Raw genomic sequence first — 72,089 nt, forward strand, 5'->3', positions numbered from 1 at the left:
AAATGGTTGAATGTTTTGGAGGAAAGAATGGTTCTAAAAATGTATAATGAATAAAAATAACTTTAAAAAAACTATAATTGCAAGGAAAATGCAAAACTTTCAAAATTTAGATTTTATATAAATATACGAAAACATATTAAATATACGAGTTGCTTTGCAAGTGATTGAGTGACTTTAAGACTGAATAATTATTAACATGATTTTTTTATATTTGATTTTGATTGATATAGTGATTTTAAGACTGAATAATTAATAATGATCACATAATCTTGATTTATTACATAATCTTGCAAAATACTCTTGATCTCTTATTGATGAAAAGTTGAAAATTTTCCATTTTTTTTAAAAATTTTTGTTATATATCTTGTAAATCCTTTAGAATACTCATGCAAACTCACCATGACAAATAGTGAATAAAAATATAAAGTATTAAAATAATTTTAGTTCAATATAATAACATGCATAGAGCATTTCTTTACTGACATAAAGTTTGATTAATTGACACCTTAATTTTTTGGGTTTTTACAACTTAAAAAATTCCTTTATGAAATTATTTAAAGCAGTATTTACATTTAATTACAGTGAATCCCAAAGAAATTTTTTTGATATTAGAACCCTAATCTTTACAAAATACAATGGGGGACCAAGGATCGTAAAAATATTGGAACTTTGAGATTTTAATTAATAAACTTTTGTTTACTTATAATTAAAAATGTCTTTGCACTAAAAATTTGCCCGCAAATGTGATTTAAATCAATGAAAGGTTTTTCAGAAATATACAATGCCAGTAAAAAAAATCTCGATTAAGTCAATAGAACAAGAAGTGTTAATATTTATGAAGAAAATTTTATGACTTACTTTTAAATCGGGCATTTACATTTTGTCTTTTACAGTGTAGAATAACCTTTGACTAACAGTCTGAAGGAGAATTTTTTTTAAATATTTATCATTTTTTAAGTTTTTCTACTTTAAACGAACTACGTTGATGGCAATTTAGAAGAATACTTCTTGTAAGAAACTCATCACGAGATATTAATACACATATTAAAAAAAAAAATGTCGGAGTGTAAAAGAGGTCGGCATAAAAGAAGCACCGTTTTTGAAATTGTTCCATCAGAGGAATAATTGACCACTTAAAAGTTCTTGAGTTGGGAGAATCCTAAAAGATTTTCTTTAATTAAATCAGAAAAAAAAATTATAAAGAAGAGCAAGTTTTCAAATGTTCTTGTGAATATTTTTTTTCTTAAATAAGAAGGCAAATAGAATAAAGAAGTTGTCGGTGTTTTCTTTATATTACTATGTTTTCATTCCAATTAAATAAATTTATTTTTTGAATTAGAAGTTAGAATGTTAAATGTTCTTTTTTTATAGAAAAGTTCGAAATGAAGTAATTTGCAGTTACAATGTAATTATTAAAAATGTGGAAAGCATGGATAATATGTATAATTTATTAATTTATTGGTCCAATGATTTGTTACTTCATTTAATAATGGGTGCTTCGTCCACCTCTTCAAGCCCAAAGAATTTAAGTTCTTTTTAAATTTTTTTGAGAAGGATTTTGGTTTCTGAGTTTAAATTGAATTCTTTCGTAATTTATAGAGCTATCTGAATTATTTCGCAATTTATATTTATTAGTCAAGCGTCTGGTTTTTGGTCACTTCAATTTTCCACTTCAATTTTCTGTCATCACATTTTGTAATTTTCTTATGTCTTTGTCCGTTTGCTTCTGAAGTCGCTACCTTCAGTTAAATAGGCTTCATATATCCTTATCACGTTGCTACTCGATATTTTAAGTTGTTTCAACTAGTTAGATAACACCATTTTGTCACATAAACATTCTTTTCCCTTACTTAAACTCACTAAATATGTTTCGTAAAAAAATTATGAAACAATAAACCAGTTTTGCAAAATTCAAACAATTTTGACTTAGAATCTTTTATTTTGATATTGGCTTTCTGAAAGATATTAGTGAATGTTTACTCTAATTGGATACTTGAAAGTGACGTCATCATGACATTCGTTTATGCTGGAGCCTTTGACTTAGTATAGGAGCCTTAGTTCATGCCACGACTCTGAACCCAATCAATTTACGGAAAAAAATAAGAAAAAGTGATAGTCTTTTACCACCATGTTTTGTACAATGCACAAAATAAAACGGAACTCTTGAATAACTTTTGATTTAATGCTCAGAATTTCACGAGCTGGCGCAATCTTAACTGTTCAAGGGTAGATCTGCAAATATTCAAATAAGTATGAAAAGTGCAGACGATAACTTAAATTAGGAAATGGGACAAAAAAAATTTTCTATGAAGAAAATTTTTTTTTCTTTGGTGTTCCAGATTTCCTTCCGTCAAAGCATGGTACTAATGGCAATTTGGAAAACAATAATTTGGACCCAATAGCTAAATCAAGTGAGCTGTTCGAATTTTGTGCAAATTAATGATAATTTTGCTTTTCTCATATTTTGGTTCTATCTATAGAACTATTTAAGACAAGCATTTTTTGTTGATTTTAGAGAACCATTCTATCAAATTTGCTCAAATTTTAAGTTTTATTACTTTAAATGATATAAAAAATACAACTTCGGCTACCTTACAGTCTAAACATTTTTGGACCATTAAATCATAATAAATTATCTAGAATTATTGTTGAGTAACTGAGTCTCAAAATTTCACGTAATTTTAATTCACTTCCAGAAATATGGTTAAATATGTATAAAGTAAATTTAACATTACGGGTACCAAAATTTTTGATTGCACTTTTTAGATTTAAGTGTTGGGTCCTTATTTTTTATATTTTGGAACTGCACGAATATTTTAACGAGTCGGATATTCAAATCTTTCAAAAAAATATGTACATCCATTATGAGAGAAAGTTTTTGTAGCAGATTTTGAATCATAAATTAACGTCTGTGTTATAGTTTAAGTTAGAAAGCCGTTATTGTACACATTACAAAATTAATCAGCAGTGCGGAATAAATAGTATTTTCACAATTTACCTAGGTTATGTGCACTGTATCTAAATACGTATGGTTGAAGTTTAAACATTTGTTTCTAATTTGTTTCTAATTAATTTGTTGATTGTTATATTCCATTGACTTAATTCTTCAGTTAATGAAAAAATTACATTTCCTTAGTTGTAATGATACTTTGTCTGTTTCATTTTTTGTATTGTAGATTTTAAAGTAAATACTATCAAATAATATGTAGATTGTTTGATTGTAGTAACTTTATTTTTTAGATAGCAAAAAATAAGTAAAAATATTTGATTGTACTTGGTAAGTAATCGTTGATTCTTTGTATTGTTTTTAAAATGATTGATTCCATCAATTAATGTGCTGATTATCTGATTGTAATAACTTCATTCTGTGGCGTAACTGCCCCTAAGATTATTAAATACAGATTAACTAGTAAATAAAACATGTTAACTTTATTTTATCTAGATGTACCTTTTGATAGATGAAGGTTGAAGTAGTCGATAATTATATCCCTTTTTAAGTGACTTACGTAAGTGATATGAACTCAGCAACATCAATAAATGGTCCATATTGAACAGTGGATTAGATCACAAAATAGTGCTCAAGAAGTTATTACGATTCTCCAGGACAACAAATAAATAAAAAAATTAATAAATAACAAGCGAAAAATAAATACATAAATTAATAAATAAATAGACAGCATTAAACTATAAGCGGTATTCGTTCAACAAACTCTATAACAGGTAAAAAACCTTTTAGGATTTCTATCTGTAACTACCACTAAGATAATTAAATACCGATACTCTAGTATATAACGCATGTTAACTCGATATAACACATGTTAACTGACCCCAGTCATGAACCAACAATAGAACATGTACTCGTTATTTTATACCGATCAACTTTTAGCCTTACATTTTGAAATTTTATCTACTTGTGATTTTAGACTTCATCGACTTCTATTCAAACTTTTACTTACAGACATTTGCACTTAGGACTTTTAGCTCTCATTAATTTTAGTTTTAAGATTTTATTTTCATCTCTTGTTTACTTATTATTATAATCATTTAATTCTCTACATTTACAACGGTGCTTTTAGCTTTCATTGCTTTTAAAACAAGTTTTTAATTGTCAAAATTTTTAGTTAATTCACTTTTAACTGATCATCAGCATTGTCATTTGGCAAAATTTTATTGTATTTTTAATTTTTAGCTTAATTTTTAATGTAATAATTTAACTTTTTATCTCGGTATACTCTCCTGGGGTGGGTCGGAGTTCTATCTATCCCTTTAATTCTTTAGATAGCATAAACTAGAGAAGCTTATCGTTATTTGTTATAAAGGTATGCAGAAATAGTGCTGTATTACCAGTAAAGATCTTACTTCCACTTTTACGAGTGCGTAATTTATAATGTACAGATAACTAGGTAGTTAGAAAATTACCATGGCAACTTGAGAAATGATACAATTTCTTTTGGCACTTTCACGGATCCCTCTGGCAAATCTGCATATTAGATAATCTGCAAAATAACTGATTTCTATACTTTTGCTGCTACAATTATACCCGATATATTGAATCGAAAATCCTTCAAGAAATGTATATCTCCTATAAGAAAGTAAGTTTTTGTGTCAGAATTTGTAAAATAAATTAACGCCAGCAAAAATTAGTTAGTACATGTAAGGTTTTCTTTTTTATTTAATTTTTGTTGGCTCCAGCAGAAAATAAATTTCCATAAACCGTAAAAATCATTAATAAAAACCCTATCTTTCCTATTTAAATAATTGAAGTAGGATATAATCAAGAAAAAGGAGTCTATAGCCCGAAAGAAAAACGTAAGACATTTTCAACTTTATTTTGAAAAACCATTTTATTAAAGAAAAATGAAAGCAATATTTGAAAACAAAAAAAAATAAAGATAAATTATTTTTTTAACACAATTAATCACAATTGAATTATGTATAGTCCAAATTTAAGTTCATTGGTATATAAAGAGTTCACAACTCTAAAACAAATTACAATAGAAATTCATAACTGACATAAAAATTGCAATAAAAATTCATAATTGACATAAAAATTGAAATGAAAATTCATAATTTACATAAAAGTAGTAATGGAAATTCATGATTGACATAAAAAATGAAATGGAATTTCATAATTGAAATAAAAATTGTAATAAAAATTCATAATTCTAAGAAAAAATGCAATGAAAATTCCTGAATTAATATAAATGTTTCATTCATAACTACATAAATTAACTCTTGGTTTATAAAATTATCAGACCAAATATGTTATGTATACAATGCATATAATAGGCTATACTATAAATAACTTCGTGTAATTTCTTGAACTCACTTGGAGGATAGATATTTAAATTTTACGCCACATCGAAATTTATAACATAATTATAAAATATCAAAATTGAAAAGTTATAAAATATTAAAATTGAAAAGAAATTGGGCTTCATATTCAATACAATTTGTTCGTGGCTATTTAATTAAATTCAGAGCAAGTATGTTTCGTTAAGACTCGTTTTCCTAAAATTTTGAAAAATTAAATTATTTTAACTTAATTTACATGTTGCTTTCAGTTTTGAAGTTATGTATGATTAAGTATGTATGCATTGTTCACTACAAAAATATATTAAAAATGTTAATTAGTTTAATATATATTTATTTTAAATAGTTAAACAAAAAAACTGAACTATTTGAACAGGTAATTTAAAGCATAGACTATGAAGAAACAATAAGTAAAACGTTTGGACTGCTAGACTGGACAGGCTGGACTCAGCAATATTTGTTCGCCAAATGGGAGAGATACTTTGAACGTATTAATTCTTAATTGATAAGATTTTCGTAAAAAAAAAAGTACAAAGTGAAAAAAACTAAATAAGTTGGGATTTTTTGAGACTCAGAAAGTTATTTTCCCCCATTAAATTATGTCGAATTTTAGCATTTTTTAAAAATGATCTAATGATTTAATAATTATCATTATCATTGTATAATAATGCTATTGAGGATAAGAATTTTTTATTGCGCATTATGTTATTGAGAAAATAGTCTTGAGCCCAAGAAAGTATTTTTAATCATGTATTAACAATATTTAAGCTATAATTGTTACTTGTTTCACGCATGCATTGATACTTAATATCTTGTCATAAAAGATTTTTCATTAAAAGTTCTTTAGTTGCTACTGCATGTAGGCTATCACAAAATTAAAAAAAAAATTAAATTTATCATATATGGCAAAGTTGCAACATACTTTGAAGGAGTAAGCATTTAATGAAAATATCATCAGGTATATGTTCTCCAAGTCTAGTAAACTTATTTGACAAAATTTAAAACGACATTTACCCCAGACTAGTGTATCTATTTTGATAACACTCCGTATTTTGTTTTTATTTTTAAGCTCAGAAATGGAGTAGTAAATTTGGACTTTGCTGATTTCGAGATCTGTTAAATACGATGATCTCTGGGTTTTAAAGCATTACAAAAGCCTTCAACAAAGTATATTTAATAAGAAAGAAAAAAAGAATGATGTTCATAGTACAGTGCGATAGATGAAACTGAATGCAATCTATCCATTTACATTACTGCTCAGAGCGCCACCTGTTGGATTTTAGAAGAGCGCCATCTGTTGGATTCATTAGGAGTGAGAAATCTTATTACCAAGATCAAAGGAAAGACTGTCTTAACAGTTTGATTCCTCATTTTATGAATTTTTTCGTACAGCAATAAAACTTAAGAAATAATATAATCATGTGACATGAAAAGTCCCACTTTTATTCGATATCAATAAATAAATGGTCTCTCTCTTTTTTTATAAATAAAATAACTATCAATATGAACAAAACATCGGGGCCATGATTTGAAAAAAAATTCTAATGCTATATTTACTCATTTTGATATGACGTAATTCGTGTATGGTTTCAACAATTTTATTTTTTTCATGATTAAGCCATTTATCACGACAAATTTATAATTAATGACAAAACCCATGGTACGAAAAACTTTTACAACCCAAATAATAAAAATACTGTATTTTGCATGTAGTTTCAGTGAAACCCTCTGTGTGGTTATGGCAATGCACGTTCACGATTAGTTCATTTATCAAGACTAATTCACTATTGATAATAAAACGCTTCAAAGAACTCTGTCAACCCAAATAGAAAAATTTTGTAATTCGTGTCTGTTGCAGCACATCACTCTACTAGAAGTAACAACTCATCTTCACGATTAGTCAATTTATTACGACTCATTCACAAATGATAAAAATGACTTCAAAAAAGCGCGATTAACGCAAATAAAAAAAATTGTAATTCGTGTATATTCAAGCACATTACTCTACGAGAAGTAATGAAGCACCCTCAAGATTAATCCATTTATTACGATTAATTATCAAATGATAACAAACCGCTTCTAAGAACGCAGCCAACCTAAATGGAGAAATGCCTTAATTCACGTATGGTTTCAGTTACGTAGTTGTAATACGTCATAAGCCTTACAACAATTTCACAAATGACAAACCTATACTTTAGAAAACAACATGGGGCATACAGTTCTATATTATTTTTTTTAACAAACCTATACAATCCTCAGCTGATGAAAAACATACGCAATTTCTATAAAATTTCGAGATCTGTTTATTGTGGTGATATTTGTATGATAGTATTTGCATTGATCTTAATCGTGTGACGGAATGATCAAAAGCACCTCATTGAAAGTTTTATGTTTTATTGGAAAACATACATGCATATAAACATAAAAAGAAGCAATAAACTTTTCAAATTATTTTAATTTATTAAAAGTGACTTGGAATTTCTGTGTTATGTTTCAGAAAGTTTTTCGACGCTATTTTATTTTAGCACCTGGTTTTGTACGATTTGTACATTTTCAACAGGGAGTATTTAATGGCTTAGTAGAGTTTTCTAAAAACATTACCAGATAAACTAATTTAAGATAAATTGGCAATATTTTTGCATTTTCTCCACATTATTGTTTAATTTCGAACGAGAATTAATTTCTTTACAAGAAATTATTTTTTAGAAGTGTTTTATTTTTTAAAAAAAATTAAAAGCTGTTTGTACAAACTTTCTTGCAGACCTTTTATCATACGTAGTTTATTTTTAATATATTTATTTAAAAATGATGTGTTTTCTGAAATTTTCAGGATGTAAATGGATATTTTATTACTTAAAAAATCAGAGTTTTATACTGATAATCGAAGATAATAAAACTGTATTATTGGTGGAACTCAGACTTAAAAATACCTGATAAAAGTAAGAAATAAAAAAAACAATAAATAAAATTAATTCATTTCAAATGGTGTGGTAGTAAAATCCTCAGCAAATAGTGTTGCATTAGTAGTAAAACCTTTTCAAACCTTATGCTGGTACTAATCTTATTCTAGAAATTATAATTTTCAACATTTGTCTTTTTGTTAAAAAAATTCAACTAAATAAAAAGAAATATCATTTAAAGCTTTTAAAATATTACTTTATACACCTAATTTCTACGAAGAAATTATTGCTAGATCATTATCATCATCGTTTTTATATTCCAAGTTTAAAAAAGTTTCTAAGACTAAAAATAACTATTTTTTACCTACAAACTCTTCATTTATGCATCTATTATTTATTTTGCATACTTTGAACTAGTAAAATGCACAGGAAATCGATTTGTAAAAGCATATAATATATTATCTCTATGTCTGACAAATTCCCAAAAGAGCCTTCCTCTGAAGCGTTTTCAATAACCATACATATAGGAACGGTATTTTGATATGAATTTAATAACTTATCCTGGTTAATATTATCCAATCCATCCAAAATTTTAAATTTTTGTAGGTATTAAAGAACACAATTTTGACCCTCTAACTCCTGTCGATTCATTTGAGTAAAGTATTTTTCAATGAAATCTCAAAATCACTTTTCAACAAAGTTGGAAATTTTTTATATTATTTTAGAATAATGATGTTATTGTTTGTTGTTCCTACATGTAGAGTTATTACGTATATATATAATCACTCATTACAGAGAACGTCAGCATGCGCCAGGTAGGCAGATTTAGAAACAAATTTGAGCCACGTTGAAATTAATTTGGCTCCATGGGGATCATGGCTTATTTTTCGTCATGGGTTATGGGTTATGCTTTCATGACTTAAAGGGTTATGGTGTTACAAATTTGGCAAAATCCTTAAACCAATGTTTAATATCTATAGCCAAACTCCCACTTTTATATTTTGTTTCCGTAAAAATTGAAGGTAATACGTAATATGTAATACATAATATGTAATACATAATATGTAATACATAATATGTAATACATAATATGTAATACATAATATGTAATGCATAATATGTAATACATAATATGTAATACATAATATGCAGGGCATAATATGTAGGGCATAATATGTAGGACATAATATGTAGGGCATAATATGTAGGACATAATATGTAGGGCATAATATGTAGGGCATAATATGTAGGGCATAATATGTAGGGCATAATATGTAGGACATAATATGTAGGACATAATATGTAGGACATAATATGTAGGACATAATATGTAGGACATAATATGTAGGACATAATTTGCAATACAGAATATGTAGGACATAATTTGCAATACAGAATATGTAGGACATAATTTGCAATACAGAATATGTAGGACATAATTTGCAATACAGAATATGTAAAACATAATATGTAATACATAATATGTAATATATACAACTCGCTTTCTGTTTGGATAATACTCTAAGCGTTTCGGATTCTATTGAATTCTTCAACTACTGCTCAAACTAGGAAAACTGGGGTATGCTGGCGTTTCTTGGCTTAGGTACGATACAAGAAGCTTTGGTGTACAGTACTCACTGTGTATATTATTGCTATATTAGTAATATTTCTATAGTATAGTATCATTTCGTGTATATTATTGCTATAGTATGTCATTGTCTCTTTCCAATATAAATCTACAAAGTGTAAAGCATGGTTATACTTTCTCAAAACAATTTTTTTTGTACAATTTGAGTCATCTTATCATCATCATACTCTCGGCTTCTATGACAAATGATTATAAATAGAAGTAATAAATTAAAAATCTCACTAATTATAAATATCTACAAGCAAAGCACTTCATAAAATTTTCAAAATATCACTTCTTTCTTTCATGCATTGTCTACATCAACAACCTATTTAACTTCGATTTGCATTGATAAATTGAAAAAAAACTAAGAGCAAGAGCATTTTGAATATACATATGTACAGGTCCACTCTACTGTACTTCCTTATATACAATATTTACTTCTGTTATTTACATGAATTGTTTTTTGACAATATCGATGAAGAAACCTTTCCAAAAGCATGGATTCACAAATGATTGTTAAAAAGAAATATAATTATTATAAAAGTATTTTTTATTTGAGTCAAATTATATGAAAAAAATTGTCTGCTAGCTATTTTCATTACAAACATAATTCTTTTGATATATACAAATATATTTTTGATATCTTCTTACTTGTTTTAAAAATCTTTCTTTCTTTGCAATAAATAGAGGAAATAATGTAAAATGTAATGTAGATATTTTCTACCTAATTGTCTATCTATGCTATGACTACCGACAAACAAAGAATAAAAAAATATACTAATAAGCAATATATTATTACATAATCCCTTTCAAATTGAATAAAACTAAATCTAAATCCATACAAGTGGATTCATTAAATATTTCAGAATTGACCTCCGTATTACTTTTTGCTCTTTAAAAGTCAGTCTTCGTTACAGGCAAAAATACGAAAGGCAATGGATTCGTTGTCTCTAATTCAGTCCCTGACTAAGTGATTGCGAAACTGTACATATTTAAGGTATCGTTATATTTTGTCACTGCAGTTTTGCATTGCATACAGAATTACAGGCGCAATAAAAAGTAAGATTGAATGCCAACTTAGTTGAAAACGGGACAATTGAGAAATTATTTAACGTTTAGAAGACAGGAAAGTTGTGAAATTAGTCTACTTTTGGTAGATGGGATAATTGATAAATTAGCTAACCATTAAGAGATGGGATAATTGAAAAAATTAAGTTAAGCTTTAGAAGACGATATGGTTAAAAAATTAGACCTCTAGGAGACTGGATAATTGAGAAAATAAATCTTTAGGAGACGGGATAATTGAAAAAAATAAACCTTTAGGAGACGGGATAATTGAGAAAATAAGCCTTTAGGAGACGGGATAATTGAGAAAATAAGCCTTTAGGAGACGGGATAATTGAGAAAATAAGCGTTTAGGAGACATAATGATTGAGAAAATAAACCTTTAGAGGACAGGGTAATTTAGAAAATAAACCATTAGGAGACGGGATAATTGAGAAAAATAAATCTTTAGGAAACGAGATAATGGTGGAGAAAATAAACCTTTAGGAGATGGGATATTTGAGGAATTTAATCTTTAGGAGATGAGATAATGAAATATAGATTAACATTTAGGAAATAAGAGCGTTTCAAAATTAGTGGCGCATATGCATAATATGCATTTAGTGGACGAGATAGTTAATATTTTTATCATTGGCGTCATATATTTACTTTTATATAAATAAGTGAATTAATGGTTGCTCAATCACGGATTTCTTTTGAAAAAAAAAAGAAGTTATTTTTTTTAAAATAGAAGGAAAAAGGGTAGCATTATAGTTTTATTCTTAGAATTCAACTAAAAATTAACATGCCAGTCCATACTTTATTTTTTTAAATAACTGTACATATAAGCTTTGATTGTTTTCCATTCGTTAACTTCGTTGTTAAATATTTAACTTCAGTTTATCGATTCAGTTATTTTTGGATTAAGTTTATTTACAATCCACATTATTTCAAATTAATTCCGCGTTTATTCAATACTTTTTCATTGGAAAGCGGGTAAGGTTAGTGCAAGAATATAATTTTATGGATTTTGTATACATTATCCTTCTACGAAAAGTGATTTTATCTATGTTACAAATAATTATACCTTCCGACTCCCAAAAGATTAAAATGTAAAAATAATGTGTTTTTACTATTTTTAGGCAGTTATTTGCTAAATTTAAGAGAAATGTTATTTTATCACTAGGGAATAGACATTTGTTATAAGGAGAAGCATACACTGTTAGTTCAACCAAATATGTTTATGTCAAAGCTTCTTAACACTTGTTGTTATATTCTAAAATATTACTTTGAATAACTTACGGTTTTACCAATTATCACCTAACGCTTGGATGTATTTTTCTCTTTGTATGCAACTTATTTACAAGGGAAAGAAATAACGCAGCAAAGTACGAAAAACTTTAAGGCACATCTCTAAAAAAGCCGCATCAGTGGAATGAATGACTTTTGGGAGGTATAAATGCATAAGCTAATGCACATTATGTAACTTGCAAAGAGATTTGGCGACGCATTAAACAACTGAGAGACTCATAATTTAAAAAATAATTAAAATACCGTTAAGTAAAAGAAAACAACAAAACATTGCTGATGAAAGTAAACAAGTCAGCTCATTTTTTTTTCAAAATGAAATGGATAGTTCGTAATTTTTGACACTATACTTGTTTCAGTGTTCACGCTGTAAAATGTGTTAATGCGATATTTCTAGAAAATCACATTAGAAAATTATGTCTATGATAAAATATCTATTAAAAACAGCTTTTATGAAATAGAATTCCATAAGACTCACTAAATAAAACCTGACGGAATAACTGTGTTACTTCGTTGTGTCATAGATTTCTATATAAACAGTTCTATCAACATCTATGGTTGCTAGAAATATGATTGATATCTATTATTATTATTATTATTGCTAGTGAATCTGTTTTGAAGTGTGTTGAACTATAATGGTGATCAAATTTGCTGCACTTTTTGAAAAATCTACCAAGTTCAATCATGTTGTCGTAACTGACGCGGTTCGATTTGTCCACTTATTGCAGCAAATTTGCCCCGTATTATGGTCCAACATCGAACCAATTTTTCTGAGAGAGGGCTTTTGAAAACAGAAGCATCTAAGTCCCGATTTCCATCAGTTGTTCGGAGACATGCGGACACATGAGGGGGCTCTCTTCCCCTTCTTTGAAGCAGGAAGATTCGTGATGCTTGTTGAGGTAAGACTTCAGAGCGAACGTTTTGTTGCAACGAGCGCACGAGTAGTGTTTGAAAGCAGAGTGGGTTTGCATGTGCGCCCGCAGATTCGATCGATCCGCAAAAGCTTTACCACAGTGGACGCAACCAAAGGGCTTCTCGCCCGTGTGTGACCTCATGTGGCCCTGTAACAGCCACGGCCTCGAGAAAGCCTTGCCACACACCGCACACTTGTGACTCAGGTTGTGTGTGAGGAGGTGCATGGCCAGCGCTGGCATGCTGACGTACACTTTCCCGCACGTTTCACATTTCTTGGCTTGTTGCGAATCCGGACTTCTGTGAGTTTGTTTGTGTCTGGATAGGTTGGAAGAGGTGGCGTAGTGTTTACCACATTCCCCGCAGGTGTAACGCGACGGCCTGTCTGTTTCAGACGATGAAAGGTTTTTGTTGAGATGGTTAGTCTTTCTTCTTCTGGATCTGCCGTCTGTTATGAAGAAAGTTTCGTAGCTGTAACCGACGGTGAGTGTGGGTGGCGGTGACGGCGAAACATTGGGGCTGTACACAAAATGGGGGGAGGTAACGGTATCGTCACTGCTTATGTCACTAGCTCCTGCATCGCTTAAGCTTCCTGATGGACTCGGACCAGATCGCTCCAAGGAAATAATGTGGTGTTTCTCTGAGCTGTTGACCTCATCTTCATCGACTTCCTCCTCCGCCATTTTGTACACATCACAGTCCCTGGATAAATCGTATGCATATTCTGAAAAAACAATTATCATTTATTTTACTACTATATATATATATATATATATATATATATATATATATATATATATATATATATATATATATATATATATATATATATATATATATATATATATATATATATATATATATATATATATATATATATATATATATATATATATATAATATTAATTAGTAACGCAATCGTTCAACTTGTATCATAATTTCTGAGTTTCAAAATTTTAAAAAATCCGCATGTTAAAAAGCCGTATGTTATATCTTACAATCAAAATTATTTCTACTATTGATATATAAAATAACTAGGAAGCTTGGCCCCTACTCGCTGGGCCTCGCCAACCCCCGGAACTGCTTTCGCAGTTCATTTCGGATTGCTTCGCAATCCAATGCTCGCTCATTGGATACGTTCTTAACGTCTAGCTCTTGTATACTTTTTTGAATACTGAAGTTCCGAAAACTTTTCACTGTAGAAAATTCTAAACCAGTACATTACAATATTAATTTGAAATTGCAATTGTTGATTTGGGCATTTGGCGATACAACACTTATAAAATTGAAGGATTTGTTACGTCAAGCGCTCAGGTATCATAATTTTGATCTAGTTGCGCTTCTATGTCATTTTGATTTATGTTGCTAAGTTAACTTTCAAAAAATTCTATGGTTGGCAACAGCATTTTTATTTTTTAAGTTGTTTATTTTTATTTCTTTTAGAATTCGTTCCTTTTTTAGCGAAATGTTTTTTAACCTAACAGAATTTTTTGCCGACTTTTTTCTCTATAAATGAAGAAAATAAAATAAATATTTAAGTGTTGTGAAAAGAATCTTATTTAGTTGTACAAAGTACTTCAGAAAAGAGCTTTCGACAAAATACTAAAATAGAGATCTACTACTCACTTCTGCCTAGCTTAATAGTATGAGATTGCCGCAGCTGAATTAATGCTCACTCTGGTTATTGTTTCCGTTTTTAAAAGCGCTATATGTTGAGCCTTGTTTGGCATGTGACATTTTTAGCAGCAATCATTGGTCAATTTTCTAACGTTGCCATTCGGGGAGTTGTAATGAGGCTTTTTTCTGGTGCCGTGTAAGAGAAATATATATATAGATAAAGAAAAAATAATTAAAGAAATATTTTTGAAGGACATTACTTTTAGATAAAGAAGTTTTATAGTTGTTTACAATTGTTTGTTTTCGATTCACTAAAAAAGTTATTGAGGTGTGGCGAAATGTATGAAAAGTAAATTAAGATCATGGGGTTCAATCCTTCGACATCTTTCCTGACCAAACTAGTCATGATATTTTCCAGATTGCGACTATCCCTTTTATTTTAGGTTATAGGAATACAAATCCATAAAAAAATATGTTTATTCAGAGAAAGTTCGTTTTTACGTCTGATTTTGTAACTTAAAATATTTTCTCCATTTATTAATCAGCATATTTGAGAACATTTTTTTTCCCAGAACGCAGTACCTTAGTACCTTTTATATATAAAAAATTTCAAATATTTTTAATAATTTGATTGCTTTTTATTAATCTTAAATAGCTTATTTTGATGTAGAAATTACCTTAAGTTATTTATTTCTCTATATATTTTGAGAAAAAAAAAACAATTTCCAATTCATAACTTCTGTATTACTCGTAGAGTTTGCTTAGCATAATAAATTACTTATTTGTAAAATTACATTTCTTAAACAATAAAAAAAATCCATTATAATCTTGGATCAGAAATCCGAATTCGATTAAAAAAAGACATGTTTATTAAGAATAAGTATACTTTTTTTCTCTGATTTCGTAACTTAATATCTTTTGCACTAATTAATTAGCATAAAGGTGAGTTCCACGTATAATTAACATTGAATCCTAATACGTGATAATCTGATCATTAGATCAAAAATTATTCAGTGTGTTCTGTTTTTAATACTTAAATACCAACATACTCAAGATTGCTTCTTGGTTTTTAAATGAAAATTAACTATTTCAAATCATTAGAAAAACAAGTTTTCAGTTTGGTCTCCAGGGATGTTAAGTTTCTCCCACAGTTGAAAAAATCCATGAAAAAAACCCACATCGAAAGAAATATATTTTTGATATCCCAGTGAAAGAAACTCTTTTTCAAAAAGAAATATCAAATATTAAAACAATATTTTAAACATTTTATAATTGCAATCTAGTTTAAATAATATAAATTTCAAGGCTATTTAGTTTTTCATTTTTAAATAAAGTACAATTGCAACGAAAAGAAAATGTAACTAATTTCTTTTAAAATAAAAATAATTGTACTATTTTTCTTTACATTTTACATAATAAAGTACACTTAAAGTTAGTTTTTAGTTATGTAACGAAAAGTAAAAATATAATAATCAAATTTTTTTAATGCTTCTAAATTAACAAATCACATGCTCAACATATACACTAATAGAAATCACACAATTATAAATAGCATCATAATATTTAGAATCAAATACAAAAACTTAATATAAAATCCATGCATCATATTTAGATTTATGTAAAGCTGTATTATATAAACTTAGAGGAAAAAAATCCCGGAAGAAATAGATTTCTTTCGGACAATATGCCAATCCTGATTTATAGCAATACATAAATGCTATTTAAGTTTTGACAGTCTTTGTCGTTACAATTTTATCCTAAAACTGACACATGTCAAAAAGTTACCGATTTTGAATGTAGTAAGTGAAAAAAATTCTTCAAAAGTTCACTAGGAATAAAGATTAAATGAATGAAGATATCAATGATGAATCATAAAGAAGCCAGAAAAAAATAATAAATAAAAAACAAATTTTACTATTTCTAATATTTATTCTACGTAATATTTATTCTTTCTATCACTATGTGATTGAAATACGCTATCGAAGATACAAACTTTATTAATGAAAACCATTTTTATAGATTAAAACTTGCTCTATCACGGAAAGAGCAGTTTTACAAAATCTTACGATACATAAAAATTTAATGATGGTGTTGCAGTTTTCCATTGTTGTTTGTGCTTTTTATTTGCCCAAAAATCGCGTGGTAGGATCCAGTTTTTCCTCATTCATTTCCATATTGTTATGGTTGTCATCAGCATAAAAGTCAAATGTATTGTTTTTCAATAAATAGTTTTGTATCCCTGATTTAAAGTTGTTCTCCCGTACCGCTATTACGCTTTTAATTCAAAAGTTTAAAACTAAGAGAATTGTTTTTTTTTTATCATTGTTATAATGTAATTCTGCGCAACATTTTAAGATGAAGTTATTTAGAAAGGTGGTCTAATCTTATTAACCATTTTACAATTATTACTTTTGTGCAAATAATATTAATACTCTGCTGTTATAAATTAATATACAGTTAAAGAGATCCAAAGTTTAATATACAGTGAAAGATATCTGTTAAATGATTTAGAACTTAACGATCAGCTTCATGCCCAATGAGATGCAAACAAAAATAGGATTAATATATCCGCTCGTTTGTGTTAGCGGAAACATTAAATTGTGGTTGTAAACTCATCAAAAACAATATAACATTGTTCAAATAAATATTGTCTGAACAATATAACATAAATAAATATAAAACAAAAAAATGTTAAATAATATAGCATTTATATATTTCAGCAATATAAATGTAATATTGTTATAACATTTATATTATGTTATAACCATATAAGCGATTATTAAAAAATGATTTCTTAGAAAAATTACTTCTGTTCACCAATAAATTAAAATATTTATAATAATGGATAATAATCATTGGACGTGAGAAGTAAAAGCGCAATCGTATGCAAACACAATTCCTTTTAGATGTTAAGTAAATAATTTTAACATTAGTAGAAAAATTGTTTTCTGCCAAGAAACTATAATAATAGCGAATCAATCATCGGGATTGGGGAGCGGTAGCGAACGGGGGGTTTAGCAACCTAGCATTCAAATAAATTAGAAGCAGACGAAATTACTAGAAAAGATTAAATACCCTTACAGTTCTCTAAATTCATTGTTTAAGTGTCGACGCAAAGCGTGCTAGAAACGAAGACGCAGGCTAACGTAAGTTATAGAAAATTGAAGAAATATCATATTTCACCGTTAGTGGTAATGTTAAACATAAGTACACCCTTGTGCAAATTAATTGAAACATACTTTTTTTTTCGTGTTTTTTAAAGATGTTTTGGGGTTGTTTCGGTTACAATGGGGTTGGACCTTTGCAGCCTATTGACGGTATGATGCGTTCTGAGCAGTACAATTACTATTCTGGGTAAAAAAGTTGTTCCAGAGTTGAAGAAACGATACCCTGATGGAACAGGGATTTTTCAACAGGATTTAGCTCCTTGCCATACGTCCAAAATTGTAAAGAAATTCGTGTCTGAGAATCAAATTGATACATTGGAATGGCCAGGGAACTCTCCGGATATCAACCCAATTGAGAATCTCTGGGCCATATGCAAGAATCGCCTATTAAATATGGACTGTACAACTATGGAGAAGCTAATCACGGCGTTAATTCATGTGTGGTACAAGGACACAAATATTACGAATGACTGAAAAATTAGTGGAATCCATGCCGAATCGTGTCCAAATGTTAATAAAGTGTCGTGGAGATCATATTATGTACTAAAAATTTTTGAGTTTGTATAAATTTAAATAAAATAGCATTTTCTCTTAGGTTTCTGAATTTATTGAGTTTGTTTCAATTAATTTGCACAAGAGTGTAGGCTTTTTCTTATTTATCCAAACGGCACTTTAATTTCAAAGCTTTTAAACTTATTAAATACTAATACTGAAAAATAATACTGTCGGTTAAAAATAATGCTGGCTTAATCCTAGTATTTGTTGCGTATTACGGCTTATTTGGAGTTTGGAAGGTCGATAAAGTTTGCAATCTGTAGTTGTAGATTTGCAGAGATTCTATGGTTTATTGGTTTTTTAACCAGTTTGCATTTTAGAATTTGTGGTGTGGTAATAATTAATTGTTCACATCGTTTTTGATCACGAATTTTTAATTCTCAAACTATATATTAATATCCTTTAAATGAAAATGTTATAAACTTTATTAAAATCAGTACTTATTCTTATCTCTTGATATCAATAAGTACTCGGCAAAGTCGTTTGACCGGGACAGCCTGGTTGCCAAGACGCTGAACTCACCTTCGTGAGAACGGTAGTTCGAATCCATCTGATCGAATACTCCCCTTGTGGAGACTATTGCACGTTAAATCTGCCGGGTCATAAAGTCCTCCATTTTCCAATTTCAAATCAATACCTCGAGGATACTGAATTGGAGATTGATCGTTCAGGTCAAAATTACGATCAGCGGATCAATGAATGGATAAATGAATGGGTTTGCCCCATAAACGGGTGTGACGTAAAGATGTTGCAGAAATTAAATTCTTGGCTATAGATGGCGCCACTGAAAAACAAGAACAATCACACCCATTGCTTTAATAGCCTATGTCAACAACAACAGCAAAGTCCTCGACTAAATTCTGATTTGCACAGGTCACCGGCTAACGATAATACGCATAGGTGCATCGAATATGAAGTTATCCTGAATATTCCACATTGCGACAATTGGGCACTCAAGAAGACCTCCCAAACGCACACACGTGACCTATGAAGTTAGCTCAAACTAATATTTATTAGCAAACTGTCGTTTTACAGTTCAGCTAAGTTTCTATTCATAAGTTAGAATGTTAATTAAATACGGAGTCGTATCGCACGTGGAATTAGTTGAAATGCAATTCTTTCTCGTCTGTGTCTTTTACTTAACTTAACTTAAATTTTTTATTTGTTTATGTATTTTATCGTAGCCGTGATATGTTTTTGCTTTGTGTACCTGGCAACTTCGAAGCATAATTAGTTTATGTTCCAAATGGCTTTGTGTCTGTCTTTGTGTTAAGTCACTGTGTAATTATATATAGTGAAAGAATTGAAATCTTTGAGAGAGAATCTTTGTGAAGGGATTTCGAATATCTCACTTAAGAGAATTGATACTTGTCGGGACCGTCTTACTCTAAATAGAATGAAAATAACAGTTGTTAACGTAAACGAATGAGGCGTTTCAACAGCCAATCGGAATTGAGATATCCACACTACGTCAATTGCAGGTATCCCATTATTGAATGCTATATCATTGTGAATGTTGCCGAATTTTATTTGGGAAACAAAAATATGGAGACCAATGTATAAGTTATATAATTGATAAAATATCGCAATATACTTTTTAACAATGCCTCGCGATATTAAAATTTTGGAACCAATTAGTAATGGGTGTTAATGATGTGGGTGACAGCTCTATAAAGCAGTCGCTAACGTATGGTAATTATAACCGATAACTAGAAACCGAGAGGTTGGTTACCAACAGATGATAGATTCTCCAAACGTACATAAATGACATGGAGAGCATATGTTACTGTGAATGACCAAATTTGATGGTTGTCGACTTCCACCTGTGAATGTTGACAATCACATAGTCGCTTTGCTAAATGTTCTAAATGTATACTAGGTCTAGTTAAGTGCCACTGCCCGGTATACATTTGTCCGGTATGCCCTACATCAATGTTTTTTTAAGCTCAAGTGCCAAAGCACAGTATGCATTTAACCAGTACTCCGAACACTGATGTTTCTCCTTATCTATTTTCAGCAGATATTAGAATATCGAATAAATATCATAATATCAACGAATAAATTAATATCAAATCGGATGTAACACATATTTCGGACATTCACCTGTGAAAGACGACATTCTCTTCATTTAGGTCATTCACTGTAACACATGCATAAGACTTAGATCCCTGAAGTCTCTACTCCTTTATCTCAATAACAAGATAAGAAAATTTTTTTTAAAGCAAAAATCTTCCGCTTAGATTGAAAAATGTTAAATAAAACTAGTTGTCAAGCTTAAGTCCATTTTAATCACCAATTAAGCTTGTCAACTAAATATAAAGGCTGATTTTAACTTTTTAACGTAAATACTCGATTACTTGGTAATGCTCTCTTTTAGTTTTTGAACAATGGCTGTAAGTTTTTTTAAAGCTTATTGTTTACTTTAAAAATGCATTATGTTTGCTGTCTTAGATCTGCGTATATATTGTTTTAAATTAATTAAATTTATAACAGGAAAAGTTAGTTTTGTTTTGGTGAAAAAACCCTTACAAATAAAATTCATTGGTTTGCATCATTTATAATAACAAATAAGTGCTCACTGTGATTTTGACAAAGGTGCTAATTTTATTTATCACCATTGAGATAATTAACGTTAGTATACGTTGTACTGTTTAATTAGCAAACTTACCACGATACCATACGAACATATAAGAGACAAAAATTAAATCCACTCTCACTTGATCAATAAAAGTTTATTATTCTGACATATTATTTCAATTTTTGACTGCACGATTACTTGAAATTATACTTATTTAAAAAGGAGGACCAACTGGTCTCGGGAGATGGCTAATTAATTAGTATTTTTATTTTGATTTTTTCTATATATTTTAATTCTTTATTTTTTTCTGTACAGTATTAAAAAGACCAGGAAATATTTACACCAAATTGAATTACCATAAAAAATGTACTTTATCTATATTTTACTTTCTTTAATTGGTTAAAATTTTCATTGTTTTTAATTGTGCTGGTATTTTGTTCTATTCGCATATTTTTGTTTACAATTATACATTTTTGATTACTTTCACAGCATTTTTTTCGTATTCATAACTTTTATTTATATATATAAAACTTTTTTTTTTCGATTTATGCTATTTTTGCTTATATTTACAACACTTTTTGTTTGCGCTCACAAACACTTTTTAATGACATTTGTGCATTTTTGAAGCACTAACACGTTAAGGAGTGAATCAATTTTAATGCAAAGGAAGGAGTCGAAATCAAAACCTTATATTTATTATAAAATTTCATTACCCGTCCACAAAATAACGATGAAAGACTATTCAGATGATTTTATTCAACAGAAGAATGTAAAATTTGATTTAAAAAAATTAAGATAATTACATTTAATGTCATGTTCTAATAAATTTCTACTTTGGAAAAACCAGTTTAAGTAATAAAAAAATTTATTTAGAATTTTTTTAAAATTACATTTCGCTTTTTCGGAAATATAAATATATGCAAAAATTATTTTATTTAAATATTATTGGCAGATATCATATTTTTAACTTTGAGGACACTTTTAACAAAAGTAATTGTTTAAAATTTAAATGTAAATTAAAAGTTTACTTTTTTTAATCAATTTTGTATGATAAATCATTTTACAACTTTTCTTGCAAATTGACTTTTTGAAAGGCATTTAGATTAAGTTTCGCATAACCTGCTTTTCATTGGTCAGCTGCTGGGCAAGTGGCTCTTCACTAGTAAAAAAACTTTTTCAGCCCAAATTTAGATATTAAAATAGAAGAGAATAACCAAATATGTATGTTATGTACGTTAAATATAGATCACATCATCTGTTATATTTTCTAATTGAAATTAAGCAGTTTTATTGAAAAAAAGAAAAAAAAATTTGATATACAAGATTTAGGGGAAAAGATCCCATAGATGTGTATTATCACTATACTTTTAACCAATGTTTTTACCTTTTGCCAAATATGAAGATATAGTTATACACAAATTGGTATTCACAGAAGAGTACATAAATGAGGACGAAACGACAACGTATCAAAATGTAAGGAATTCCTATTGAAGAAGGCGTGATTAAAAACATCAAAACTAGTTTGAGTACCTGATAAAATTTGCAGATGTTTCGAATAATCGTATTTCACTTTCTTTTCCTCTGTTCATCAAACTGGTCTTTTTTTTTTTTAAATTTTTCTTTCTGTGCTAATAAATTGTGTGGGGTTGATAACGTTTTTTTTTTCTTGCTTAAGTGTTAATTTACATTGCTCAATGTTTATAACGTATTGCTCAATGGTTATAATGTTTTAAAAAGTCTCTAAATATGCAAAATCGAAGACGAAGTCTTTAAATATGTTCCTGCTTATTCCTGCTATATCCTGCTTATTCCTGCTAACTTCCTGCAGATATTCATAAGAAGGAGGCGATTTAGAGTTTTACTTATAAACAGAAACATAATCAGCACAAATTCAATTGTTTAGAGAAAAAGTTAGTCAGATTGTGCCAAGTGGTATTAATAATCAGAATCAAAATAGGAGATGCATCGTGTTCCTCCTGGCATATACGCATTTTTCCTTTGGCGTAAATGTATTGCAGTTCAAATGTTTATTTTTTCAGATAAATACATAAGTTCTGTGTTAAACTTAATTTTCTTATATATTTTTGATCCTTTTAAATGGTATAAAGTAGTCAGTGTTTGAAAAAATTGTTTTGCTGCCTTTGAAATATTTCTTGGCATTAAAACTTGAAGCAGCAGTGCACGTTTTACGACACTAAGTAAAGAAACAACAATAATTTATGCTCCCCTCTTACCAGTATTCAGAATGTATGTTTAAATAAAAAAAATTACATGAAACAGTAAATAATTTACATTATGGTCAAATTAACACTACAAGTCAATAAAATTGCTTTATTTAAATTAAATAGAGAAATAAAACTTAATATGCGTAAAATGAAGAAATAAAGCTTAATAATAATAAATTGTTGGTAACAGAGAGGAACAAAGGTAGAGAAGACTATTAGTAGAGCTTTTTAATGTTCTTGCATTGCGTATGACTGAATTTTAGTCATACAAATATTCACCCCTACCTCTATTTCTTTTAATAACGTGAATATGTAAAGAATTACTAAATTAAAAGACAATAAATAAAGTTATCTTTAACGTCATAACATATAGAGGAGTAACGTAGGGAAAACAATTGCAGGTCAATTTACTTGGACGTATTCAATTAAAAAAAAAAAGAAATGCTTATAAAAAAACGGAAATATATAACTTAATCTTATCGTAAAAACGTCAAATGAACAATATAACAGTAAATTTAAAGCAATTATGTTAGCAACGGAAGAAATATATGTGAAATACAATTACGTTATCATCATTACATTACATAATATGTGAAATATCATTACATCATTAAAGATTTATTTTCTTAGAATAGTATAAATATAATAATAATTTTTAAAATGGCTTTCCTATCTAAAATAAGACCCTCCAGGGAGCCATTGGATCTCATTTTGGCAACTTGACAGATATAATTAAATACAATAATTATGCTCACTGATTGGGAAAAATTCTCCGGACAAATTCTCCGGACCGGATTTTTACTCAAATTTCTTTTTAAAACTGTATATTAGATAATCTGCGCCGTATATTAAATATAACACAATTTTTACAACTATAAAAATTATTTTCAATTAATAGTTGGTTTAATGAATTAAATAAGGGTATAAGATGTCTAGGACATTGCTATACGGCTGTATCTGACGCATAAAAATGTTTCACGAAGACATTATTTTTTAAATACTAATTTCTACGTTTACTGAAAACATAAAGTGCATAAATTCGAATACTTAAAAATGTCATTTTCAATTTTTTTCAAAAATTCATTAGAAACTAGTCATTAGATATCAAAAATTTTGAATTCAAATCTTTTCCTGAATGATAATTAGCACTTACTAGATTTAGGTCATTTTTTGAAAATGACCTTAATACTAAGTGCTAATAATCATCCAGGAAAATTTTTGAATGTTTGCGAAATAAAAATAATTTCTGATTCCAATCGTTAATTCAGTTGTTATTAACTGACAACTCTTATCAGAAAGCTTAAATGTTAATAGCTGTGCCATACGTCAGACATATACAGGTTTGAGATAATACTTTCTTATCTATTCAGTATTGTTTTTTATTTGTCTCGTTTATATGTCTAATCTTAATCTCATAATAGGTAATACTTATTTCCTAAATAATGCTCAGTACAACTATGTATATACGGAACAGAGATGGTTTTCTTAGGCTGAACTCTGAATTGAAAGATATATACATAGCTGCTACTCGAAAGTCGTTAAAATGGACATTACCTAGCTCAGTGGTCGGTAAAGTGCGGCTCCGGAGCCGCATGTGGCTCTTTGGCTCCTAAAGTGCGGCTCTGGCACAAATATCCACGGAAAGCGCAATAATATTTCCATTAAAAAAACCTTAGTAAGAAAATAATTACATCTTATTTTGATAAATTAAAATTCTTCTATAAATCGAGAACATATATAATTTTTGTTTAAGTTAAAAGATAGATAGGTAATTAGAATTTTATATTGTTGTAAAAATACGTAACGAACATCGAGTTTAATTTTATTAATTTTCGTAAACGTAAACGCAAACCATGTACAAGCTACCGGCTTAAATTGTTCGTATGTTTTCGGCGTACTCCGGTGTGATACAAAGGTACCACAAGCATGCGCGCATACTTTTTCTAAAGTAGTGGGGGTACAAATTGGCTTAAAATTAAAAACAACATACAAACCTGACTTACTCAAACTTTCCAAGGAGATGCAAGCACATTGTTCGCATTAATAAATATTTATTAAGTATGAAATTTAGTTTTATTTAGTGTACTACTTATTTAATGTAATAAAAGTTTACTAAACAAGCAGATTTGGCTCCTAACTTTTTTAAAAATTGTTGTAATGTTCATATTTGACTCTTTGGCTAATACGTTTGCCGACCGCTGACCTAGCTAATGATCAGATTATATAGGATAATTTATCAGAAATATCTTTTGATCTAATAATCAGGTTTTCACGTACAAGGACCCTACACTCCCTGGCTAAATTATTAGATTCTATGTAAAATCTTAATTATCAGGTGATGCTGATCAATGATCTGCTGAAACCGGTTTGCACTTGTTTACGTTCGTGTATGAATGGGTTAACATTGCAATACCATAAGTATAAAATAATTACAAATAGGAAATATATTAAAAATCTCCTGAATGTTTTTTTTCAATATAAAAGTATTGCACATAAACTCGTGAAAAAAATGCGATTATGAAAAAACTACATCTCATAATTGGGACTAATTATTATAATATACGAATATAATACCTGATGAAATAAATATTCTCTACTTACATAATATATCGTCTAATGCAGAGGTCGCCAAAGTGGTCTATATAGACCCCCAAGGGTCTATTTAACAAAAGCAGGGGTCGATCTGAGACAGGGGGGCGATCCGAATCGGAAGTGTCAATTGTGGGTCGAAAAAAGAAACAGTTCTCAATACGCAAATCACACATACCTAATTAAGTATGTAAAATTTGTGAATTTTTTTTATAATTGACTCAATATCAGTTTCTTTATAAAACATAAATTAATAAACGTATATTTATTGGGGTGAAACAAGTATGTACGTACCACCGCGCAGTGGCACGAACTCAGCGCAGTTTATAAGTCATATGCCTATATGCGCTTGTCCAAATGTCACGTGTGACGAGCATTGACGTTACAAATGCAAATATCATACGCAGTTTCAACTATCTTTGCAAACTGTGTTGAATATTTGCAGTGTCATTATTAAAACTTTTATAGTTTGGGATAATTAGTTATTGTTTTCGATAAAACCATTCGTTTGGTTTAGATATCAATTTTAATTATCAATGCACAAAAAAGAAGGTAAGCATTAATGATATGGATTAGTACAGCCCGCGGCAAAACTATAGCACACTTTGTATTTTTTTACGAAAATTACAAAATTGACCAATTTTGACGAAAATTAAAATTGACCAATTTTGAACCCAATATAGCGAACCTTGCAAAAAAACACCAGGTCTACCCATCTTATTGATCAAGAAGCAGTAAATCTTTAGTTACTTTGCTTATTATATCTACTTATGCATAATTACTTATTATTTAATAATAAGGTATTTTAAATTTCAATATTAATATATTTTTCATAAAACTATTGTTGCACAATGTACTATTACTTTAATAAATGTTTAAAATCATAAAATAAATGTACAAACATAGTATCTAATAGTTTTATTTTAATTAACAGAAAATTACTTTTGCGGGGGTCGATGGAGATTTCGAAAAATTATATAGGGGTCGATAATCAAAAAAGTTTGGCGACCCCTGGTCTAACGTATCCAATCGTCGAATATATATTGTCTCATTTAACCCATTTGATACAAGAACGTAAACAAGTGCAAACCTCTCGCGTAAAAGCAATAAAGCTGTATAGTATAGTCTGATAATTAAGATTTTGCATAGAATATTATAGTACGTCTAATCATTTGGCGAGGGATTGTGTATGTAATATATGCTATAAATGTAATTTAACAGAGAATAATTAAGTCGAAGCTTAAAAACATTGAGGGTTGCTTGAAATGAATAAAAAAAAAGTTAGCATGTTCTAATGCTGCCAAATGATGATTCGTTATGTCTCCGCAGTTCGAATCGGCCATTAATTGTGAATTTTAAATAGAAATACTAGCCAGAATTGTAATGCTTGAAATATAACGGGGAAATGATCGTTAGAGGAACTCGATTAAATACGTTACAAAAGGAAATGGGGATGGTTAGGTCTTTTTCAAATTGAATGAAGAGGCATGTTAAGAATAGAAATATTTGAGGTGAAAGTGTATTGAATGAATAAATATATATCTATATTATTTCAATAATAGTTGAAAAGTTTTTGGATTGTAAGGTATAAAATTTTTTACGTCATTTAAAAAAAAACATTAGAATGTAATTTTGGAAGCCAAAATACTAAATGTGAGCGAAATCAGTCTAATAATTAATGCGAAGTCGAATTTTAAAGGAGTTGCATATGTAAAATTCGATATTTCAGGAACTATTCGACTGAATTTTTTTTGCAAATTGTATATAAATTTTTTTTTTGTTTTCCTCAAATTTGAAATTTTTTGTTTGCCTTATTCTATTAACTAATTTGATGATTGTTTGATTGTATTTAATTACGTAATTATTTATATATTTAAGAAAATAAATGGCATTAGGTTAATTTTCTTTATTGTAATAACATTTTAAACCGTTTCAGTTTTTGTATTATAGCTTTTAAAGTGTATCTACTACTACTGTAGTGCATCTACTACTGCAAAAATGCAATTCCAATTCAGTAGTATATAAGACATGTTACCTCGATTCTATGTTGGGGTACCTTTACATAGACGAAGGTTGACATTGTCTATAGCTACCATCCCCACATGGGTGACCTTCGCACGTGATGTGAACATGCCTACCTTGACAGAAACTCCCACTTCGATATGAGCACGCCTGTCTTAATAGTAGCGCCCACTTTGATCTGAACACGCCTACTTCGATGGATGGTCTACATTGAACAGTTGTGACTGCGACATTATCTACCTCCTCGCGCTGTTGCTACTCAGTCTCGATCACACACAACGTACAATGTATAGAATCTACTGCTAATGGCAACACAGGAGCGACCACGACTGTGAACTTAATACAGCTCTCCCGATCATCTCTCAAAAGTACGGTGATCTTAATACAGCTCTCCTGGCTTCTCACAAAACAGCGATGAATCAACTAGTGGTATCCCGTTCATCGAATTCTTTCACAGATGAAATTCTGGTGTTGGAGTATACTGTGTATCTACCACTACAGAAATACAATTCCAATTCACAAGCATATAAGACATGTTCACTCGGATTCTATGTTGGCATACTTTCTCATAGATGAAGGTTGACATGATCGATAACAACTTTTCCCACAATTCTATTAACTAATTATTTGATTGTAGCAACTTTATTTTTCAAAAAGCGAGTTATGTTCATTTATAATAACGTTAATCGTAATAATAATGCTAATTTAATCCTACAGCTGTTATTCCACCAAAGATCTTATTTTCATTTGAACGAGTGCCCAGTAGGTAATGTGCAAATCTAGGTAATGCACAGATTGCCTACGTAATTTGTGAAACGAAATAATGTTTCGGCAAGTGAATGGATCACCCTAGCTTAATATGTTTATTAGTCAGATATTCTATAGAATAACTGATTTTGGGTTAACAAATATGATTGTTAACCCAATTTACGTAATTATTTACTTACGTATTAGTTATTTGTACGTAAATATTATTTAAGTAATTATTTATTTATTGAAAAAAATAAATGATATAATAGCATTTCAAACCATTTTAGTTTCTGTATTATAGTTTTTAAAGTAATCGATTGATTAATTGTATCAACTAATTATTTGATTGTAGCAACTTCATTTTTCAGACAGCGAGAAATAATAATGTTAATTTAATCGTTATAATAATGCTTATCGTAATAATAATAATGTTGATTTAATCATTATGATAATTTTAATCGTAATAATAATGCTAATTTAATCATAATAATTTTAATCGTAATAGTAATGCTAATTTGAGCATTACGATAATTTTAATCGTGATAATGTTAATTTAATCGTACAGCTGTTATTCCAGCAAAGGTTTTATTTTCCTTTTAACGAGTGAATAGTGGGTAATGTGCAGATTGCCTACGTAATTTGCGAAATGAAACAATGTTTCGGCACTTGAATGGATCACTCTAGCTTAATATGTTTATTAGCCAGATATTCTATAGAATAAACTGATTTTGGGGTAACAAATATGCTATTATCTTTGCACTGGATTCCAGGATGCTTAGTGCACGTTGCGCATACAATTGAATTTATACTTGTTGATGCTTTGACTGTTGCCTCCGAATCAATAATCGTTAAGATGTTGAAGATTGACATGATTTCAATACATTCCCTTTGGGCGTAATATTTCACATAAAATTGTGAATTATAAGGTGAATGGCGGGAAATTCATTTCTAGGATTTTTAAAAAAAATTACCATGAAGCGTAAAAATGCTTATACTTATTTATTATAATCTTTAAGACAGGATATCGCATTTTTTCGTCCCTTTGTAATTTTTGTTTTTAAAGAAAAATGAAACTCGAAATGTTTTAAGCACTTACAGACCCTGACCATATTATTAGTTATACTGATATATTATTACCATATTGTTAGTTATATTGAAATATTATGACCATATTATGTAGTTATTAAAAAACTAAAGTGCGTTTAATAATTTGGTCTAATTATTACAATATACTAATATAGTGCATGATATAATAAATATTCTATATTTATATAATATGTCGTCTGATTTTTCCTATCGTCAAATTTATATTATATATCGTCTAATCTAGCCAATTGATACACTCACGTAAACAAGTTCAAACCGGTTTCAGTCGCATAAAGGCAATGAAGATGTATTCACCTGATAATTAAGATTTTACATAGAATCTTATAGTGCGTCGAATAATTTGGCAAGTGACTGTATTTATTCCCAACAACGACTGGCTTATTTTACAGAAAAATAAACACCATATATATATATTGCAAAAAAATAAAGATATATAGTTTTTGCGGAACTGATATTATTTAAGACATTTATAAATTATACATATTGTGTGTTATAATATTGAGTCAGTAAAGAATGCAAATTTTAACCATGCGAAGATGAGCTAAAAAAGTTCTATTTAAATACATAGAGACGGATTTGATTCAATCAGATCGAAAGAAGATAAAATTATGAAAGGATTTATCATGGAAAAATTTATAGAAAATAATTTAATGCATTTTTGAGGGCACAACAAAAGCTACAAATTGTTTTTCTATTCATATTGGTCCCACTGTAAAATGTCTCTAAACATGAAAGCTTATTTTTGCAACACAGTAATCCATTGTTGCCAGTGAATTTTTATTGGCTGGAAAAATCGCATGGTAGGAACAAGTTTTCTCACATTAATTTTCATATTTTTTTTGGTTGTCTCTCTCTCATCAGCATAATTAAATCTTAAATTATATTATTTTCCAACAACGTATTTTTGTATCTTTTACTTAAAGTACCTGTAATATTTGTCTTATTCTACTCTGCTATTATTGTTTTCGATTTTGATCGCTTTCTAAAATAAGATTTTGTAACTAAAAAGATGTTTTAAAATCTTATAATATGATATAACCTTTTTATGCTACATTTTAAGTTAAACTGCTTTAAATCTGTGTCTAAACTTATTAACCGTTTTACAACTATTATTTTTTGGTGAGAATTATATTCATATAATATTATAAATCACAGTTAAATGGATTCGTTAAATTATTAAGAACTTTACATTAGTATTTAATTGTATTTAGTATTCCATTACTGTTGTGAACGCATCAAATTTGTTATAACAATATAAATTTAATTTTGAATGTTAGGTTAAGGAATTACTAATAAGCAAAATTATTCACAAATAGATCTTAATCGAATCATGAAGGAAATGTTTGGACGTGGGATTAATAGCGTAAGCAGAATTTAACCCGTTTAAGTTCATATAATTTAAATGAATAATTAATTACACCTTTTATACATAGATTTTAAGTGAGCTGTTTTTTTTCTTACAATTATTGTGATTGGTGAGCGACAGCGAATAAGGGGCTGAGCCGCCTAGTTACTAAGAAAAGTGCTATGTTATATTTATGTATTTATATAGAGTAGGTTTTAAATTGTTCTTGTATCTGCCAATCCTGCTGATCAATCGCATAAACGGATCCAGGTTTGAAAATTAATAAATAAAAACAGTTTCAGAAAACATCGTATTTTTCTAAATTAGTTCGTATTTCAGTTACCAAGTTGGTTTGTTTTGGAAATATTTTAATTTGTTAGTTTCTGATTAATCATGCATTCAATAATATAAGTTATAAAAACGATATTAACGATGCAGTATTTTTTTTTCATATTTGAATTTTAAAAGTACCACTTCTTTAAAATAGTTTTATTTTTTTAAAAAGTGTATTTTTTTTTTTAATATTCTACACTCTAAATTTGCTACCACTGTACCATATAGGTAGTTTGCAGACTACCATGGCACTTTAAAGTGAAACAATTTTTTGGCACTTCAAAGGATCACGCTAGTTTACCTGCAGATTAGCTAGATTATCTGATAATTTAGCGGTAATCTATCTATTATTATTTTCCTGCAACTTTGAATTTGGGCATGAAATAATATACTGGATGAAATCGAACTTACCATTTCTGTATGTGACCGTGAAGAAAGGGGGTGCGGGGGATCCCCTTGAGGACTCCCTGTGGGGCCACCTGTTACCATGGTCAGCAGGATATTTAGCTTTCTTCACCAGAAATGATCTTGGCATGATGGTTGTCCCGTCGGAACAAACCGCTGCATTTCCCGAAGAAGAAGAGAAAAATCCCGTTTCACCACTGTTTTCCGGATAGAAAAGTCCGGGGACGGAACTCCAGGATGTTCTGGTGCAGTTATGATAGAAGAGTGCCACTGTGTGTGTCTACAAGGGGCTGTTCGGTGGCGCCCTCTCCTCAAAAGAGTGAAGGGGGCATCTCCTGCCTCTCAAATGAATGAACCTCCCTTTAAATAACTTATTTATGGACATATAAAACATAAATAGATTAGATCAATTACAGTCACGGCCCATATTATTAGACGCGCAATAAGATTTTATGTAAAATCTTAATTATCACGTGATACTCTATACAGCTGTGTTGTTTTTATGCGACTGAAACCGGTTTGCACTTGTTTACGTTCGTGTATTAATTGGTTAACAATGTAATGCAATACGTTAAAAATAAATACAAACAGGAACTATATCAGTATATAAATTAAAAGTACATAAGAATGTAAGTATCTTAATTATAAGATTATAGATTAGTTTATAAATGCAAGACATATATAGAAAGCATACACTTTACTATCACTTTAACTATAGAAATAAAATTTTACGCCAAATGCGTGAAAGTAGGCAGGTATGCAATATATTCCAATCTTGAATATTCACCAATATATTATCAATAAAAAATAGGTACAAATATTACCAATACCTATTCAATTCTACGAATGCATTGGTACCTTGAATATCTACCAATATATTGAAATAACACCAATAGAGTAACAATAAATGAATAGGTACCAATATTGGTAGCATAATTTATTATGGTTCAGGTTAGAACCAATATTTCGGTGAGCGGCAGATAAGTTGTACATTTCAATTATGAAAAACATACGCTTTCGAGATTCAGACGATTGAAATATTTAACTTATGTTGCGGTTCTTTGTTATTAATGATAAAAAAAAGTACTCGAAAGAACTTCTTTGATGAAAAGCATCTCATAAATGATAAATTTTATTTCACTATTAGTAAAAATGTAATGCTAAGCTTTATGAATCAAATGTCATATTTCTTACAAATTATGCTAAAATTATCTAAAATCCAAAAAAAAAAAATTATGGAATTTAACCTAACTTTAACAACGAAGTGTTCTATGAAATTGTAACAGGAGAATATATATAAAAATATTAATATTCAGACTCCAAGAAGTTGGAGAGCATCCAAGAAGATGAAAGATGGCGTTAAATTTATTTTCCCTTTTGGAACCTGAAATTAATATAATGAGTTAAGTCTCGCAATATTTATTTTTTATATTAAATATACTATTTGATAAACGCAATAAATGAATAAAAAAATTTAAAATTTAATGATATAGAATCCTACTATCACTATAATTTCAATTTTCCAAATCTAAGCATTTAAATTATAATCTAAACACTACTAAGCGTGCGTTGAATATATTTAGAAATGAAAGTTCACTTGATATCAAAAAAATATTATTATTCTTTTCTTTTAAAATTAAGTATATGTTTTTGAATAGCGTTTTAGGGATGAATGCACTAATTCATTGAGGAACTAAAATAGTCTTGCTAACTTTAACTTAAATTGAGTGTAACTTTAATGTAAAAAACGTTTCAGGTGTTAAAAATAATGTATTTTTACATTTTTTCAATCAACTATCGAAATAATTGAAGTATTCACACACTAGCTTATTCCTCTATCCTATAATATTTTAATTTTCCTCTATTTAGGAAAATGCAATAGCGTGATTTGTACTTTTTTATGAAATGAGCATGATTTACTTTTGTGACTGACTATACTCTTGAAGTATTTATTTTTAATGTAGAAAAAAAATATTGCAACCAGAAATATTTTCCTTAGATAGATTTTTTGCTTTTTGTCTGTTTGTATGTATTGCTGCTTTAGCTTATCATAATAAAATATTTAAATTAACCAGCTTATCATAACAAAATATTCTAAATTAACCAGCTTATCGCAATAAAATATTTTAAATTAACCAGCTTATCATAACAAAATATTTTAAATTAACCAGCTTATCGTAACAAAATATTTATTTTAACCAGCTTATCGTAATAAAATATTTAAGTTAATTAGCTTATCGTAATAAAATATTTAAATTAACCAGTTTATCGTAATAAAATATTAAATTAGATAACCAGGAATTAATTACTGGAGCCCCTGAATGAGAGGAGCCTTAGGAATAACGAATAAAAAATAATTAAGTAATACAGAACGAGCAATAAACAATTTTTTATTAGAGCTATAAGCTACCATACACCACTGATGTTATCTTCAAAAAACTGAATCGTTTATAGTTTACTTAAAAACAAAGAATTCCTCTAATCCGCTGAGAAAATTCCATTTCGTAAATTTTTCCGAATTTAAAAATCGTGTTCACATTTCTTTAAAAAGAGGGTATAATGTCAAAAAACTGGGGTTTGAAGCAAGAAAGGGAGATATCTGTAAAAAGAAATCTCCGGACAACATAGGTATGAAAGGCGTCACGTGATGTAAGTGGCCACTTGTCAACATCCATTAAGTCCACACTTGTTTCCCACGAGATGTGGGAGGGTCAGAGTGTGTTGGTCATAGTTGACTAATGAGCTGTCTGGGAATATTTTGAGGGTGTCAAATGTGTAAGCACATGCTTTGTTCAAAAGAAATGTTCTTTAGTTCTATTCATTTTTTACTTTATAGAGGTAAAGTTCGTTTCTACTGAAATTAAAAAAAATGTATTTAATACTTGATCATTTATAAAATATTGCTATTTATAATTTCCTTAAATGCTTTTTTTTAAAAAGCAATTCAGATAAAAGTAATTTAAGATTGCAAGTATTTGGGTCAAATGAAAATTCAATAGTTATTTTTTTTAAATGTTTAGGGCAATTTTATTTTTTTAAAAACGAATCCAAGATACACCAATCTTTAAAAAAATACTTATTTTATGACACCATCACAACAAGCAAATTCGTAACAGAAAAATTTGCCCTTATTAATTAAGTAAAGAGAACAGTAATCATAAAGATCATTTTTGACTCATAATAATTGTGTAAATGTTTTGGCGATAACGTGTGTTGATCAAGTAATACGTGTTTCCACTTGCATAGTTTGAATCCCAAATGAAATAAACGCTTTTTAGAAATTATTTTTCGTTTTTTAAAATCATATTGACTTAGTAAGAAAAGGTTATTTATATTAACCGTTTGAGTGCTGCGAAGCTGTATCGCGCTTCGCTTGTTATGTGCCAAAAATGCGGATAGCGCTTCTCTTGTTTTGTACCGAAATTGCGGAAACGCTGCTGTTGGTTAGTATAATTTTCGTAATTAACGTAACAATTATAGTTAATAAACATAATAATTAGTGTTAATTATAACCATTTCTATTGTTCTCCAAAAAAAAATTACTACGCATTTCATTCCTCTCTATTAGCATATATATAAGAAAACTCTTCAGCACTCAAACGGTTAAGGTGAGATAACATTTAAAAAATCAGCACTTTTTTTTAATAAACATGTCGATTTTGTTGCAAAAATATCTAATAAACAACGCGTGATGAAAGTGTCCCTAAAAGGGCTTTTTCCCGTTTTCCTGCATAAAGCCGCTTCAGGCGGAGAAACAGTTGTACAGATACAGGAAGGAAAATGTGAGTCAACCTAAAGGGTGTTGCAGTCATTCATTTTTTTTGTTTTTTTTTGGTGCTCACGCTCATCTGATGGGGTTATGTTCGTGATGTGAGAAATCATGGAAAGCATACTGCTCAAGCATTGCTTTCTTCAAACAAAACAATAGAAGCGATGAGCAGTTCTGGTTAACAAACAATAATCAGCATGAAATAAAATTTAGTTAATCTAAAACAAATAGGCTGTTGAAATTCATTGAATTGAAGTTTTTAAGGTTTTAATTAACAGGAGGTTTTAATTTAAAACAAATTTTTTTTTTATCGATTCTTTACTTACAAAATTGTGTTATGGAAATATATCGCCCTTCTCAGTGGCGCATCCGTATTCTTTGAACAAAATTTTCAATGACCATTGTCCACGAATATGGATAAATTTCGTTGATACGATTCTCAATATCTTCTTGAGATTCAGCGTCCAATATATAGGAGAACATTGGAATTGAAAATTCGGTACAACTAACCTTTTATGGCGTAATATTTAGTTTTATATATTGTTATATAAAACTAATTATAACATTTTTTGAGTGAGGTGGATTTTGTTTAAGGATCAAAATATGAAGAAATACGCCATAAAAACATGTAAAAAAATTTTAAAAACTAAAATTAATAATTTTTATGTAATACCAAAAAAAGTAAAAAAATGTTGAATTGAGTTTTTTTTTAATAAAATGTATGTCATAGTGTTTACTTTCTTCTAAGTAAACATCTCCTTTTCTGTCCCTGTTTAAAGCTGGTATTTCAAAAGGTTCAAGTGTAAGTGCTTATGGGTCTGTTGGGGATTAAGCACTTTAGACTTTTTTAATAAATGAAGAAAATGTCTAATGATCATAATCATAAACGGCTTTCGCGCTTTAACTGAAACAAAAGCATACTTTTTTTTCACAAAATTTGGAAAGGTTTCTCCATTAATTAATTTTTTAATAATGAACTGAATGAAACTGAAGAAATACGCCATAAAAATATGCAAAAAATGTAAAAAACTAAAATTATTAATTTTTCTGTAATAGTTAAAAAGAAGTAAAAAAAAAAGTTTATTTTTAAAATATATGTGTATATATATCTCATAGTGTACTTTTTTCTGAGTAAACATCTTGAACAGCTCTCGTTTTAATTGAGATAAAAGCATGCTTTTTTTTTACAAAATTCAGAAAAGGTTTAAAAACACCATTAATTAATTTTCAAACATTTCTTACACCATTATAACTTTATTTAATTTTTTGTTTTCTGGATCCCTTAATTTTTTTTATCGTACAGATTTGTATATATGCCCGTATAGGGTCAAAATATCCCTTTTACAGTCAAAGTCAACAGGAGAAGTTAATGGTAGGGGCGGAATGTCCATTCTTCAGGATTTGTCAGAATCTCCATATACACATATCTCACTTCTAAAAAAAAAACAGTTTCCGCTAGAACATTTCTGAAATCCGGATTTTTACGACTTTACGCTAAAGGAATGATATCTCTCCCCTTCTGCACTTGGGAGACGCATTAAAGTGCCCGTTTCACTTAAAAGTAAGCTTCAAATAAAGTCTCATTGCGCTGAGAAAGATCAGCGATATTCAATGGGGGCTCCTTAAAAAAGTACTGCCTGTTATTCCAGTTAGAAAATACAGTTAGATGGAGAATCGTACTTGAATTTTCAATTTTAAAACCATCTTAAATAATTTTTTTAAAAATAACAGTTGCTGACAATGCTATTTAATTAAGGTAATATTAGATTCTTTTTCTGATTTTTTTTATTCATTATTTGTCTAGGCAATGAAAAATTCACTTGGAAAAACAGGCGGGAGGTTTTATTTTTTGTAAATTTGTTTTTTGGGTTGTTGAACACGAAATTTCATTTTGTAATAATTTTTTATAAGTAATCATTTTGTAATAATTTTTTCCCTCTTGTAATAATTTTTTATAAGTAATCAATTTGTAATAATTTTTTCCCTCTTGTAATAATTTTTCAAGTAATAATTTTCTTACGTAATCACTTTTACGTGATCATTATTTACGCAATTATTTTTAAGTAATCATTTTTACGGTCAAAAATTTTGCCCCCAGGAAATATGTTTCTTTCTAAGAAAAAGCTGGAAAAATCCATTTCTTTGCATGCTTATTATTTTTTGGATCAGTATTAAATTTTTTTTAATAGTATACTCGTAAACTAGAAAAAGCTTTGGACAAATTCTTTGCCTACAATCCCTCCGTAAGGAAATAAATTTAAAAAAAATTATGAGTATGGCAATAATTATTTGTTGCATTGGAAATCTCTCTTCTCTCTCTCTCTCTCTCTCGCACTATTTCAATGGAGAAAAATAGAAACGAAAAATTAATAGAGGTTTGATATATTAAATTCTCTTGTGAGATTTAGCAATTTATTAAAAAAATATTTCCACCCCCCAGAGAGGAGCACTTCTCCACTCCCTGAAGCATCATAATGTTTCCCAAAACTTCACCAGAATCATAATTTTTAGTGGGAGGTTAAGGTGAAACCATTTTTTAGAGGTTGAGAAATTACTCAATAGGTTTAGCCCAAATTATTAGACGCACTGTAAGATTCGATGTAAAATCTTGATTATCAAGTGATACTAGACAGCTCTATTATTTTCACACTACTGAAACCGGTTTGAACTTGTTTACGTTCGTGTATCAATGGGTTAACATTGTAATGCAATACGATAAAAATAAATACAAATAGGAAGTATATAAAAAATCTGAAGAAAAACCATTTACATGTAAGTTTAAATATTTAAGTATTGCCTATAAACTCGTGCGAATCATGCCATTATTAAAACACTACAGTGCTTTTAATAATTTCATCTAATTATTATAATATACTAATATGGTGTAATAAATATTCTATATATACATATATAATATATCGTCTAATTTATGATATATCGCCTAATTCAACAATTGAACGTAAACAAGGGCGAACAGTCACGAAAAAACAAAGCTGTATAGTATCACCTGATATTTAAGATTTTACATGGTATCTTATAGTGCTTCTAGTAATTTAGCCAGAGACTGTAGGTCACATGTGTGGGTATACATGGTCTTCTTCTTAAAGTGCAAGTGCCGAATTGAAATTTATTTTAAATTATTTTACGAAACAATAAGTGTATTTATATCAAGCTGGGTAAAAACACAATACAATGGCATAATTAAATCTTTTTTTTTGTTCTTTTCTGGAAAGTTCATCTTGTTGGTTAGTACTTGAAACCTAAATCCATTTACTGAAACCCTCGGAAAGTCTCCAACTCAATTGTAATCGAAGGAAGGAAAGAGAGAAAATGTTGCGTAATAAGGAATCTGCGGCTCGGGGGCCTCAAATATCCCACACCTCTCGGCAATTACTTGTGTCGTCGCACACATTAAGTAAGCTGCCTGCCGTTTGTTCTTTTGAAAAGGGGGGCAATCAACCTATTCTTCTATGATTCTCCAGAGAAGAGATTCGGAAATTGAAACGCTTCCTTTTTAACAAGATGGCCGATTTATGCGGGGAGATTGAAAACCATTAACGTAAATGGACATCTATTCAGTGTCTCTCCCATACAGTGATTAGTTTTAAAAGTCCACCTTTTGTTTAAAGGCAACCACCGTTTCCATCAAGTGTTGGCGATTCATCGCCTCTTTCTTACTCTCCTATACTTACAAATTCGAATTTCGCGATACGCAAATCATCGAAATTATTCGAAACAAACTATTCAGTTCATTGGCGTTATAAAAGTGTTGACTGAAAAGTATATACAGTCCCCGGGCATATTTTATGATACACCTGATAATTATAATTATCAGATGATACTATACAGCTGTATTGTTTTTACGCAGGTTTGCACTTGTTTACGCTCTTGTATCATTTGGTCAACATTGTAATGCAATACGATAAAAATTAATACAAATAGGAAGTATATAAAAAATCTCCTGAATGAAAACATGTATGTTTAAATATAAAAGTATTGCCTATGAATTTGTGCAAAACATGTCATTATTAAAACATTAGGGGAGAGTGGGGTCAATTGTAACATTTTTTACTTAACTATTTTTAACTAACAAAAATTCCTATATATTATTAGTATTAATTGACAGACGAGTAAAGTAGACTATCCTCTACTAGAAAAAAAAAATACCTTATTTTAAATGTTATTATATTAGTTATTAACAATTTTTGACAGTCGTGCACTTGTTACAATTGTCCCCACTTACGGGGTCAATTGTAACAGTTCATAAATTCAATTAAAACATAGTTAATTATACATATTATCATAGTTGTAATATATTTCTTTATTGATCAAAATAGTAGTGATATTTTAGGAGTAAAAATGATAATGAGCAGAAACCTAAAGGGTTAAACTTTTAACTTTAGGGGGTTAAAAATTTTAATTTATACTGTGGAAGGTGACAAATAAAATAATGCACATGCAACATAATATAAATGATATAAGAAGCTATTGGTGGTTCTTAAAGAGTTAAGTAATGGTATGTAAACATAAGATTATTTATTTTCCGCTGTTACAATCGTCCCTTTACTTATTGTTACAATTGTCCTCAAGACGCCATTTCAGCTTCATTTGTTAAAAACAATGCTAGTTAATTAACAAAACTAATCTTTTTTTTTGAAATGTTAATTAAGGTGTCCACTTACATATTCGGTTAATAATTTTTATTTGTTTAAACAAAATTACTTTGTTGCAATATAATATTCTAATACCGAAAAAAGTACTGTCGTAGCGTGAAAATATCTTTTGTGATATAACTCTTTCAAAAGTATATAAAAATGGTAGCCAGCAGGGGTGTACACGTATATTTATTAAATACACCTTCTGCGCCACCTAGGAACCAAATATAGAACCCGACACTCGAAATTTTTGCTCTGTTACAATTGACCCCACTCTCCCCTACAGTGGGTCTAATAATTTAATCTAATTATTATGATAGACTAATATAATATCTGATATAATAAATGTTCTATATTTATATAATATATCGTCCAATTTCTCCTATCGTCAAATTTATATTATCTATCGTCTAATTTAACCCATTGTTACACGATCGTAAACAAGTGGAAGTCCACCTGATAATTAATATATAACAGTCCACCTGATAATTAATATATAACATAGAATCTTATAGTGCGTCTAATAGTTGGGCCATGGGACTGCATTATATCATACGTATTAAAGCTCTATTAATTTGTAAATATTATATTGTGTAAATAAAAATAATAGTGATTGTGGCTTAACTACCATTACGATTATTATGCATCAATTCACTAGTATATAAGGCACGGTAATTCATCTCTGGGTACCTTTTGATAGCAGAAGGTTGGCATTGTTGATATCTAATCTCCACCACAGTGATTGATGGTGAGTGGGAGGTGGCGACCTCTATATAGTAACAAAATTTTGGAGTATAGTTGCAACCATTTTTGGTATTGAGGTAAACTGAATTCATTTTTCAATACAGAACAGCAGTCTTCGTGCTGAAATGAAGAATTGAGAAAATAACAATTGTTTAAAAGAATTGGAGCGAATATAGAAATTAAAATGCGCTAGTTTTTTTAAACGAAATATTTTTTCAATGAAGCCATTAAGTTGATTTCAATGCAGAGAAAAATATGTGTTGCCAGTAAGCAACCTAAGAAAAAATGAATAAATAAATAGAAGTATCATAATGAAAAAGTGAATACTAAATGTGAGCATTGAAAAATTTTAGTCTACCTTAACACTATAAATGGTAGCAACTATACACTAAAATTTGTTACAGAGTAGTAAAGTTTGTAAAATATATCCAAAGACGAAGATAATATTTACATGTAGCATTCTACATGAAAAAGGTTCCATTTTAATTCCATTCCGTTCCATTTTAATTATTAATAATTTTTTTTGTGTTTAGTTATATATTTGTCAAATGATAGTTTCCAAATGATTTTTCGTTTTTGCCAATTTATACTTTATTACCAAACGCTTCACCAGAATTTTATTCCTCTTACCTTCTCGAAGAGAGAAGGCTTCAGCACGGATCAACTTAGTCTGCATTTAATCCGTCACGGATCAATTTAGTATATATATTTAGTCTGATAGTAGTGCGACTTTACGAACATAAACTGCGCACTAGAGGCAAAATAAGAAGTCACTTCGTTCGGGCTACGTGGTTGGGAAAAGTACCAAAGATGTTAGGAGTACTAAATCATCAAATTTCTTGTTCACGGTAACCCATGTTGTGGTCTTATCTCTTTTAGGACGTATTGCTTGAGCACACTGCTTTGATTTCTATGTTTTAAATCCTCAAAATTTTTAAGCTTTGCCAAATTTTTTTAAAATTTAATATTGCTATTTTTTTCATTTTAAATGTTTAATTTTAAATTGAGAAATTTCTTTAAAATTAATATTGCAAATTTTTTTTAATGTTAAATTTTAAATTCAAATTGCTAATTTTTTTAATTTTAAATTGCTGAGTTTTTTTTCAATTTTAAGTTTTTAAAAAATAGCTTATTTAAGATTAATAAATAACAAATTTAATATTTAACCGTTAATTTAATTTTAAATTGTTAAATTTTTATTTAATTTTAGGTCTTAAAATATAGTTTATTTAAAACCGATAAATAATAAAAAAAAAACAAATTTAATATTTAAAAGAAACAAATTCAATTTTTAAAAAATTGCTTTCCATTTTAAACATTTATTCCCTCTTTTTTTCCATGCGGTCAACCAGTGGCATAACATATCTATTCACGATAAAGGCTTTTACAAAAATGAATAAACCCTCTCACCTCTTCCCCTGTCATCGACACCCCTTTACCCTTTTTCCCACCACCCAACTTGCTTTGTTTCTTTTCATGCTAAACATTTCTCCACTCACATCTTCGTTTCAAAGTCATGTTCAAATTGAGTAAAAGGAGCAAACATTTAAGGGTTCAAGCTTTCAATCTCTCTTCTCTCCAGACTTGGTGTCATGTTTTGAGATTTAATTCAATAAAGTTCCGTTTTTTTTTTTGAGAAAGTACGTCTTCGTGTCTAATTACTTTGCATCACACATTGTCCTCACTAATAAATCAGCATACATAAAAGCCACATTTTTAATCATAACGATCGCATATTAGCTCATGAAAATCCGTAAATAAGATCAAAAAGCATTCAGAGTATTCCATTTTATGTGTTGCGCTCTGTGCAGTAAGCCAAAAAAATAATAATAATAATAAATAATTAAAATAAAAAGTTGTCCCCCTGAATAATTTTTGCTCTAATGGTCAAAATATTGACATACTAAGGGTATATCTCAATGGTTTAAAGAGTTGATGCAAGTATGTCTATTAGTGTGATTTAGCTATTAAATAGGTTATGAGCTCAGACTCAAAAGTTCTTTGAATGAAAATATATTTTTTTCCCGAAAGATTGAGTTTTTTTTAAATCAAAATTTAAAAAGTGATCAAAATTTTTTAAATACGGTTAGGTTGGAGAGTGATTGAGACACTTTATGTTAATTTCACTTAGATCACTTTTTTCACACGTTTATTTAAATCGCTCTATCTCATCAAATCTGGAACATTTTTCACTAAATTCTAAAAATAAATATTAAAAACATAATTAAATTTTTGTCTTAAATTTTGAATTATAAAAAGTATAATTTCGGACAAAAAAATTGTAATAGTTGTTTTTTATTGGTTGAACAGTAGTAAAAATAAATGAACTGTAAAAAATTTTCGATGTGATTTTAAATTGTGTACTTTTAAATGACAAAATAAAAATTTGATCAAAAATCGTTTGAACAGTTTCTGCACAATAAAATTTTATAAAAGTCGACATTTTAAATGTTTTACTAAAGAAGTATTTGTTTGCTTAAATTCAATAGTTAATTAAACTTATTTAAGTCAACTCTCCAATTCATTAAAATTGGCACTTAGAATGAAAATCAAAAATTCAATCATTAGAACAAAAGTTATTCAGATTATCTTTTTCGGTTCCTCTATGTCAAGTTCATGAAGTCGAGACTTCTAATATTGATTTTTTTTAGCCTGATATGAAAAGTAAACAATGTTATCTGGAAAGAATTAAGCTTCTTTCTTTTGCCAAAATAACAAAAGGGTTAAATTTTTTTGAAGGCTTTCTTTTTCGAGTTTGTCACATAAAATTTACATTTCATTTCGCTTTAAGGAAGCACGAAATCTTGAAAGGGGTGCCAGATAAAAACAGGCTTTTTATGAAGACTGTTGCTGTTTGGCGAAGTTTCGAAAGAATGAATGCGCGTGCAGCAACCCCTAAAATTGTCGGACAGACTCATGCATAGTAATTAAATAAGGGGGACTGTTTTTGGTCGCATCATTAACTTTAAATGTATTCATTACCAGATTCCTAATCACTCCCGCTCTGACATCGTGAGTTTAAATGCTCATCACCACCTACTTCAACAATGAGACTTCCAAAAAGGAAAGAAGAATAAATTCTAGAGGCATTTAAATAATCGTTAGAAGAATACTCTTAACCAATTAACGGGATGGCTTCTTATAAGAGGAGATAAAACTATTTTGATTCAGATCACTTTATACAGAAAAAAAATTACAGATGGACTTCTATTTAACGAACTTCCATTTTGCGAATTTCTCTATTTTTCGAAGAACCAAGAACGTTTTGAAAATTTCTTCGTAAAATAATTTCCAAATAGCGAAGTGAATTTTCTAATTAACGAACTTTTCTTTGAGATTCACTTTCCCTATTCCCTAAAATATTTCGTAACATTTCGAACTTGTTAACGTATTTTATGGGGGAAATAACCTTGAATTGAATTTCGAAGCCACTTAACTCTTAGAGAAATCAGTAAAATTCCTTTTTGTTTGCATTTCAAACTAAAAACTCGGACAAAATAAACGGATTTTATCAGTAGCCATTAAATTTAAGAACGCATGATGTAATGTACGTTTAAATTACTTTTATAATAAATACAGCTATAATTTTATACATAAATGTAGCTATTTTTAGTTTAAAATGTATGTAACACTGGATAATGTTTTGCTCTATTCTTGTTTTCCATGCAGATTTCTTTTATGGCTAAGATTTATAAAATGAATTCTAGATACGAGTTTACAAGATAATTAAGTCGAGTTTAATTATGTCTTGTGTTTATGAATTAAAAACCTTTTTTGTATTGTTTAAGTATTTCAGAAAGGGATTTTCTTTTTAAATAATTTTCCATATATCGAACTTATTAACTTTATTTAGCGACTTCGTTAAATAGAGGTCCGACTTAATTTTAATTCCAAGTCATAAACTTAGATTAATTCATAAACTTACTTATTTGTTTTATAGTTTATTTGAGAAAATTCATTATTTACAGTTACTCTCGATATTTCGAAACCTTGTTATGTCAAAATTTTTTTTCCTCTTTGTCATTGTATATATATCTGATGTTAATTTGAATTCCTATGTCAAAGAGTTTCTACTCAAAACCTTGTGACGTTAAATATTTTTCGAAATAGAAATTCAATTTTTTCAAACAAAATTAAATGAATAATTATTTTTGCCTTACTTTTAAAAATAAAATTATCATTGTTGTATTTAGACTTACAGTCAACTATCATTACATACACATTTAATAGTAGTTATTCTTATGTTTCATGACTCAACTTTTTATAGTGATATTTTAGAACATATTTAGTTTTGAATTTATCTCGAAAACTCGCTATCTTTAAATTTTTTCTAGCGTCTCTTCAACTTTACGATATCGAGAGTATACCGTAATTGGTTATGCTGTTATAAGGAACCGTAAAAATCGTCATATTTTGTTTTATTGCCACCAATGGTGTTTACTTTTGGTAATAGGCACTATTTTCATAATACTGATTAGTGCAGTGTTAATAGGTACTAAAAATATTTTTAGCTCCCCTTCAACTTTGAGATATCGAAAGTATACTGTATTTAAAGAGTTAGGATGTTAGACATTAAGATAAAACGAGTAAAAGTTGATCCAAATTTCCTCCTGAATTGCATTGACAACTTATGTTTTCTGCCAAAAACAATTTAGAAAAATTATAAAACATGCATTTGGTCAAAATGAGACAAAACATTAAATAACAACAGTATTATATAACAGCAACTAACAAGCAAATAGAACATGAAAAGTTGTAAAACTATAAACAATTTTAAAAAAGAAATATTGAATATTGCATTCGAGTTTAATTTTAAGTTGTTCAAGATATTAGAACTTTATTAATAGATTCATAAAGAAAATTTATTAATGATCACTTATAGCGAACATACAAGGGGTCAGTTCTCCGACACGGAGTTTTTGGGGCCTTCTCTAAACTGTTCTGATGATGCAGTTCGAAAATAAAGTGAAAAGTTTAATCGATTTTCATCTTAAGAGGAGAATTGAGACTTTCACTTTTTATTATAAATGAACTATTTTGTGTAGAATTCGTATGTTATGAAAACAAACTTTTTCTTTTAATAACCTCACTTTTTTTATTGTAGTTTAATTTTAGGAAAGAAATATTTAAAATAGTGTTAAAAGATAAAGAAAGACGCAGCATGAAGATAATGAATTGAATCAATCGAAAAATAAACAGGTGTAAAGGCTTCAAAAACTCCATTGTAATTCAAAATTTTATCACATAAAGATGAGGATAACACTTCAGAGTTAAAAAATTATTTAATTACGATACTCTGTTACAATGATTTTACTATAGATAAACAACCTGGCCCAATTATAAGAGTCTATGCAAAATCTTAATTATCAGGTGTTTATTATTTTTACGAGACTGAAACCTGTTTGCACTTGTTTACGTTCATGTATCAATTGGCTAAATTGGACGATATATAATATAAATTGGACGATATATAAAATAAATTGGACGATATATAATATAAATTGGACGATATATAATATAAATTGGACGATATATAATATAAATTGGACGATATATAATAAAAATTGGACGATATATAATATAAATTGGACGATATATAAAATAAATTGGACGATATATAAAATAAATTGGACGATATATAAAGTAAATTGGACGATATATAATATAAATTGGACGATATATAATATAAATTGGACGATATATAATATAAATTGGACGATATATAATATAAATTGGACGATATATAAAATAAATTGGACGATATATAAAATAAATTGGATGATATATAAAATAAATTGGACGATATATAGTATAAATTGGACGATATATAATATAAATTGGACGATATATAGTATAAATTGGACGATATATAATATAAATTGGACGATATATAGTATAAATTGGACGATATATAGTATAAATTGGACGATATATAGTATAAATTGGACGATATGTAATATAAATTGGACGATATGTAATATAAATTTGACGATATATTATATAAATATAATATTTATTATATCAGGTATTATTATAATAATTAGACCACATTATTATATGCACTGTAGTTTTTTAATAATGACAGGCTTTGCACGAATTTATATGCAATACTTTTATATTTAAACACGCATGTAATGGGTTTTTTATTTAGATTTTTCATATACTTCCTATTTGCATTCATATATTATTTTTTTTAACGTATTGCATTACAATGCCAATCAATTGATACCCGAAGGTAAACAAGTGCAAAGAGTAGAGTAAAAACAATATTGCATTGTAGAGTATCGCCTGATAATTAAGATTATAGTGCGTCTAATAATAAGACCAGTGACTGTATGTAATAATAAGACCAGTGACTGTATGTAATAATAAGACCAGTGACTGTATGTAATAATAAGACCAGTGACTGTATGTAATAGTAAGACCAGTGACTGTATGTAATAGTAAGACCAGTGACTGTATGTAATATTAAGACCAGTGACTGTATGTAATAATAAGACCAGTGACTGTATGTAATAATAAGACCAGTGACTTACCAGACCTAGTCTTTCCTACACATAAAAAGTTTCACTTTAAATATGTTTTCTATTGCCGAGCCATGGTTGGTGAAATTGCCATGGATCTCGTAATAGAGAAGTTGTTAATCAAAGGAAGAACGGGAGCTAACAGTCTATTAGGTGTGAAATATGAAGAAAAACAACATAGATTTTGATTCCCTAATGAAAATCACGTTCTTCTCCCCATCTTGAGAAGAAAAAAAAAACATCTTCTCCTTTATAGCCCACATAAGGCTGTTAAGCTGACGATTCTCCTGAAATGCCCTCCCTCACTTTAGGATGTCACAAATTACTCCTTAATTTCCATTTAGTATCTCTTTTATGGGCGATTCCTTAAAAATACTCAATTTAGTAGGAGATTGTAATTATGATAAAAATGTACACGAAGTCACCTACTCTCTCGTTGTGTTCGTCATAAAAGTTAACCCAAAAGTTATTCGGGTAAAAATAAATAAATAATTAAACAAGGATAAAATAAATTTTTTGAAAAAAAAACTATGATTGTTTTAATTTATTGTTTTCTTTTTTAAAAGCTTCTTTTAAAAAGCTTATAAAAATATATGATTTACATTTAAAATATACTCGAAATGTAAAATACTTTATGATTAATTTGGGTCCCTTAATAGAGTGTTAAAGAGTTAGTTTAGCCGTCAAATTGTTTCGTCGTGAAATATTTTATCATAAATATGAAAAACTTTTCACATTTTTTTTTAAATCTGTTCTTTTACGATCTTTATTCTTCCTTGATTTCAATAATTCCTAATTCTCATTATGTTATCATATGTATGTTATTATATATGTTATCATAGCTCATTATGTAAGTTAACGTGAATAACCGAAATCAAGAGAATGTCGACCTTCACCGGTGAATGTCAACAATCACATAGTCGCTTTGGTGAAAGTTCGAAATATTTGTTATATCCGATTTGATATTAATTTATTCGCTGATAACATTATATTTATTCGATATTTTATATCTGCTAAGAACAGATTAGGAAAAACATTAGTGTTCGGAGTACCGGTTAAATGCACACCGGACACTGGCACTGGACCTTAAAAAACATTAGTGTAGGGTATACCGGGTAAATGTATACCAGGCAGAGGCACTTCCCTAGACCTAGTATATATTTCGGACATTTATCAAAGCTATTATGCCATTGTCAACACTCTCCGGTGGAAGTTAATAACCACTAATTTCTGTCATTCACAGTAAAAAATATATAGATACTAAAGTATTATTTTTAATACAACCTATTTCTATCTTTCTTAATTCTATAAGTTTGATATAAGCTTTATATAATGATTATATAGAGTAAGTATTGCTTTATAAAAATATCTAACAATTATAAGCGTTTTCTGATAGTTTGAGTCTCTCAGAAAGTATAAATTGAATGCTTTAAAAGTGAGTTAATTTCAAATTTCTGTAACAGCCCTTAAATTAAACAAAAACTCTTAAATTATTAGTTCATGTTATTGTAATTATTATTGTTCATTTGTAGATAGATATTGTATTAAGATATTTTACAATTAGAAGTATGCATTTCTTATAATTTTATATGTTACATATTTTTGAACAAATCTGCAAAATGTTTCGATAACAACCACCTAATATAACTTTATATGTCCCGCAGTGGACTGACTGATCGCTAAGACCCGAAGTCAAGCGTCACTGGCTGCGGTCAGTGTGTAATATATATAAAAAAAAGGGGGAACTCAAAAAGGGGGGCACCCCTGAGGTGGTGGGCGTCATTGTGGAAATGCAATTGTCGTGTCGAAGTCACTGGCATAATTGTCATTCACTGGCGATAATATTTTGTTGGATCAGTCTGCGTAGGGTCCGAGGATGCGTGGTATGGGTCCTCGTTAAACTGTTATACCGTAAAGTGCTGGACGTCGTGGCTAGATCGTTGGGCTGCAGAAGCGGGTGTGCCATCCCCTCCTCAGAGGATCAAAATTGCGATGGCATGTCTTCGGATCATCCTCAGGGATGTTTCTCAGACCGTCGCCAATAGCCCATTGTGCAGCTCTAGGGATATGTAAATGAACTACAACTACAGGAACAATATAACCTTATATTTAAAAATTAATCAAATATTTCGATTACTGTATTATTGCAAAATTTAATTTAACAAAAAGCTAAACCTTAGTTTAATTTTTTTTTATATCCAAGTTTTCAGTTTAAAGATCCCGTGTCTTTTCATGGATACAAAACTCTTCGAATTTATTTCCCAAAAATAAATTATTCTCACCATTTCTGATTTTCCTTTTTCCCGATTTCTAAGTTTAACCTTTTCCCTCACTGTAATTATGTATCGACCTATGCGCGCATATATTTCTGTTTGTCTCAATCTTATAGCATAATTAGTTGCGATTTTCAAGAATTGAAAGAAAAAAAATAAAAATAAAAATATTTCTCGTCGTTGGGTGAAGTAATTCTATTCTGGAGTCTTTTTCGAGTAATAAACATGAGTAAAAAAAGGCAGGGAGACAGGGGGAAGGAGGTAAGGGACTTAAAAGAGGGAAATATTTTTTATTATCTTTAATTTCCTCCTTTTTTTTTACTTTTAGTGAGCTTAACGCAATTTTGAAAAGTTTTCAATTTATTTCTCTTATTCAATGAAAAACCTGAAGCGTAATTAGGTTTTACAATGGGAAAAATATATCGAAAATTGAAAAACAAATCATTGATTTACAAAAAGCAAAGTTTATTTGTCTAGAAATTTAAACAAGAGTAAAAAAAAAAATCCAGTAAATGGGATCAATATTTTGAATTGTCCAAAGAATGAACAATGATAGGTAGGTAATCCTCATTACCGAATAAAAAAAGAGGAAATAATTCGAATTTTGTTCTTAGCTTCAACTGAATTAAATTTTTGATTTCAAAAATGGAAAATAGATTTTTATATTAGGATTCATTTTTTTAAATGAAGATATTATTTTAAAATAGATTATTATACGTTTCTTAAAACTCAAACTAAGACCCTAAAATTCTTTAACTAATGAACTTCTTTATAAATAAAAAAATAAGTGCTCCTTGCTAAATTAAGAATCATTTTTCACTATGAAAGGTCGTCACAGTAAAATGATGTGAAATGACAATTGCTAAAATTTGAAACTTCTCCTTTCAGAGTAACATAAGCTTAAATTAACTATTAAGATATTTTTAACTATAATTTATGTTTTCGTTTCCGCCGAATATCCATGTTAAAAAATGATGCTGCAAGATAAGAAAAATATTATAAATATAATTTGCTCTTTAAGTAGAATTATCTTATCAATTGTTATAAATTCATGAAATGTTTGGAGCTATCTTTTAATTTGCATTTTCTAAGTAATGACATTAGATAGAAACATGAATTTTTCTCACCAAATAATATTTTGATCGTTCCGATATTACAGTCTGTAAAGGCGTTGCTCATTAAGTTATTGGTGAGCCTGGGGTATTGTGTTGTGGATTAGGACTTAGTTTATGCAGTACCAAAGTACTCATTAAGTTTTTTTGGAGATAATACAATTGGGTACTTGCACTTCAAGAAGATCAGTAATACCCACTCATGTGACCAATGCCATCAGCGCCAGCTGATAGTTAATAAGTAAAATGGCGTGTTCAAGTTGAGCTAAGTTCCTTTACGTAAGTTATAATAACTGTGATGTTAATTACATACAGTGATGTATCGCACATCGAATTTGTTGAAATATAATTATTTCTCGTCTGAATATTTTACTTAACTTACTATTTATTTATGTATTTTTATTATAACCGTTATATATTTTTGTTCTGTGTACCTGGCAACTTCAATGCATTATTAGTTTATGTTCAACATGACTTCGTGCCTGTCTTTATGTTAAGTACAAAATATTTAGTGAAGGAATTGAAATTTTTGTAAAAGAATCTTTGTCAAAGAATATAGAACGTGTCACTTAATATAATTGATACTTGCCGGGCTTGACTTACTCACAATAGAATGGAAAACACAGTTGCTAACGTAAACAAATGCTACGTTTCAACAACCAATCAGGATAGAGATACTCACCCTACGTCACTTGCAGGTATCCCATTTCCCACGAATAGCCACAATAACCCATTAAACCTTGTTGTATGGCTGAAATAAGATAAACTCTATAAAACAAAATGATTTTATTTTATAACCATTGTTGAAAAGCTTTGAGTTTACCACTTCTAATGTTCAACTCTGTAGCCTTGTCATTTTGAACCCGATCCAGAAGACAAGGGAAGTACTGGATCAAGTGTTGGGAGAAATTTGTCTTCGTTGAAAACTTTTTGATGAAACTAATTTGTGTTACATGGAGAGGAAAAACTACGAAAACCTCCCCCGCTTAGTTTGACTGCAAAGGGACTCCATGATCCATTTACCACTGAGGATATATTACGTTAGCACTGTGGTCGGTGCAAGCTGAGTGCGGAATTTGTATTGACCAGCCATCGTTGGGATTCGAACCCGGTTCACCCCATTGGAGGGCGAACGCTCTATCCCCTGAGCCGTAGCGGCGCTGAGTAAATAATTAACAAAGCCCTCGGGTGAGAATCGAGAACCCTTCAGTCACATACGTACAATTAATCAAAGCCCTCAGTTAAACTTTTTACACGCACCCACACTTATTGCACAAAAAAAAAATTTCAACCATTTTTTTAGATTGATGGTCGAACATTAATATGAAGTACAAATGGCCGTTTGGGTCATTTTTAAAACTTTAAATACCCCTTTCACACCCAAAATAAAAATTCAGATCTCATTCTTGATCGAATATTTCATTTTTGACAGTCGTAACCAACATGTGATTAAACTTGTGATCTTTAGAGCGCACATTTATAAAAGGTAAAAAAAATTTTTTGTTATTACAGGAGTGACCTAAAATAAGAAATAATGAAAAGGGGGAAATCTTTTTTTTCCCTCCCGCATATACAGATCGCAAAATCAATTATTCAAAAGAGGAGACAAGGCGAAGGCAGAGATTCGGCGTTGATAAATGTAACGACCGGTGCTTAATTAAATTTAATTATCGGCAAAGCCTCATCAATTTCATTAAAAACTTTTTTAGACATTTCCTCCTTTTTATATATTTTTTGTGTCTTCTTCTTCCACCCCCCCCCCTTTCCATCTTTTTCTCAACCCTTCGGAATTGGCGTCGCCTTTTGCTAATTACTGTAATTACAATCAAATACCATCTTACAGACTTGGAAGTTTACCCAAAAGTTTTGACACCACGCAAGTAAAAGTAATTAGTTCTTCTAACAAAAGAGAAGAACCCAAAATCCACATCAATGAGGAAGAAAAAAAAGAAAAAAAATGAGTCCTAAAAAAACATTTTTGGATGATTCGAGCGATAAATATAAATGAAATGACGTGGAAAAAGTTTTTCTTTTTCCTTCAGAAAGAAGAATAACTTTTTCGCTAGATAGAGTTTTACATAGATGTCAATTTAGGGTATAATCGAAAGAATTTTTTAATTGGAAACCAAACAAATCTAGGTAGAGCCTAATTATTTTGTGCAATGAATTAACCCTTTTATCTCATCAAAAAAAAAAATACTGAGTCCGAGTATTAAAAAGTGTTCTCATAACCAGGGTGTGCTATATCATATTGTAAAGAGTATTAAACACTTCGTGCTTTAAACGAAGTAAAATTCTTGTGTTCGATTGAAAAAAAAATTATTTGGATTGTATACTAGGATTTAATTTTTTTAAAATTAGGAACCAAATTATTTATGTACACTCTAGTTATGTACAGTTACTCAACCCATTCATTTAATTAGAAATAGTGCTGATTTTCTAACATTAAAAAGTGTTACTAAAACTAGGTCTTAATTATTTATCCTAATTATCAGGTGATATAATACAGCTTTATTGTTTCTACATGACTGAAACCGGTTTGTACTTGTTTACTTTTGTGTATTAATTGGTAAACAATGTGATGCAATACGTTAAAATTAAATACAGTTAGGAAGTATATAAAAAAGTCTCTTGAATAAAAATCCAATGCATGTATGTTTTAATATGAAAGTATTGCATAAAAATTCTTGCAAAACATCTAATGATTAAAAAACTACAGTGCGTCTGATAATTTGGTCTTTTTATTATAATGTAATGTAATACCTGGTATAATAAATATTCTATATATATATAATATATCGTATATTCTCGTAATATATATATATATCATATCGTATATAATATATCATATCGTATATAATATATCGTATCGTATCGTATATTTTTATAATATATCGTAATATTCTACATTTATATAATATATTATACAATCGTCGAATTTATATTATATATCGTCTAATTTAACCAATTAATACACGAACATAAACCAGTGCAAACCGGTTTCAGTCACTAAGATTTTATATAGATTTTTATAGTGCGTCCAGTATTTTGTCCAGGGACACTGTAATTTTAAATTGAAAAACGCACTAAACACTGGATGGTTTTAGAAAAGAAATTTGCTTTAAAATAAAGTTTTCACACAGATGTTACTTTTGGGCTTAATAGAAAGAATTTTTTAATTTAAAACAAAATAAACCTTGGTACTACCTGACTTTTTTATTTAATAAACCCTTTCATGCTGTAATGAAAATACCGATTCCAAGCATCAAAAAGTATTCTAATTACTGTGGTATGCTATTAAAAGGTGGTTTAATCTTATTCAGAAAAATCAGTTATAGAAGTTTTTTCTTATTAATTAATTATAAAACAGCTCTTATTCTTCGGGATAATAGTTCTAAAACTTATTCAGCCTGTAAATATCTTATCTCACGATTCTGTTACTAACACCTACTCTGAAGCAACTTATCTTATGAATTAGTTCCGATTTATTTTTCAGAATGACTTTAAGAGTTCTATTTTGGGAATTAATTATGATGAACTTTAATTTTATGAATAAATTATGAATAGTTATTATTCTTACGGAAAATTGTTTTGAATCTTATTCAGAAAAGACTCTTATAATTGATTTTTTTTTGATCAATAAAGAATAGTTCTGAAATTTTTTTCAAAAAAGGCTTTAATAAGATTCTTATTCGATAAATAAATTATAAACTGTTTTTAATTCTTCAGAAAATGAATTAGTTTTGAAACTTATCCAGCAAAGAATCCTGTTAGTTTTTTTTTGTAAAGGAATGATAGCTAATTCTCATTTTATATCCAAATAATTCATAATATAGTTTATGAATGATAATAATTGTAAATGAATGATTACTAATTCTCATTCTATATCCAAATATCCTATAATTCTTATTCTATATTCTATTCCTTTTCCAAAATTTATTCAGTAAAGATTCCAGTAAAAAATTTTTATGAATTAGTTATAAATAGTCTTAATTTTTCAGGAAATAGTCTTGGATCTAATTAACGACTACTGTAAGAGTGTTAGCTTATGAATTATAATTATAGTTCTTAAAATTTCTTTGGAAAGACTTTCATAAGTTTTATTTTATGAATAAAAAATATAAATAATAATAATTCTTGTTTTTAGAGAAATACTTTTGAAACTTTTTCATCGAAAATTCATAAAAGGCAATATTTTTTTTATGAAAACATCTTAAATAATTCGTAATCTTCAGCAACATTGTTCAAAAAGTGAAGAGCGTACAAATAACTTAAAAAATTTTCTTATTCTTCAGGAAAATGACATTAAAATTTTTTCAACAGAGAGCCTTCAAGATAATAATTTAGAAACATATTCAGTACGCCCTTTTTAAGAGTATACCCTTCAGAGTATACTATACATTAAGAGTATACTATTCAGTATACCCTTTCTAACTTTAACTCTACTTGTTGATTTCTATTCCCTAAAATATCTTATGAATAGAATTTTAAATAATCTGATACAGGATGTAACTAAACTTCACTAATTATTGCAGGCCAGAAGTTATTTTAACGGATTCATATATTTAAAATATGGACTTCTTTATGGATTGTAACGGGTTACATTTTAATTTTCGTAATTATGGCATAAACATTTCCGGATAAGACGCGTCTCCACCGAATGAACGTCGGATTCGAAAAGTACAGGGATTAGAAAAGTTAATTGCCCGAATCAGATCGCCAACTCCGACGAAGATCCCCCATCATTAAAGTTAGATGCTCATCCATTTCAAATGATAAGAAACTTCTCATTCGTCAAGATTTTGTTCCAGTCTACCGTGCAGTATCTTAACTTCGATGATGAAATGATATTGTGACTTTTTTTAAAAAAAAGACAGTAGTTTTTCTGGTAGAAAAAGTAAGAGGATGGTTTAAAAAATTAGCAAAGATCTGATGTCCCTAAAAGTATGGTAAACAAAATAATTCATAATTTATTCTGGAATTCATTTCAATTTTGATTTATTTACAAATTTGTTTAATTGATGTTGGATTTTATCTGTTTTCTTATAGTTATACCCGTTATAGGTAGATAATTTTGGTAAACTATTTTTTTATTTGTGAGGTAGAAATGCTTTATTTTGTTTTATTTTTCAACAATATGTGGGGAGAATTGTTTATCTACAATGTCACTCTTCATCTATGAAAAAGGTACCCGTTCATATAATCGAGTTAACATGTCTTATATACTAGTGAATTGGAATTACATTTTTGTAGTGGTGTATATACACTACAGTACTCCCCCACTAGAATTACATCTGTGATAGAATTCGATGAACGGATGTTGAATCATTGCTGTTTTGTGCGAAGCCGGGAGAGCTGTATTAAGATCACCGTACCTTTTGAGTGCTGATTGTGCGAGCTGTATTAAGTTCACGGTCGTGGTTGCTCCTGTGTAGCCTGTAGAGTCGACGTTGTACAGGACAATGTCGCAGTCACAAGTTGTAAGTCAACTGTTCAATGTGGACCATCTATCGAAGTAGGCGTGTTCAAGTCGAAGTGGGAGTTTCTGTCAGTGTAAGCATGTTCACATCACGTCCGAAGGTCACCCATGTGGGGAGAGTAGTTACCGACAATGTCAACTTTCATCTATGAAAAGGTACAAAAAAATAGAATCGAGTTAACATGTCTTGTATACCAGTGAAATGGGAATTGTATTTTTGTAGTGATAGACACACTACACAATATTATATAATTCTAAATAAAGTGGTGAGCAATAAGCTGAAACTACACTTGTAAGACAGGTAGACGCGAATTAATTCTTGACTGAGAAAAATAGCTCTTACGGTGCAAGAAATAAATAAAAATGTGGAATAATTTTCGAATTGAAGATGGTGTGATGAAATGCAATATTAAATTTAAATATTGTTTTGAATAGTTTGTTTTATAATTAGGATTTGGTAAGATTCTTCTTTTCATCATGTGTTATGCAAAACATTCCATAATCAGTATTTATCTTTTATGCATGTAGATATTACCATGAATGTCGACTTTCACCGGTGAATGTCACCAATCACATAGTCGCTTTGGTGAATGTCCGAAATACGTGTTATATCCGATTTGATATTAAATTATACGTTGACACTATTACATACCTGCCAACTTTTAATCTCTTCCATTATGATTTTTCCCAGTGGTAGTAAATTGGAATTAAAATTTCAATTGTAAGCAAAAAAATACGACGTATTTGAAAGACCATCACCTGACAACCATGATAGTAACGCATATTAATGTATATGCTTAATTTTTTTAACAATAGTGGTGATCAAAATCATTTTTAAAAATTAAGTTTATAAAGGAAAATGTAGTATATATTTACTACCACTTTAAATATAAAAATAAAATTTTACGCCAAATGCGTAAAAGTTGGCAGGTATGCTATTATATTTATTCGATATTTTAATATCTTCTGAGGATAGATTAGGAGAAACATCAGTGTTTGGAGTACCGGGTAAATGTATACCGGGCAGAGACACTTACGTAGACCTAATATATATTTCGGACATTTACCAAAGTGAGACTACGTGATTGTCAACATTCACCGGTGAAAGTCAACAACCACTAATTTCGGTCATTCACAGTAACATTTACATTAAAAATTTTTGCTTTGCTCTTAACTTGAAAAGATCCAAAAGAATTTTAAGTTTTTTAAAATGTTTTTTCATAGAAGATTTTCATATTACTCACAAAATATTAATAAGCTTTTACTAATTAAAATTTATTAACACATCATTTAAATGAATAATAAATTTAATACTTCGAAAATCAATAAAAATTCTAAGTTATTTATTTAATATAAAAATGCTTTGCAAACTTAGATGGAATAATCGAGTTCTTAAAAAAGTATTGAATCATGATTTATATTAAACTGATTAAAATGAACAAAACTTGAATAAAACCTCACTTAAAAAAAGCATAAATCAAACTTATTAATATTTCAAAATTAATAAAAACAAATTAAGTAATAAACACAAAAAACATCGGGTATTTATTTTTGTTAGATATGGATTAAAAAAAACAGTAGATACAAAACGTATGGATACATTTTTTATTCTATGTTAAAAAGCATCAATAACATTCCTGTTTGTTATTTTACAAATTTTATTAAATAAAAACAAACAGTTTCTGATGAAGCAAGCTGATTAAGAATAGTATACAAAGGGAAAAGAAAATATCAACGAATAATAATAACGACTTACTGAAGCCATTTAAGTTAAAAAGAATGCAGCAGACGATAGTTTCACACATCTGAATTCGAAAAAAAAGAGATCTCATGTTACAACTTAAGAGTTAAAATCAATGGTAATTTGAATTATCATACTATGTTTTGATTATTTATGCTTTCTGTTCTTTCTCGATCATAGTCATTTTTTTATTTTATAGGAATCGGAATGCAAACGGAAGCAAGAATTTAATTTCACTTGTAAATAAATCTAAGCCTATTTTTTTGGTATCATTACCTAATCACGTTGTTCATAACCTAACAAATGCGAGAAAAAAAAGTCTAAGTATCGCAGCAAAAAAAGCGTTTCCAGAAATATACTTTGGGGTGTTATGTTTAAAAATGTATTGAATAATTTCTATTCATTAGATAATATACTATTATTTTACTTTGATAATATTACTTACTAAAAAAAGTAAGAATTAGTAATTTTTGATGCATTAAAGCTATTTAAATATCAAAGTAATACTTACTTACTGCCATATAAACAAAATATTTTTAACGAAAACCTAATCATTTTGACACCACAATAAACTTTATAACTTCAGCTACTCTGTGCGAAATGTAGAACCTGTACGCACAAACATAGGATGCCGAGGTCACGTGGTGTACATGTGCAGAAATGTTTTTGTGAGTACTTTTCTTGAAATATTTCAAAAGGGGTATCACAGAAATGTTTTTGTTAACACTTTCTTTTATAACATTTCAATCATGACGTTCACTCGTAAAATTTTGTTACATTTCTTCTGAATTGTTACGTGTTTGCAATTATGCATGTTAGCAATAAGTATTTAGCATTATTCTCTAATTGTTTTTGAAGATTATTATTCCCTTCATCGTTCTGATCGACCTCGATAATGATTTGTGAGAATTTGAACGGGAATTCGCTTATTTTTTACTTAAATATTTATTTGTGATTCCTAACTTTCTAAGTGCTTTTTCTTTCGTGTCTTAAAATGATTTTTAATATTTATATAGGTAAATCTTCAAAATTGGATATTTGTGACGGTTACTTTTATTTCATAAATTTTTTTGTAATAATTTAAAAAAATGAATAAATAAAGAATGAAAGAAAGGAATTTTAAAACCCTTCTTTCCCTTTAAAAACATTTTATGAGGGAAGGCAAAAATTACTATTAGAGAGATATTAAAATTGATAGATTTTACAGACTTTTTTGTGTAAAGAATTTTTAAAATAAGAATATATATTCAGAAAACAAGTAAAATCTAAACTATTGAATAATTTTGTTCAATTATTATTTTTTGTTGTACTAAGGGGAATATATGTCTTGTTATAAACGCATATGTTGAGGTATCTGAGTTGTTTGAATTATTTCGTAAGAAAACTATGCAATAGGTTCAGTTTTCGCAAAGGATGACCCAAAAATATTCATTAATTGCAGTTCTGATGAGATGAAGACAAGTTGAAATAAATGATTGTTTTTTGAATCCTAGATTTAAAAATTTAATTTTTGCTTCAAAATTGATTCTGTTTCGCAGTAGTCGCTATTGTCTCTTAATTAATAAAGAATAAAATATTAAAAATATTTTTCCTTATTTATCGAACACAAGCTTAAATTATTTTAAAAAATCTTGCACTTAATATAATAATTGAGATTACTAATCATGAATAAGAATAGTTTATAAATAAATTTTTAGAAATTTTTTTTCTATGCAATTTTTTTAAAATTTGTCACTCTATTAAGAGTGTAATAAAAAGTAGAGTTTTTTGTGCTAATATACTAAAGGGCCAACGGTGCTAATATACTAAACTTATTTAATTTTCGTTTGTAAGACTTTTTTTTAACCTTATAATAAAAAATAAAGAACAATTAGAGGGGAGAGTGTTATCCTACTTACGATAATTAATCGCTTTTTTAAATGCATGTAAAACCCGAGGCAAAGTTTGTGCTCAGGTAATTACAAGTAGATTAATTTTATTAATGCTTGGTCTTAAATAATAGTTCATAAGACTCGTTTTACCACTCTTAAATGCCAACATTTAAAAAAAAAAAGAACTCCTAAATTCTCACAGTCTATTCTACATATTTTCCCAACAAAAGTCCGACATTTAGAAATTAATTTGACAATTTATTCTGATTTCATAATTTAGCAAGAGCTTAAGTTAAGCTGTATAGTATGTATGTAGTATGTACTGTAGGAGTGATATGCATTAAGAATGTACTGGTCAAATAGCGATTTATAAGTGCCTTGAAAATAAATGTACGCTGAAATCTCTTTTATTTTTCTTTTTATTTTCCTTCATTTTCGTCACTCAATCATTAATTAACAAATCGAAAATATGAACACGCGAAGAGACATAGATCCATTCCGTTCCGAAGAGCCCGTCCAAAAGTCCCTTTTCGGATTGTTCCACTTATTCGAAATCGAATAAAATTTTCTCACTCCAATCAACATCTCTCTTCGATTCCGTTCATCAACAGTTATCCGCCGCTCGCTTCCTCCTCGGACGTGACGTCACTACACGCAGAAAAGCGCAGCTCTTCTACAGGACTGTCACAAAAGATCTGCACACTCCTTCCTTTCTTCCCCAGCGCACGCAAAATTTAATTTGCTCTCCGCAACAATCTCCTCCCCCCCTCCCTCCTATACTCGATGCTTTGCGGGGAAAATAAGCAGTCGGAAAGAAAGAATCATGCGGGGGAGGGAGAAAACGATGCCGAATCGAATCTCCTGATCGAATTATGAGATTCAGATCCCGCGTTGATATCCTTCATTGATTCCTCTCTGTGACACTTCTTCTGGAAGCAACAGGAACTCCAGGGGGGGACATCAACCTCAATGGATAGATGTCCCGTTTAAAACACATATTCATTAAATATTCAAATGTGTCTAGTACAACATTATTCATAATAACAATACGTTTAAATAATTATTTTAAAATAAAATTTTTCTGTACAATTTTATTATTACAGTCAAACCCCGGTATAGTGAACACGGTTTACAGTGAACTTACGGATATAGTGAGCGACATGTTCGCTCCTGTGCCATGCTACACAAGTATGTTATTTTTTGTGGATATAGTGAACCAATAAAAGAGAAGATGTTGGATATTATGAACTTTTTTCTGTCTTCGACTGATTTATTTTCTTCATTTTTTGTAATAATTTTGAAATTTCTACTTCAAAGTAAATGCATATATCGATTTTTAAAACCATCTGGAGCATGGAATGTAGCAATAAGAATTTTTTTTTTGTTTGCTTCATTATTGAATGGGTTCAGCATTCAAAGAAGTATCTGGACAAATGCTTCAAATCAAAATGAATTTGCTAAGCTATTGGGTGAGACTACTTTTATGTGCTTGAATGGCTGGTTAGACAGGTTCAAAAAGCGAATAACATAAATTCAGGAAAAATTATCGGAGAGTCGGGAAGTATCTGATGTTGAAGATTTCTTATCAGCTAAAGATTACTATTTTTTTTTCGTACGCAAGACGAAGAGTAATACTAAATAAAAGTTATCGCATATTTTGTTACTACGTATTATTTTTCAGTCTTTTTTTGTATTTCATTTTATGGGTCACTAATTTAAATAATGTGTAATAAAAAGGGGGGAGTTTGGAATAATTAGTTCAAATTGCTAGCAGTACGAATATGAACTCCCGGTTATACTGAACTGAAATTTCAGGCCGTTGAAGGTTCACTATATCGGGGTTTTTACTGTATTTACGATATCCGACGGGGTTCAACGCGCATATTATTTAGTTAAATTTTAATTAAAAAATTTAGTTTTAATATGTAGACATGGTGCGTAGCGTTTTAAAGAAGTGCTTAAATGTGCTTATTTTCGGTTTTCGTTTTTTAAATGCCCTTAAAGGTGCTTTTTACAGTGCTGTTTTTTGATATTCCCTTTTCGAGAATAAGATTTTTTTCTTTACCCTGTCGATTTTTGCCACGTATTATGCAAAAACATGGTTTTTCAGATTGCTCAATTCAGCGTTTTCACAATTCATTCAAGCACAATCTATTTCGGCCTACCGTCGATCTGTGGCGTATGAAAACCCCAATCACATTACATGTTTGACGAAATTTTTGCGGGTCCGCATGAGTGTCTTCTGAGCTGGGTTCGGTGAGATTCTTGCACTCCCATGTGCAACTCTGATGTATTTTGCAAGATATTCTCAATTTCAGACTTCATTTTTTACCTTTGAAATCGAACCGAAATTCCTCGACCTTTTTAAGGTAGCCAATATAATCAAGGAAAAAAAGTTCGTTGCCAGAAACTAGTTGTTTTATCATAATCATGTAAAGTAGTTGAAAATTATTTTGCATTTTCTTAATGTATAGAGTTTAAAAATATTTCTGAGTACTTAAAAAGTACTTAAAAGATGCTTATGTACTTAAAAGGTGTTTATTTTTTGTCGAAAGATTTGGCTGCGCACTCTGGTAGAGGCTCTAAAATTTTAAACCTAAAATAAATTTTAAAGATTTATGAAATATCTTTTCAAAAATAAGAAAAATTTGATTCTTTAAGAATTTGACTTTATTCATGCTACACTACAACTAATTGTTCTGCATAAATATCAACAACAAAAAAATTTCTGGATCAATAATGTACTTACCTGTGTTTTGAAATAAAGTCTTAACTGAATTGAACTAAAGTCTGTGTTTTGTGCTAAGAAAACTTATTCAAATAAAAGAAAGATAAAAATGCTTAAAAGATTACAGTAAACAAAAAAAGTTTTGTTTTCTAGAGTTAACTTCGAATTCCGTCTGTCAGCAAGCGAAGAAACTACTATAACTTCATTATTGAAAATTTAAATTTTTTTTAAACTGTTTTGAAAAGCAATGAACTGAAGTTCTAAGAAACTAAATATAGATTTGAAATTTATGTCGAAACTGTCTATTTTCACCATCTTGAATCTATAATTGATCTTGTCTTATCTTAACATTGGTAAATTGGATCTTATTGGTAAAATTAAAATTATGGTCATTTAGTCACCACTGGGCGACTAAATGTAATAAATGGAAATATAAAAATTGTTTGCCAGTCGACACCCAATCACCAATTTTTTCGTCGAAAATGCATCCCATGCGAATTTTATTATTATTTTTAATAAATTTGAAATTGCGAATCTTTCATGATAAGCTGAAAATTACTTTATTTCACGCTTATTTACTAAAATTTTTCTTTATTTTAGAAATAAACTTTGAAACATTTTTATTTTAAAAAAAAGCTTCAAATGAAATTATTAATATCAAAAGGTTTTTTGAATGTTTAAAATTTTCAATAATCGAATAAATTGCGACCCAGATTTTAAAAAGTTGCCGCTGTCAAATATGTCACAACTGACCAGTAGCAAAATTTCAAAATTTTGAATAAAGACGAAGGGTCCATGAAGGTTAAGGGCTCACAATTTTGTGATCAGCAGTATGATGTGAGGTCAGCATTGCGCACCAGCTGTCTTTACTATACTGACAAGTGTCTGTATCAGTAGAAATTTGAATTTTATAAGTATGACTGAAAAGCAACGTTTCCTCACTTTGAGCATATATACCAATAATGCTAAAACTGACCTTTTTCAATGCACCTTTTCTCAGCATGTAAATTGCTTTAGTTTTTTTAACGGAATATTTACACATACATGTTTACACTGTGATAGCTATTGATACACATCTTCGGAAAAAAATATTTAATAAAAAAATTATGAACTGAGAACTTCGAAATCTTTTGAAAAGATCTCAGTTCATAATTGTTTTTTAAATTTCTGCCAAAGATATGTATTAATGTTTATCACAGTATAAATTTGCATGTGTAAATATTCTGTGAAAAAAAAATACACTGAAGCAATATCTTGTTTAGATGCTGAGAAAAGATACATTGAAAAAGGTCAGTTTTAGCATTATTGGTATATGTCTCCCGATTCCCATTAAACTATTCGTTGTCTTTGTGCGTTGTTTTTGTTTAACGTATCTTTCATGGATTTATTTATAATTGTCATCGATCTTAATATTTTTTTGTTTATTAAATATCCTTGAAACAAATTTGATAAAAAAATTTCTAAAATTTGCAGAAAAAAAGTGTTTAGTAGGAATTTATTATTACATAAAAGTACCCGTTTATGATAAATAAATTATACATTCCCATGTTCACAAAATAATAATAACTGATTTATGATGATTTAAGTATAAAAAAGTCTTTAGAACTAAAAAATGCATATCGCCAATGATATTTCTCTCTTTCAGTGTGTCCCGCAGTGGACTGATCGTTAAGACACGGTTCCCAGCTGATCACCGAAGTCAAGCATCACTGGCTACGGTCAGTGTGCGGGTGGGTGACCACTTGGATCAGTCTGTGTAGGGACCGAGGGTGTGCGGTATTGGTCCTCGTTAAACTGTGCTACCGTAAAGTGCTCGACTTCGCTCGCAGGTCGTCGAGCTACCGAAGCGGGGGTGCCATCCCCTCCGCAGAGGATCAAAAATTGTGATGGCATGTCTTCGGATCATCCTCCGGGATGTTTCCCAGACCGTCGCCAATAGCCCATTGTGCAGCTCTAGTGCGACGTAAATTAACAACAACAACTCTTTCAGTGTATGATTATTTTTTAAATTATTTTCAATGCATATTTAGTAAAAAAAAATGTGTGTTGTCCTTTCAATACTCATTGAATTAGAAAATTCTTATTTAGTAGATGTTCTATAATAACTTCCCTTAATATATATTTTCCGAACACCTGTGAGAAAACAAAACTATTCAGAATTTATTAAAGTGAGAAAAAAACACATTTTTCAAATACTGACAAATCATTATTGAAATCAAAAAGAATGAAAGAGAATTCGAACTGATCTAAAGCTTATTTACTTGAGGATGAAGCTTGAGATGGTTTCATCTAAGTCGGGTATATTTTAGTCGAGCCGTAGGACAAATAAACTTGCGCTTGATGATTTTAATTTCTTTATTGTTCTTTTTGACCTCAATAATGATTAGTCAGAATTCGGACAGATTTCTGTAATTTAACACTTAAATATCAACTTTATATAATTTTTGATTTCATTTTCTACGAAGAGTTTAAAAGTATATGCAGTGACATCAGTTAAGTTGACCATCTTTTTAGGGTAAAAACTTATTGAAATTGATCTAGAAGATTAAGCACCAAACGGGCATAAACAAATTAGCCATATGACCACTTACCCAAGTTAATCATAAAACTGATGTGGTAAACCTACAAAGGTTTTACTGTATTAAGAAAGATTGTTATGGAACACTCTGTTCTTACAACTATGCTTATTAGAAACTAACCTCATAAACTGCCATTTACCGTATTTAAAGATTATCAAGGTTCTATACAATTATAGAGTTGAAAATTATATCAAAATGCCATTTAAAAAGACAATATTAATTGATTTGTGTTGGTAGGCTACCGACAATATCAACCGTCACCCATCTGAAAGTACTTCCAGATCTGAAGCGAGTTAACATGTTTTACATACTAGTAAATTGGAATTGAATAATTATAGTGGCGCTACAGATTAAATATATTGCCATAACATATATATGAAAGCATTTTGATCTACCCAAGTAAAAGACTACATTTTTAAGGAGAATTATAAAAGTTGGTAATAAAAGCCTTTCATAAAGTAAAATCTTGTGTAAAAATGAAGAATTTTTCTTATTTGAATTTAAATTATTTTTCTTATTTGAATTTAATTATATATTCAGAATTATTGTACCTAAATTATCAGAATAAATAAATTTCTAATGAATTTCTTGTACACTATTAGTAGTATTATGCGAATTATTATAACAGTGAGTGATAAATATTGAAACTTACGATAATCGTTAAGGATGATGAATATTTTTTTAGGATACACAAATTATTAAATAAGCAGAGATGAGCTATGGAACTATAGTTTTAATACATTCTGGGATTTAAACTGCCCACAAACACAATCGAAATCGTCGCGAATTCGCTCTCAAACTTTAAATTTCAATCGATTTGCAGAAAAGGGTATCTTTAGAATTCTAAGCACTCACTCACTGTAATTATCGTAATGTATAGAGGAAGGGGAAGGGGGTGACAAAGGCTTTTCGAACGCAGTGCACGTTATCCGCAATCGTCCATCCATTGGGGGGTTTAGGCAAAATTGGATTTGGTTTAGTTGACGATGACGCGCTAGGGAGTATCCCGGTGTTTCGAAACGGCGTGATTGGATTCCGCCAGTACCAAACATCAATACCCTCCTTCTTCCCTATCTCGAAGAGAGAAAAGCAACAATTTTTATTAAATCACCCCACAACGAGTAGGATTGCTATTTTCCCAGCCGTTGACCCCTTTAGGTATTTCTAGAACTTTCTTATCGTAAGTTTTGTGACGTGTGATACACACGAATCGATCCGCATTTGCAGAATGCGTTTTGTGTGAGTATCTGATTTCATTAAAGTGTTAAATTCGAAAAAAAAGTCCATCAGCGACCACTCTCCGTTCCGCAGTAAAATGGTCTTTGTTCGCTCTTAGGTTACCTCCATTGACTTCGAAATCGTTATCGAAGGCTTCATTTTTCCCAAATGATTTTAATTTTAGTCAGTGTCATTTTCTTGGCGCGGAAATGCCACTTCTGTTGGCGCCGTGAAAAGACGAGTCGATGCATAAAATTTAGCGTAGATAAAAACGATCCCAACTGTTATAATAATGTATGTGTGGGCCGGGATAGCCTGGTCGGTAGGGCGCTGGGCCCATATCCAAGAGGTCGTGGGTTCGATCCTCGCCGGCCGAAGACTCCCCGTGTAGTAAATGGTGACTGATGCACGCTAAATCTGTCGAGTCTCAAAGTCCTCCATGTTCCCACAACAAATCAATACCTCTGGGGGTACTGATCCAGGAGTTTCCTTGTCTTCTGGATTGGTTCAAAATTACAAGGCTACGGAGTTGAACGTAAGTAGTCGTAAACCTATGAAATTGGTCGGCTGTTCAACGACGGTTATAAAATAAAATAAAATAATGTATGTGTAAAAAAATTAATTTGTGGTCATAAATAAAAGTGGTCATAAATAAAAAAGTGGTCATAAATAAAAATTGTTGTTTACATAGAGGTGGTCTTTCCTGTAGGTTCCAGTGTACGTCAAAAATTGTACACATTTAAAGTATAACTCACTTGAAAATAATTTCACTTTTTTGATTTCTCTTTAACATCTCTCAGTAAAAACATCAAAATGGTTTTTGTGGACCTCTTGAATAAGTTTTGAATCTAATTTTATAAAAATAAGAATGAAGTTAACGTGGTGACAGAATCACGGCGACACTGTCGCAAAACGTTACAGAGTTCTTGCAGAAAGATTTTTCGTTTGAAAAAAGCAAATTGTGAGTTTTCTCGTAAATTTGTCTCGTAAATTCGACGTAATATTTGAATCATGCGATTATATAATCACTTTTTGACGCGCTCAATTTACGCAGATAATATCGTAAATCGATGTAATGTTTCGATTGAAATTTCGGCAGTTATTGATATTGATCGGAGTAATATGAAATTTTTCGTATTGCTTGAATATATTTTAAACAATATGAAAAATTCGAATCGTACATTTGAGTATTTACTTTTTAAGGCAGTAATACTATCGAATTTTTAGCAGTTATTGCTATTGATTTTCTCCATAGATTTTAAATCCGATATTTTATATACGATATTATTTATTACAACCTAATCTCGAAACGAAACATGCATTTGAGGTGTCCGATTCGCTTGAGACCTTATTTTCGGCAACGGATTTCATGATTTTAATTAATTTTTTTTATTGTGATGATTATTTACAAAATGCGACGAGGAAAATAATTAGTTCGTCCCCCCCCCTCCAAAAATGCGAGAATATCACCATATTAGAATAAAAAATGTTTAATAGTTTTTTTTTTCTTTTTTTTGTTGTAAACTCGACGCTTTTGTTATTTTAAATGAGTAACAAATATGTTTGTTATTATTAAAAGTATCTTGCAGAAGGATATTAGTGCAAGAGAGTTTTGTCTCAGATAGCTTGAAAAAATTCTGCTATTCTGCTAAATTCTGCTGGGGGAGTTAATATAATCAGCCTAGGGTACAGCGAAAATAAAGTTTTGGCTCATTAAAAAGCATTACTTCCTAAAAGTTGTATACGAACTAGTTGTATGTCACTCGAGAATTTTTCCAGAAATTTTAGCGAAAAAGCATATTAATACCATTTTAGCTCTTTGTTAAAAAGTTTTGATCGCTAGTACAAATAATTAAAAAAAATGCTCACAATGTTAGAGGAATCATTTGACCAAGTGTACAAGCAAAATTAATTAAAAAAATATTTTTACCAGCCAAAATCGATTGTGAGAGGGGATATAGAGTTTAAGATATTAGACAAACTAATCAATTAAATGCCAAGCTTGGTTGGTGATCACTAAGGTCCGGATTTTGATGACATTTGCATTTTTTTGCATTTTTGGACATTTTTTATCTTTTAGAGCATTTTTTTAGATTTATAGGGCATTTTTCTTTAAATTTTGGGGCATATTTTGCATTTTAATGCATTTTTTAAAGTTTTTTGTTAATTTTTTCCAATTTTTATTATTTTTTATCAATTTTCATTATTACACTGACTTCCAAACAATGAAGAAAATCTATAGGATATTAACAGGTGAAGCATAATCTTTTCAAATTGAAGAATTGTCAGTACGTGAGACAGTCTTTTTCAAGTACGCACCTATAACATCAGTAGACGTTGAAAGAAGCTTCTGCAGGAATGAAAATTTACTTTCAGACAAGAGATGCTCGTTTACATTTCAAATTATCAAAAAACATTTAATAATCCAATGTAATTCTGATATTTAGTAATATTATGAGATGAAAGTTGTTATATCCATTAAAGTTTCTATACAAAATAAAAATATTTTGGTTTCAATATATTTTCCTTTTTTTGTTATTTTAGGATATAAAACATATTTTTCAAACTTTAATGAACGTAGAACAAGTATTGCATTGCTTCATATTTTTTAAATTACTCATAATAATTTTAAAGAGCAAAAAATTTTTTTAATTCAATATTTTTACTTTATCTAAGGCATTTTTTGTGCAATTTTTGCATTTTTAAGGACATTTTTTGTCCTTTTTAAGGGCATTTTTTGCACTTTTTAAGGGCATTAGTTGAGATTTTTTAGGTCATCAAAATCCGGGCTCTAGTGATCACTTTCTTTCTAAGGGGCATTACTTTAAGAGAATCTTTAAAATAGAATTGTGGTATAAATTATGTGATTGAGTAAATTTCGTTCATTGAATAAAGAAGTCATATTCATGCGAGAGTTTATTAATTTATATGTGTTTCTGGGGAAAAGTTTAAGACAAATAGTATGGGTGATAATAAGAGATAGTGGACATACATACGGAGTGCGTACTAGACTCTGTACCCTTTGTAACTTTCGAACAATGGTCGTAATAATGGTATATAGGTTTAGTAAAATGTCTACGATGCACATATAAATATGAATCATTTTTCGAAAAGTGGTCCTTTAAAAAAAACAGCTCAACTAAATTTTCTCTAAAAATTTCAAGATTTTATCTAAAGGTTTATTATTTATTGAACTTATTTTATTGTGAAGTATACTACTAAATGTGAGAGATTTATAAATTTCGTTCATAAAACATTTTATTAAAAAGATCACTAGACTAAGTTACATTCTCAAAAACAAAATATGAATCTAAATACAGTTGTATTTCTTTATATAATAAAAAAAAAATCGAACGGCCACCGACGCTGTCGCTTTGGATATTTATATTAACGCTGTATTTTGTTTCACTGCGCAAAAACTATACTACTTAGAATCTTGGAATTAATAAAGTGCATAGAAAAGTGTAAAAAAAGTAAAAATTGAAATAAAATAAAAAAATTTAAAATAAAATGAAAAAATTAAAATTCGATAATGAGTTCTACAGTTATTAACTATTAAACTGTTGGAAAAATACCATACGTGCCACTCTACATACTACAGGAATGCAACTACAGAGTTGAAATTTGCCATGATGAAAAGGCCATGTTTGTTTACTAATTTCACATACAAAACCTTTTTTGAAATTCTGACTTGTTCGAAAGTTATTATAATTTTATGTGCTTTTGTGAATTTTTTTTATTATTTTTGCTTTGCTGTCCAAAATTTATAAGACTTAGAAACTTGGAGTTACCAAAAGGTGTAGAAAAATCTTCAAAATTTGATGGAATGAAAAATACAAATTGATTGTTCTTTCGAGAACCATTAACTGTTAAACTCTTAATTAAAAATTAAGAAAAAGCATTTTGGTTGATTTACTGTCCGCTAAAATGCACCTACAGAGTTGCAATTTGTCGTACTGATCGGATCATTTGTTAGATAATTTTAACGAGAGTTTATTCAAAATTCCTATTTGTTCGAAATAAGGCTCCTATAGTTCGAAAGTTATTCAAATTAAGCGATTTTTCTCATTGTTTTCCCTTTAAATAATAATTATTTGTCCATTGTTGTAGAAATATTTATCTCTCGAATTATTTCTTTTATAAGCACGCACTTGACTTGATGTCAAAATTTACAACAACAAAATAAAAAATAATAGAGAGATTAGATGTTGCGAGATATTTTTAATTTGAATTATGAAACTCTCAAAAAAAAAAAAGACAGAATTGGGATAAAAGCTGTTTCGAGCACGAACTGTTATATGATCTAAGGTTACCGTTAGATATTGTTAACAAGTAAAATTACTTCTCATTTATTGCTGCTTATTGTGTCGCATATTTCATATTCTTAAATAAAAATAAGAAACTTGAAGCACAGTGGATTATTTTTCAAATCCAGAAATATTTTCATTCCGTTGCGATTTACATATTAATAAAATGGGTTTACTTAAAATTATAGTTATTCTACATTTTCTAAACAAAATGGCATTTTTTTAAAATTATTTTTAACATGAAAACTTTTATGCAGATCAAGGTGGAAGAATGATTTTTATACATGAAAGCTAATTCTGAGGAAAAAAATTAATTTGCGCACGGACAGGAGATGATTTTCTGCAACATGGCCCATATTTACTGAGTAACAACTGTCGGGGAGTTTGGTCTGTCAATTTACCACGTCATTGATTTGCCGAAATTTAGTCATTCTCAAAATGCAACCGATAGCAATATAATTGTAATTTTAAAAAAAAGCCCTTAGAATAAAAGAGGGAATAACATGCAATAAAAATATTTGAGCTCGGTGGCTCATGGAATAGAACTTGCGCCTCTCAATGAGGTTCTGATCCCAGCGGTGAGTGGATGATACGAATTCTACTCACTGATCGCTCGGACCTCAGTGTGCTGACATAAAATATCCTTAGTAGTAGTAGTTAGAGTGCTCTAGGCACTCTAGTAGTAGTTTGATCATTGGACTCCTTTGCCGCCCGGTTAACAACGGGAGGTTTGCGTGGTTTTCCTCTTCTTATTGTTGGATAAATGCAGTTTGGTTCCATCATGAAGTCTTCTACGAAGGCTAGTTTGCCCCATTGCATGATCGAAGAGTTCCAATGACTTCTGGGTGAGGTTCAAAATTGCAAGGCTACGGAGTTTAATACTGATAATTAACAACTTCAGAATTGGTCAGATAATCAATAACTGATAATTAACAACTTCAGATAATTAACAACTTCAGCAATTTCAGTGCCGATTATAAAATAAAATGAAAATACTTGCATTGATTTAATGATAGCGAGACTTGTTGAAAAATTTCAATCTGAAAGCAAAAAAACAGTTCTTTGCTGTTATGCAAACTTACTTTGACTTGTATGCGTCCTGTCCAGACTGATTATATATAAACATAATAATAATTGTTTTGTGAGGAAATGATGGCTATTACCAGGGTCACAATATTGTCCCTTAAAAATAAAGTTAATACGATGCATAAAAATTTATTTATTATTAAGTATATTTAATAAGTTTTTTATTTACGAACTATTTATATATCCATGCCGTAATGCAACAA

At 29.4% G+C, this 72,089-nt stretch overlaps 1 protein-coding gene across 1 annotated transcript; it reads right to left on the minus strand.

Annotated features, from left to right (window-relative positions):
* Window positions 1-12,223: 12,223 nt before the first annotated feature.
* On the minus strand, window positions 12,224-32,078 carry LOC107448717 (transcriptional repressor scratch 1-like). Its single transcript, XM_071177975.2, has 2 exons — window positions 31,807-32,078; window positions 12,224-13,831 (listed from the first exon to the last, which is right to left on the minus strand). Exons 1-2 carry the CDS (start codon window positions 31,928-31,930, stop codon window positions 12,996-12,998), a joined length of 960 nt encoding a protein of 319 aa, XP_071034076.1. The 5' UTR covers window positions 31,931-32,078; the 3' UTR covers window positions 12,224-12,995.
* Between the last annotated feature and the right edge of the window lie 40,011 nt (window positions 32,079-72,089).

Source organism: Parasteatoda tepidariorum, chromosome 2 (assembly GCF_982258835.1).
Source record: "Parasteatoda tepidariorum strain Cologne lab strain chromosome 2, Ptep-v5.0, whole genome shotgun sequence".
Taxonomy (NCBI): Eukaryota; Metazoa; Arthropoda; class Arachnida; order Araneae; family Theridiidae; genus Parasteatoda; species Parasteatoda tepidariorum.

Coding starts and splice junctions, on each gene's coding strand:
- LOC107448717 (XM_071177975.2), bottom strand. CDS start 31,930: ATGCCAAGATCATTTCTGGTGAAGAAAGCTAAATATCCTGCTGACCAT. Junction 13,832..31,806: donor CACGGTCACATACAGAAATG/GTAAGTTCGATT, acceptor TTGTTTTTTCAG/AATATGCATACGATTTATCC.